General features: G+C 44.3%; 3 protein-coding genes across 4 annotated transcripts in view; 2 read left to right on the top strand and 1 right to left on the bottom strand.

Annotated features, from left to right (window-relative positions):
* The window catches only part of snw1 (SNW domain containing 1), a 14,857-nt gene extending 13,124 nt beyond the window's left edge, over positions 1-1,733 (top strand). Inside the window, exon 13 of the mRNA XM_071412647.1 lies at positions 799-1,733. Coding sequence (XP_071268748.1) covers positions 799-991 — 193 coding nt within the window. The 3' untranslated portion in view covers positions 992-1,733. The remainder of the gene's footprint in view (positions 1-798) is intronic.
* A 26,707-nt stretch (positions 1,734-28,440) lies between these two features.
* Positions 28,441-58,870, top strand: LOC139582551 (serine palmitoyltransferase 2-like). Of its 2 annotated transcripts, XM_071412645.1 has the most exons (12): positions 28,442-28,682; positions 35,110-35,304; positions 36,138-36,292; positions 36,887-37,035; positions 37,737-37,861; positions 40,237-40,330; positions 40,871-40,976; positions 42,663-42,882; positions 43,657-43,783; positions 52,048-52,183; positions 52,433-52,562; positions 55,600-58,870. In XM_071412645.1, exons 1-12 carry the CDS (start codon positions 28,524-28,526, stop codon positions 55,747-55,749), a joined length of 1,746 nt encoding a protein of 581 aa, XP_071268746.1. In that variant the 5' UTR covers positions 28,442-28,523; the 3' UTR covers positions 55,750-58,870. The 2 variants fall into 2 exon arrangements, with proteins under 2 accessions (XP_071268747.1, XP_071268746.1); XM_071412646.1 differs by lacking the exon at positions 35,110-35,304 and having other exon boundaries at positions 28,441-28,682.
* A 7,938-nt stretch (positions 58,871-66,808) lies between these two features.
* Positions 66,809-72,089, bottom strand: part of LOC139582550 (isthmin-2-like) — an 18,592-nt gene continuing 13,311 nt past the window's right edge. Inside the window, exon 5 of the mRNA XM_071412644.1 lies at positions 66,809-72,089. This exon is cut by the window's right edge and continues 538 nt beyond it. The gene's annotated coding sequence lies outside the window, so the exon portion shown is untranslated.

The following is a 72,089-nucleotide window of genomic DNA, read 5'->3' as shown; positions in this document are numbered from 1 at the left end:
AGTCTACTGTTTCCTCTCTGGGAGAGACGTATGGAGAGATACAGTCTACTGTTTCCTCTCTGGGAGAGACGTATGGAGAGATACAGTCTACTGTTTCCTCTCTGGGAGAGACATATGGAGAGACACACAGTCTACTGTTTCCTCTCTGGGAGAGACATATGGAGAGATACACAGTCTACTGTTTCCTCTCTGGGAGAGACGTATGGAGAGATACACAGTCTACTGTTTCCTCTCTGGGAGAGATACACAGTCTACTGTTTCCTCTCTGGGAGAGATACACAGTCTACTGTTTCCTCTCTGGGAGAGATACACAGTCCACTGCTGATAAATTAACACTGCCAGAAAGCTCCAGTCTGTAGGTACTATAGTGATATTTCACTAAGTGGAGTGTGCAGCTCTTACCAGGGGTCGACCGTATAGTGTGTATACCAGAGCATCTGCGGCATCCGTCTCCTGATGTCCACAACGTCTCCTCAGACCTTGAAAGTTAAATGGAAAATACTTCAAAGGATGAATTGTTTTATGCATTTATTTACTCAGCACTGCACTTCATATGGGTCATACCAAGTCTGTCCTCTGTACCTACCAGAATTCAACATCCAACCATGTTTGAAGAATGTTTTTGAGTGAACACTCTATTTCCAAATGATTTAACTTCCCTCACCTCTGTCCCCTCCCCTCTGTCCCCTCCCCTCTACACCCCAGGGTTGTAGGGAACTAAAGGAACTTAGAATCCTTCTCGACAGGTGCACATTTTTTGCCCAGCACTAATGCAACTGATTCCTCCTCCCCTTCCAGGTTTGTTCCGGACCGTGAGTTCTCTGGTACGGACCACGGTCCTCGTCGTGACGGCCCTGTCCAGTTTGAGGAGGATCCGTTCGGTCTGGACAAGTTTTTGGAGGAGGCGAAGCAACATGGCGGCTCCAAGAGACCCTCCACCAGTAGAGGCTCCAAGGACTACGACCACGACAAGAAACGCAGGAAGGAGTGAGAGGACGGAGCAAGAGACCCAGTCTGGTGGGATGGGAGGGTAGCGTTCAGTAGGCACAAAAATGGCTGCGAATGTTTTGAAACAAGTTTCCACCTGAGACGACAAGTCTGATAGTGGGGGATGGAAGGGTAGCGTTCATTTGGCACAATCTCCAAAAACATTTTGAAAAGTAGGAGTTGCCATTTTTTAGCGTGTTTTAGTTGATTTTTTTTTTTTTTTTTTTAACATAGTGTTCTGCTTTTGTGCCCACTGAATACGACCCAGGGTGTTTTGGAGGGGGAGGAATAGTTGGGTCAGGGCCTTGGCTGGGACAGTACAGATGTCCGTTTGTCTCGTCTGTTGTATGGCTGAAACCCCAAGGAACTAGCAGGGATTGTTCTTCACATCTATGTTGATGATTACCTGTTTTCTATTTTCTTTACACCATCCCTTAAACTTGATATGGAACAGAGTCTGGCCTGTAAAGTGTTTTAAAGTAAAGCCCCCTAGTTGTATTAAGCAATGTTATTATGACTTGTTTTGATAAATGATCTTTGATCTAGCAGCATTCCTGTGATTTGAGTTTGAATTCCGATCTTAAGTGATCTAGTCTATTGTATCTTGATAATAACTACACAAACTCTGTTACGGCTGGGATAGTGTAACCCTACTCTGTTACCACTAAATACACTTAAACTAGTGGATTGAACGTGTCTCGTATTTTTAGGTTTGTGCTAATAAACATAAAACCAGTGTGATTCTACAGTGATATCCAATTTTATTTGTCACATGCTTTGTAAACCACAGGTGTAGACTAACAGTGAAATGCTTACTTACAGACCCTTCTCAACAATGTAGAGAAAAATATATAAAGATTAATAACACAATGAATAAATACACAGTGTACCAGTACTGAGTCAATGTGCAGGGGTACGAGGTAATGGAGGTAGATGCCGTGCGTTGCAAAAGTATTCATCCCCCTTGTCGTTTTTCCTATTTTGTTGCATTACAACCTGTCATTTAAATGGATTTTTATTTGGATTTAATGTAATGGACATGCACAAAATAGTCCAAATTGGTGAAGTAAAATGAAAAAAATTACTTGTTTAAAAAATGGAGAAGTGGTGGGTGCATATGTATTCACAGCCTTCGTTATGAATCCCCTAAATAAGATCTGGTGCCTCCAATTACCTTCAGAAGTCACATAATTAGTTAGGTTGAACACACGTGGACTTTATTTAAGTGTCACATGATCTCAGTATACACCTGTTCTGAAAGGCCCCAGAGTCTACGGCACCATGAAGACAAAGGATCTCTCCAAACAGCTCAGGGACGGAGTTGTGAACTACATACAGTTGAATGGAGGGTAACACACAAAGTCTGGGACTTATTAGCAGTAGTGTAAAGTACTTACAGTTGAAGTCGGAAGTTTACATACACCTTAGCCAAATACATTTAAACTCTGTTTTTCACAATTCCTGACATTTAAACCTAGTAAAAATTCCTTGTCTTAGGTCAGTTATGATCATCACTTTGTTTTAAGAATGTGAAATGTCAGAATTATAGTGAGAATTATTTCAGCTTTTATTTCTTTCATCACATTCCAAGTGGGTCAGAAGTTTACATGCACTCAGTATTTGGTAGCATTGCCTTTAAATTGTTTAACTTGGGTCAAATGTTTTGGGTTGCCTTCCACAAGCTTCCCACAATAAGTTGGGTGCATTTTGTCCCGTTCCTCCTGACAGAGCTGGTGTAACTGAGTCAGGTTTGTAGGCCTCCTTGCTCGCACACTTTTTCAGTTCTGCCCACAAATGTTCTATAGGATTGAGGTCAGCACTTTGTGATGGCCATTCCAATACCTTGACTTTGTTGTCCTTAAGCAGTTTTTACCACAAGTTTGGAAGTATATTTGGTTCATTGTCCATTTGGAAGATCCATTTACGACCAAGCTTTAAGTTCCTGACTGATGTCTTGAGATGTTGCTTCAATATATGCACAATTTTCCTGCCTCATGATGCCATCCATTTTGTGAAGTGCACCAGTCCCTCCTGCAGGAAAGCACCCCCACAACATGATGCTGCCACCCCAGTGCTTCACGGTTGGGATGGTGTTCTTCAGCTTGCAAGCATCCCCCTTTTTCCTCCAAACATAACGATGGTCATTATGGCCAAACAGTTCTATTTTTGTTTCATCAGACCAGAGACATTTCTCCAAAAAGTACGATCTTTGTCCCCATGTGCAGTTGCAAACTGTAGTCTGGCTTTTTATGGTGGTTTTAGAGTAGTGGCTTCCTTGCTGAGCAGCCTTTCAGGTTATGAACATATAGGACTCGTTTTACTGTGGATATTGATACTTTTGTACCTGTTTCCTCCAGCATCTTCACAAGGTTCTTTGCTGTTGTTCTGGGATTGATTTGCGCTTTTCGCACCAAAGAACGTTCATTTCTAGGAGACAGAACGTGTCTCCTTCCTGAGCGGTATGATTGCTGCGTGGTCCCAGGATGATTATACTTGCGTACTGTTTGTACAGATGAACGTGGTACATTCAGGGGTTTGGAATGAACCAGACTTGTGGAGGGCTACAATTTTTTTTACTTAGGTCTTGGCTGATTTCTTTTGATTTTCCCATGATGTCAAGCAAAGAGGCACTGAGTTTGAAGGTAGACCTTGAAATACATCCACAGGTAGACCTCCAATTGACTCAAATGATGTAAATTAGCCTGTCATCATTTTCTGGAATTTTCCAAGCTGTTTAAAGGCACAGTCAACTTAGTGTATGTTAACTTCTGACCCACTGGAATTGTGAAACAGTGAGTTATAAGTGAAATAATCTGTCTGTAAACAATTTTTGTAAAAATTACTTGTGTCATGCACAAAGTAGATGTCCTAACCGACTTGCCAAAACTATAGTTTGTTAACAAGAAATTTGTGGAGTGGTTTTAAAAGTTTTAATGACTCCAACCTAAGTGTATGTAAACTTCTGACTTCAACAGTGTCAGGGTTGGGTTTAAAAAAATATCAGAAACTTTGAACATCCCATGGAGCACCATTAAATCATTAAATAGAAAGAACATGGGACCACAACAAACCTGCCAAGAGAGGGCTGCCCACCAAAACTCATGCAAGGAGGATATTAATCAGAGGCAACAAAGAGACCTAAGATAACCCTGAAGGAGCTGCAAAGCTCCACAGCAGAGATTGGGGTATCTGTCCATAGGACCTTTAAGCACTTCACAGAGCTGGGCTTTATAGAAGAGTGTCCAGAAAAAAGCTATTGTTTACAGAAAAAAATCTGCAAACACGTTTGGTGTTCACCAAAAGGCATGTGGGAGACTCCCCAAACATGGAAGAAGGTACTCTGGTCAGATGAGACTAAAACTGAGCTTTTTGGCCATCAAGGAAAACGCTATATCTGGTGCAAACCCAACACCTCTCATCACCCCGAGAACATCATCCCCACAGGGAAGCATGGTGGTGGCAGCATCATGCTGTGGGGATGTTTTTCATCAGCAGGGCCTGGGAAACTTGTAAGAATTGAAGGAATGATGGATGGCGCTAAATACAGGGAAATTCTTGAGGGAAACATGTTTCAGTCTTCCAGAGATTTGAGACTGGGACGGAGGTTCACCATCCAGCAGAACAATGACCCTAAGCATACTGCTAAAGCAAAACTCGAATGGTTTAAGGGGAAACATTTAAATGTCTTGGAATGGCCTAGTCAAAGCCCAGACCTCAATCCAATTGAGAATATGTAGTATGACTTAAAGATTGCTGTACACCAGCGGAACCCATCCATCTTGAAGGAGCTGGAGTAGTTTTGCCTTGAAGAATGGGCAAAAATCCTAGTGGCTAGATGTGCCAAGCTTATAGAGACACACCCCAAGAGACTTGCAGCTGTAATTGCTGCAAAAGGTGGCTCTACACAGTATTGACTTTGGGGGGTGAATAGTTATACATGCTCAAGTTTTCTGTTTTTTGTCTTATTTCTTGTTTGTTTCAAGGTAAAAAATGTTTTGCATCGTCAAAGTGGTAGACATGTTGTGTAAATCAAATGATACAATACCCCAAAAATACATTTTAATTCCAGGTTGTAAGGCAGCATTTTTCCTATTTTGTTAAGGGGGTGAATACTTTTGCAAGCCACTGTATGTACGTATAGGTAGGGGTAAAGTGACTAGGCTACAGTTCAAATAATAAACCTGCAGCAGTGAACGTGATGATTCAAAATAGTTTAGGGCTGACCCCAATTAGTTGATTGTTTGGGCGATAGGCTGTTGGTCGACCGAGATTTCTTTAGTTGAGCAGTAGCAAAAAAAATATGGTGTAAAAAACACCTGTCTGATTGGCTCCTGTCTGAGTGGACTGATCCGTTGTGGAGACCGTGGGGATGGCACAGTCCATCACTCTAAGACGTGCTACTGAAATTGTTTATGGTTCTATTACGTAGGAACAATGGTGCAACACTAATACAAATTATATTTTATAACATATATGCTTTCTCCCGCGTTGGATAGTGGTTGCTGTCCGCAGTTCTGAAACACATCAGTGCGCTGTTGAATTGTGGCTTTTCCTAGACCATGTTGCTATGTGCATAATAGCAAAGTTAACCAGCATATTGGTGTTGAGAACAATGCGGCGGAGGCAACAGCGGAGTTAGGAGACGAGGAAACAGTCGAAGAAAAGTGAGATCTATAATCAATAGCCTAACTGTTAAATGTGCCTGGCTTTATAAATCATCCATATATATCTACAGAAATAAGACATTATGCTTCTGTTGCCTGTTTGCGTGTAATTAAGGCTTTACACTCTCGATAGACCAGCCCTCTAGTATTATTTATCATTTAGTGTTTACACTGTAACACATTGTCAGAGAAATTATATTTATAATGACCCTTTTTCTTGATCATCTTATTATTATTGTTATCATCATTGTAATAATGTCTATCATTACCAGGCTTAGTATAGCAGTCTTGTATAACCAACATTGAGCTGTAGGCCTAAGAGTGCATCCTGTTTAGCCTTAATACCGTAACTTACATATATTTCAATATTTATTTAGGCTACTGTGTCAATAATTTATAGTTGTTGGTTGTAGGGCCATGTACCCCAAGACAGTTGTTACTTGTAGGGCCATGTACCCCAAGACAGTTGTTGGTTGTAGAGCGATGTACCCCAAGATAGTTGTTGGTTGTAGGGCCATGTACCCCAAGACAGTTGTTGGTTGTAGAGCGATGTACCCCAAGACAGTTGTTGTTTGTAGGGCCATGTACCCCAAGACAGTTGTTGTTTGTAGGACCATGTACCCCAAGACAGTTGTTGGTTGTAGAGCGATGTACCCCAAGATAGTTGTTGGTTGTAGGGCCATGTACCCCAAGACAGTTGTTGGTTGTAGAGCGATGTACCCCAAGACAGTTGTTGGTTGTAGGGCCATGTACCCCAAGACAGTTGTTGGTTGTAGGACCATGTACCCCAAGACAGTTGTTGGTTGTAGGGCCATGTACCCCAAGACAGTTGTTGTTTGTAGGACCATGTACCCCAAGACAGTTGTTGGTTGTAGGACCATGTACCCCAAGACAGTTGTTGGTTGTAGGGCCATGTACCCCAAGACAGTTGTTGTTTGTAGGGCCATGTACCTCAAGATAGTTGTTGGTTGTAAGAACATGTACCTCAAGACAGTTGTTGGTTGTAGGGCCGTGTACCCCAAGACAGTTGTTGGTTGTAAGGACATGTACCTCAAGACAGTTGTTGGTTGTAGGGCCGTGTACCCCAAGACAGTTGTTGGTTGTAAGGACATGTACCTCAAGACAGTTGTTGGTTGTAGGGCCGTGTACCCCAAGACAGTTGTTGGTTGTAGGGCCGTGTACCCCAAGACAGTTGTTGGTTGTAGGGCCGTGTACCCCAAGACAGTTGTTGGTTGTAAGGACATGTACCTCAAGACAGTTGTTGTTTGTAGGGCCGTGTACCCCAAGACAGTTGTTGGTTGTAAGGACATGTACCTCAAGACAGTTGTTGGTTGTAAGGACATGTACCTCAAGCTTTTGCAACATGTCTTTCTCATAACCTTGGTAGGCTTCACTTTTTGTTTTCTACCTGCAATGTCATTCTCTTAGGAACAAAACACACATAGTTCAACTACCATCACTTCAATCTGGCCCCTAGAGTTCCTACTCCGACAGAGAGAGAAACAAACACTTCAATCTGGCCCCTCAAGTTCCTACTCCGACAGAGAAACAAACGCTTCAATCTGGCCCCTCGAGTTCCTACTCCGACAGAGAAACAAACACTTAAATCTGGCCCCTCGAGTTCCTACTCCGACAGAGAGAGTAACAAACACTTCAATCTGGCCCCTCGAGTTCCTACTCCGACAGAGAGAGAAACAAACACTTCAATCTGGCCCCTAGAGTTCCTACTCCGACAGAGAAACAAACACTTCAATCTGGCCCCTCGAGTTCCTGCTCCGACAGAGAGAGAAACAAACACTTCAATCTGGTCCCTAGAGTTCCTACTCCGACAGAGCGAGAAACAAACACTTCAATCTGGCCCCTCGAGTTCCTGCTCCGACAGAGAAACAAACACTTCAATCTGGCCCCTAGAGTTCCTACTCCGACAGAGCGAGAAACAAACACTTCAATCTGGCCCCTAGAGTTCCTACTCCGACAGAGAGAGAAACAAACACTTCAATCTGGCCCCTAGAGTTCCTACTCCGACAGATTGAAACACCTGATAGAGGTAATAATGACCGGATGCCAGGTATACTAGCCTTGCCTCAGTGGTCGACTATTCTTTTCTGGAGTCACTTTATTATGGGCCCCATGCCGATTCTCTGATAGACAGTTTATACACTCCACTCCACACTGTGCCTCTTCAAGGCTTCACTGCCTATCTCTAGTCATAGCTGTTATGTTGCCATCAGAATTAATTTCCCTCCCACAGTGAGAGGTCAGGCTAAATGTGAAGCACATACACACACACTCCCTGTCAACCCATGAAGCCTTGCAAGCAAACGTGTTTGTGTGCATGCATATGTGTGTGTGTGTGTTAGCTTGTCCACGCAGCCCCTCGGGCACCGGAGAACAATAAAGCTTGACTCGCTCCATAGCAAAATGCTGTTTTATTTTGCATTGACCTTTATCATGTGGAGAGGAGTGAAGCCGGTGATTGTAATCCAATAGCATCTCAGCAGGAGATGCTTTTCAGACCCCGGTGGAGACTCGCTGTAATGGTGTCAGACGAGCAGTGCCGTGAGAGAATCAATCCACAGTATGACGAATCAATATCTGTTGTTACTGGTCTGATGCAAGGCTGCATCTTTTAGTCGTTCAGAGTGTTATCTCTGTAGTCTGTAGTCTAGTCTGTAGTGTGTAATCTGTAGTGTGTAGTATGTAGTGTGTAATCTATAGTGTGTAGTATGTAGTGTGTAATCTGTAGTGTGTAGTATGTATTGTGTCATCTGTAGTGTCTAGTGTGTAGTGTGTAATCTGTAGTTTCTAGTGTGTAGTCTGTAGTGTGTAATGTGTAGTGTGTAGTATGTAGTGTGTAATCTGTAGTGTCTAGTGTGTAATCTGTATTGTCTAGTCTGTAGTGTGTAATCTGTAGTGTGTAGTATGTAGTGTGTAATCTATAGTGTGTAGTATGTAGTGTGTAATCTGTAGTGTGTAGTATGTATTGTGTCATCTGTAGTGTCTAGTGTGTAGTGTGTAATCTGTAGTTTCTAGTGTGTAGTCTGTAGTGTGTAATGTGTAGTGTGTAGTATGTAGTGTGTAATCTGTAGTGTCTAGTGTGTAATCTGTATTGTCTAGTGTGTAGTATGTAGTGTGTAATCTGTAGTGTGTAGTGTGTAATCTGTAGTATGTAGTGTGTAATCTGTAGTGTGTAATGTGTAGTGTGTAATATGTAGTATGTAGTGTGTAATCTGTAGTGTCTAGTGTGTAGTATGCAGTGTGTAATCTGTAGTGTCTAGTATGTCGTGTGTAGTATGTATGTAGTGTGTAAACTGTAGTGTGTAATCTGTAGTATGTAGTGTGTAATCTGTAGTATGTAGTGTAATCTGTAGTGTGTAATCTGTAGTGTATTGTGTGTAGTATGTAGTGTGTAATCTGTAGTGTCTAGTATGTAGTCTGTAATCTGTAGTGTGTAGTGTGTAATCTGTAGTGTGTAATATATAGTACGTAGTGTGTAATCTGTAGTATGTAGTGTAATCTGTAGTGTGTAGTATGTAGTGTAATCTGTAGTGTGTAGTATGTAGTCTGTAATCTGTAGTGTGTAGTATGTAGTGTGTCATCTGTAGTGTGTAGTATGTAGTGTGTAATCTGTAGTGTCTAGCCTGTAGTGTGTAATCTGTAGTGTGTAGTCTGTAGTGTGTAGTGTCTAGTCTGTAGTATGTAGTCTGTAGTGTGTAATCTGTAGCATGTAGTCTATTGTGTAGCCTGTAGTTTGCAGTTTGCAGTGTGTAGTCTTTAGAGTGTGTAGTCTGCAGTGTGTGTAGTCTGCAGTGTGTAGTCTGTAGTGTGTTGTGTGTAATATTGCTGGTATGGTCTCTGTGTAGTCTGCAGTGTGTTGTGTGTAGTCTGTAGTTTGTTGTGTGTAATATTGCTGGTATGGTCTCTGTGTAGTCTGCAGTGTGTTGTGTGTAGTCTGTAGTGTGTTGTGTGTAATATTGCTGGTATGGTCTCTGTGTAGTCTGTAGTGTGTTGTGTGTAATATTGCTGGTATGGTCTCTGTGTAGTCTGTAGTGTGTTGTGTGTAATATTGCTGGTATGGTCTCTGTGTAGTCTGTAGTGTGTTGTGTGTAATATTGCTGGTATGGTCTCTGTGTAGTCTGTAGTGTGTTGTGTGTAATATTGCTGGTATGGTCTCTGTGTAGTCTGCAGTGTGGTGTGTGTAATATTGCTGGTATGGTCTCTGTGTAGTCTGTAGTGTGTTGTGTGTAATATTGCTGGTATGGTCTCTGTGTAGTCTGCAGTGTGTTGTGTGTAATATTGCTGGTATGGTCTCTGTGTAGTCTGTAGTGTGTTGTGTGTAATATTGCTGGTATGGTCTCTGTGTAGTCTGTAGTGTAATATTGCTGGTATGGTCTCTGTGTAGTCTGTAGTGTGTTGTGTGTAATATTGCTGGTATGGTCTCTGTGTAGTCTGTAGTGTGTTGTGTGTAATATTGCTGGTATGGTCTCTGTGTAGTCTGTAGTGTGTTGTGTGTAATATTGCTGGTATGGTCTCTGTGTAGTCTGTAGTGTAATATTGCTGGTATGGTCTCTGTGTAGTCTGTAGTGTAATATTGCTGGTATGGTCTCTGTGTAGTCTGTAGTGTAATATTGCTGGTATGGTCTCTGTGTAGTCTGTAGTGTAATATTGCTGGTATGGTCTCTGTGTAGTCTGTAGTGTAATATTGCTGGTATGGTCTCTGTGTAGTCTGTAGTGTAATATTGCTGGTATGGTCTCTGTGTAGTCTGTAGTGTAATATTGCTGGTATGGTCTCTGTGTAGTCTGCAGTGTAATATTGCTGGTATGGTCTCTGTGTAGTCTGCAGTGTAATATTGCTGGTATGGTCTCTGTGTAGTCTGCAGTGTAATATTGCTGGTATGGTCTCTGTGTAGTCTGCAGTGTAATATTGCTGGTATGGTCTCTGTGTAGTCTGTAGTGTAATATTGCTGGTATGGTCTCTGTGTAGTCTGTAGTGTAATATTGCTGGTATGGTCTCTGTGTAGTCTGTAGTGTAATATTGCTGGTATGGTCTCTGTGTAGTCTGTAGTGTAATATTGCTGGTATGGTCTCTGTGTAGTCTGTAGTAATATTGCTGGTATGGTCTCTGTGTAGTCTGTAGTGTAATATTGCTGGTATGGTCTCTGTGTAGTCTGTAGTGTAATATTGCTGGTATGGTCTCTGTGTAGTCTGTAGTGTAATATTGCTGGTATGGTCTCTGTGTAGTCTGTAGTGTAATATTGCTGGTATGGTCTCTGTGTAGTCTGTAGTGTAATATTGCTGGTATGGTCTCTGTGTAGTCTGTAGTGTAATATTGCTGGTATGGTCTCTGTGTAGTCTGTAGTGTAATATTGCTGGTATGGTCTCTGTGTAGTCTGTAGTGTAATATTGCTGGTATGGTCTCTGTGTAGTCTGTAGTGTAATATTGCTGGTATGGTCTCTGTGTAGTCTGTAGTGTAATATTGCTGGTATAGTCTCTGTGTAGTCTGTAGTGTAATATTGCTGGTATGGTCTCTGTGTAGTCTGTAGTGTGTTGTGTGTAATATTGCTGGTATGGTCTCTGTGTAGTCTGTAGTGTAATATTGCTGGTATGGTCTCTGTGTAGTCTGTAGTGTAATATTGCTGGTATGGTCTCTGTGTAGTCTGTAGTGTAATATTGCTGGTATGGTCTCTGTGTAGTCTGTAGTGTAATATTGCTGGTTGTTGTTTGAACTGATAGAACCAAGAGCTTTACTGACCAAGTACCTGACTTTCGGGGCGAGGGCCCAGAGTTTTTTTTTTTGTGGTCAGGCCATACGGTAGGGAAAGAATCCTGGCCCTAAGTAGACACATGTTTTTCAATTTGAGGAGCACCCCATTCTGTATGATGCTGTCGTCTACAAATTAAATTGAGCTTTCAGAAGCATAGCCCTACCACAGGAACCCTCAACGTATTCTTTCAGTTCTCAGTTGAGCTTTGACCATTATTGTTGAGACCGTGAGGTGTATTTAATTTTCTCAGACAGCTTGATAATGCCTCTTCACTAGTCTGTTGTTCGGGCTGTGAATGTGGAACAGTGGAAGATGAATGAGTTTCTTAAGAAAAGGAAATTGGTTCTTTGGCCAGCTTTTGTGTGGCTTTGAACACAAACAGCTAAACAGTATTGTGTCCTTCCATAATGGAATCTTCAGCGTTCAGACGGAACACGATTGATAGGTGTTTATCTCTGTTCCAGAATGGAACAACCCCCAGACAGAAACAATATTGCGTTTTACAGAAAAATCTATCTTTCACACTTTTCAATTCATGGGGCGGTTTTCTAGTTATTTGTTATCTATGTGTTTTTTGTGATATTTTCCTTCCCTGTCAGGAAAGACAAAGCAATGAGTCTCAATGATGAATGGGTGTGCTCTGTGCCCCTTTTTACCTGTTGAAAGTTCTGGACAAAGATCCCAGCAGACTGATGGCTTGTTGTTCCACTGCTTATAAGGTCGTGCTGAACTTATAAACCTCTGCACTCTTTCTTTTTATAGAACTGCCTACTCTTATGAGTCAGTCTGAGTATTTCATTCTGATGTGAGTGACGCAGGCAAATCCTGATTTAGGCATCCGTTCAAAATACCCTGTGAGAATCTCAATTGCATACTACTCGCGTCCGCTCTCCTTGCCTCCTTCTCAAACCCCAATGTATGATAAAGCCAGAGATTCCGTCCCCTCTGACCTTGTCCTCCAATGGGGTTTGAGAAGGAGGCAAGGAGAGAGGACGCGAGGAGTATGCAATTGAGATTCTCCCCATCATGCCAATCTAATATTCCTCACCCATTCACTATTCCATGTTACCTGGCTTGCATCGTTTCCTCATCACAACAGACTAGTGGAGTCTGGGGGTCTTAGCTTGACACTCATTTGGTAGTCATTCCAGACCAACATTCATATAGCTTGAGATTTGTCTATGGCCTGTGAGAATACTCATTGGATGACTGAGCAGTCAGTCAGTGGGTGTGTAGCAGAGGCTGAGTCTAGCCTCTGAATCCTGGAGAGCTGCAGACACACAGTAGTCTCCTCTCCTCAGCAGCGGCTCACTGTGTTTTCCCACTGAGGAAAAGCCTAATCATTATGCAAGACAAGTTTACTCATCACGCAAGTATGGTTCCCAAACCACGTCTGTTGCACTGAGGCTAGCCTCTGAATCCTGGAGAGCTGTTCTCCTGTTCTTTCCCTCTCCTCTCTCCTCAGCCGTGGCTCCCCTTCCCAAGTATGACAGAGAGCTCAGAGTATAATCCATTATAAGGTTTAGGTTTAGACAGGCGTAAAAACTCTCTAATGGTTGTGTCAGTCAGAGACCGGCCCCCGCCTAGCAGTCACACACACACACACACACACACACACACACACACACACACACACACACACACACACACACACACACACACACACACACACACACACACACACACACACACACACACACACACACACACACACACACACACACACACACACACACACACACACACACACACACACACACACACACACACACACACACACACACACACACACACACACACACACACACACACACACACACACACACACACACACACACACACACACACACACACACACACACACACACACACACACACACACACACACACACACACACACACACACACACACACACACACACACACACACACACACACACACACACACACACACACACACACACACACACACACACACACACACACACACACACACACACACACACACACACACACACACACACACACACACACACACACACACACACACACACACACACACACACACACACACACACACACACACACACACACACACACACACACACACACACACACACACACACACACACACACACACACACACACACACACACACACACACACACACACACACAGAGTTGCTGAGAGAGGCATGGCTTCCTGGAATTCAATGTTTAGCACACTGACAGCTGTGGAATGTGTTGTGCTGTGTGATTGAGTGACAGCTGGGACAAAGTCTTAATGTAATAAAAGACCAAGTGTCTTACTGTGGGGCCAAATGGCTCATAGCAGTTTCCTGCGGTTGTTGCTGTTCTTTTCTGATGGTGGCGATGTCTCGGGTTGATAATTTCTTCCATGTTTCACTCGCTGCTCTTTCTCCCCTTTGCTTTCCCTCCCTCTGTTTTCTTTCACTTTCTCTCTCTCACACACACATTCACACAGACAGGTCAATCATAATAGGTTATGACTCATCAGTGTCCTGTCTTCATTATACCACTTACCACGCACATATTGTGATGTCATATTGTGCTAGAGCTAAATAATAGGTATTTTCTGTCCAAGATCTGAGATTACTCTGGAATTTTTTATCTCAACCTTTTAAAACTATAACATTGAGATATTATGCATCTATCTCATTATTGGGAGCCACCTTGGCCGTCAGAGTGGTTGGTGTTACTTAGGATCAGGGGCGCAACCTTCACTGGGGACGGGGATGGGGGACGTGAAATTGCATTTTTGCCCATGAGGCAATGGTGTGCTTTAGGACCATGCGGACGCCTCCGAGCGGGTCGGGTAGGCTGTTTGGAATGTTTGATCCGACTGGATAAAATAAAAGTTATGTGTCCCCCCCACTTCTAAAATCAAATTTGCGCCCCTGTTTAGGATTATAAATAAACGGTAAACCTAGTCATTCATTACTAATCAGACTGTATTATAGATCTCAGTTCATCATTTTGTTAAGGACATGGCTTGGTCTGTAGTATGGCAAATGTTTAGTTTATTAATTTGACCATTTCAACAACAAAAAAACAAGCACACATAAAACTTGAAAAAGCCATACATGCACATGAATAAAATCATGGAGGATAACACACAATACAGTCTGGGACTTATTTCCATTGTTAAATCATGGAGGATAACACACAATACAGTCTGGGACTTATTTCCATTGTTAAATCATGGAGGATAACACACAATACAGTCTGGGACTTATTTCCATTGTTAAATCATGGAGGATAACACACAATACAGTCTGGGACTTATTTCCATTGTTAAATCATGGAGGATAACACACAATACAGTCTGGGACTTATTTCCATTGTTAAATCATGGAGGATAACACACAATACAGTCTGGGATTTATTTCCATTGTTAAATCATGGAGGATAACACACAATACAGTCTGGGATTTATTTCCATTGTTAAATCATGGAGGATAACACACAATACAGTCTGGGACTTATTTCCATTGTTAAATCATGGAGGATAACACACAATACAGTCTGGGATTTATTTCCATTGTTAAATCATGGAGGATAACACACAATACAGTCTGGGATTTATTTCCATTGTTAAATCATGGAGGATAACACACAATACAGTCTGGGATTTATTTCCATTGTTAAATCATGGAGGATAACACACAATACAGTCTGGGATTTATTTCCATTGTTAAATCATGGAGGATAACACACAATACAGTCTGGGATTTATTTCCATTGTTAAATCATGGAGGATAACACACAATACAGTCTGGGATTTATTTCCATTGTTAAATCATGGAGGGTAACACACAAAGTCTGGGACTTATTAGCAGTAGTGTAAAGTACTTACAGTTGAAGTCGGAAGTTTACATACACCTTAGCCAATTACATTTAAACTCAGTTTTTCACAATTCCTGACATGTAATCCTAGTAAAACTTCCCTGTCTTACGTCAGTTAGGATCACCACTTTATTTTAAGGATGTGAAATGTCAGAATAATAGTAAAGAGAATGATTTATTACAGCTTTTATTTCTTTCATAAAATTCCCAGTGGGTCAGAAGTTTACATACACTCAATTAGTATTTGCTAGCATTGCCTTTAAATTGTTTAACTTGGGAAATATGTTTCGGGTAGCCTTCCACAAGCTTCCCACAATAAATTGGGTGAATTTTGGCCCATTCCTTCTGACAGAGCTGGTGTATCCGAGTCAGGTTTGTAGGCCTCCTTGCTCGCACACGCTTTTTCAGTTCTGCTCACAAATGTTCTATAGGATGGAGGTCAGGGCTTTGTGATGGCCACTCCAATACCTTGACTTTGTTGTACTTAAGCCATTTTGCCACAACTTTGGAAGTATATTTGGGGTCATTGTCCAATTGGAAGACCCATTTGCGACCAAGTTTTAACTTCCTAACTGATGTCTTGAGATGTTGCTTCAATATATCCACATAATTTTCCTGCCTCGTGATGCCATATATTTTGTGAAGTGCACCAGTCCCTCCTGCAGCAAAGCACTCCCACAACATGATGCTGCCACCCGCGTACTTCACGGTTGGGATGGTGGTCTTCGGCTTGCAGGCCTCCCCTTTTTCCTCCAAACATAACGATGGTCATTATGGCCAAACAATTATATTTTTGTTTCATCAGACCAGAGGACATTTCTCCAAAAAGTACTATCTTTGTCCCCATGTGCAGTTGCAAACCATAGTCTGGCTTTTTTTATGGTGGTTTTGGAGCAGTGCTGAGCAGCCTTTCAGGTTATGTCGATATAGAACTTGTTTTACTGTGGATGTAGATACTTTTGTACCTGTTTCCTCCAGCATCTTCACAAGGTCCTTTGCTGTTGTTCTGGGATTGATTTGCACTTTTCTCACCAAAGTACGTTCATCTCTAGGAGACAGAACGCGTCTCCTTCCTGAGCGGTTTGACGGCTGTGTGGTCCCATGGTGTTTATACTTGCGTACTATTGTTTGTACAGATGAACGTGGTACCTTCAAGTGTTTGGAAATGGCTCCCAAGGATGAACCAGACTTGTGGAGGTCAATGTAGATCTTGTGGAGGTCAATTTTTTTCATGAGGTCTTGGCTGAGTAATTTAGATTTTCCCATGATGTCAAGCAAAGAGGCACTGAGTTTGAAGGTAGGCCTTGAAATACATCCACAGTTAGACCTCCAATTGACTCAAATTATGTCAAATAGCCTATCAGAAGCTTCTAAAGCCATGTCATAATTTTCTTGAATTTTCCAAGCTGTTTAAAGGCACAGTCAACTTAGTGTGTGTAAACTTCTGACCCACTGGAATTGTGATACAGTGAATTATAAGTGAAATAATGTGTCTGTAAACAATTGTTGGAAAAATTACTTGTGTGATGCACAAAGTAGATGTCCTAACCAACTTGCCAAAACTATAGTTTGTTAACAAGAAATTTGCGGAGTGGTTGAAAAACGAGTTTTAATGATTCCAACCTAAGTGTATGTAAACTTCTGACTTCAACTGTAAGTAAAAATATTTTTTTTTAAATATTACTTTTTGGGGGTATCTGTACTTTACTATCTATATTTTTGATAACTTTTACTTCACTACATTCCGAAAGAAAATATTGTAATTTTTACTCCATACATTTTCCCTGACAAACCAAAGTACTCATTACATTTTAAATGCTTAGCAGGACAGGACAATTGTGAAATTCACGCACTTATCAAAAGAACACGTGGTCATCCCTACTGCCTCTGGTCTGGCGGACTAAACACAAATACATATTTTGTGAATAATGTCTTTGTGCTCCCCTAACTATCGGTACATTTTAAAAACAAGAAAATGGTGCCGTCTGCTTTGCCTAAAATAAGGAATTTGAAATGATTTATACTTTTACTTTTGATAGTGAAGTATATTTTTAGCAATTCCATTTACTTTTGATACTTAACTATATTTAAAACCAAGTACTTTCAGACTTTTACTTAAATAGTATTTTACTGGCTGACTCACTTTTACTTGAGTAACTTTCTATTAAGGCATCTATACTTTTACTCAAGTATGACAATTGGGTACTTTTTCCACCACTGTGTGTGTTGTTTAAAAACACTGGTTCCCAACAGGCTGTCTGGGGTGTATAGGGAGAGATTGATGCCCCTGGATGATTTCATTAGATCACATCTACAGTAGGGAAACAACTACACAGGCTGTGAATACATCATCTGGAGAAGGGGAGGAAAGGGGACCCATCAATTGAATGTAACTCACAGGCAACACCATTCAATACATTTCCAATGATGTGTTTACCTGTCAGAGGAGACACACAATAATTCAGTAGTTGTTCCTATATGGGTATTTAATATGAGTTGATGCTTTTTCACGATTACAGACACATCTGTCCATGTCATATTGTGGAGATTGGTTTGCAGGGATTTAACTTTGCAGGAAATGATTGTGATGTACACTGAGTGGACAAAACATTAAGAACATGTGCTCTGAATTCAGACTGACCAGGTGAATTCAGGTGAAAGCTATGATCCCTTATTGATGTCACTTGTTAAATCCACTTCAATCAGTGTAGATGAAGGGGGGGAGACAGGTTAAAGAAGGCTTTTTAAGCCTTGAGGCAATTGAGACATGGCTTCTGTATGTGCCATTGAGGGTGAATGGGAAAGACATTTAAGTGCCTTAGAACGGGGTATGGTAGTAGGTGTCAGTCGCACCGGCTTAGAACGGGGTATGGTAGTAGGTGTCAGTCGCACCGGTTTGTGTCAAGAACTGTAACTGGGTATTTCACGCTCAAAAGTGTCCCGTGTGTATCGAGAATGGTCCCCCACCCAAAGGACATCCAGCCAACTTGACACATCCGTGGAAAGCATTGGAGTCAACATGGGCCAGCATCCCTGTGCAATGCTTTCCACACCTTGTAGAGTCGATGCCCCGATGAATTGAGGCTCTGTTCTGAGGGGGAAAAGGCGTGCCGGTGCAACTCAATATTAGGAAGGTGTTCTTACCTAAGTGGCTCGTCTGCAACAACATCATCTGTATCTACGCGTCTCTGTATTCCCTGGATAGAGATAACAGATACATGAAAGTGTTTTACCACAGGCAAAAATGCATCTATGCTGTTACAGTATTGGTTGTTTTGGCTGTGTCTGCAGCACACCCGATCACAAAAAACTCTTACAGCAAATGCATACCTCTGTGAAAAAAAGTAACAAGTAATTGAACGATATGTGTTGTGATTTCATGTCATTTCCCCCCCCCCCCCCCCAATAAATAATCTGCCCCTGAGAAGATAATATTGTTCAGAAACAAAATATCCATTCAATCAGATTTGATTCAATAACCAATCAGGTCAGGTCTAAATCTATTTGGTGAAACAACATTGTGACATACAGTGTGTCATCCATTAGATCCCTTGCCTTCTCCCACTTAACCCTGTCCTAGATCCTATTAAAGCTTTACAGTCTCATATCTGCTATTAAGAAAAGATCTCAGGCTGTTGCCCAAAATGGCACCCTATTCCCTTTATAGTGCACTCCTTTTTTTTAACAGGGCCAGCTCATAGGGCCCCTTGTCAAAAGTAGTACCATTTTGAGACGCCTACTATTCGTCTTAACGACCTCTATGCACGTTGGCAGAGCTAGTCGAGATAATTCATTGTAACACAGTGAAGGTATATAACCTTGAATAGGGTAAAAAGCATAAAAGTCTCCCGTTGAAAATCGATTGGACAGAGAATCAATTGGTTTGATTTTGTCAGGATATAAATATCTTGATCTCAGAGTTCACATCGAGTTAGGTTAGAACATTGCTGTTGTACATTTACATTTACATTTAAGTCATTTAGCAGACGCTCTTATCCAGAGCGACTTACAAATTGGTGCATTCACCTTATGATATCCAGTGGAACAACCACTTTACAATAGTGCATCTAACTCTTTTAAGGGGGGGGGGGGGGTTAGAAGGATTACTTTATCCTATCCTAGGTATTCCTTAAAGAGGTGGGGTTTCAGGTGTCTCCGGAAGGTGGTGATTGACTCCGCTGACCTGGCGTCGTGAGGGAGTTTGTTCCACCATTGGGGTGCCAGAGCATCGAACAGTTTTGACTGGGCTGAGCGGGAACTGTACTTCCTCAGAGGTAGGGAGGCGAGCAGGCCAGAGGTGGATGAACGCAGTGCCCTTGTTTGGGTGTAGGGCCTGATCAGAGCCTGAAGGTACGGAGGTGCCGTTCCCCTCACAGCTCCGTAGGCAAGCACCATGGTCTTGTAGCGGATGCGAGCTTCAACTGGAAGCCAGTGGAGAGAGCGGAGGAGCGGGGTGACGTGAGAGAACTTGGGAAAGTTGAACACCAGACGGGCTGCGGCGTTCTGGATGAGTTGTAGGGGTTTAATGGCACAGGCAGGGAGCCCAGCCAACAGCGAGTTGCAGTAATCCAGACGGGAGATGACAAGTGCCTGGATTAGGACCTGCGCCGCTTCCTGCGTGAGGCAGGGTCGTACTCTGCGAATGTTGTAGAGCATGAACCTACAGGAACGGGTCACCGCCTTGATGTTAGTTGAGAACGACAGGGTGTTGTCCAGGATCACGCCAAGGTTCTTAGCACTCTGGGAGGAGGACACAATGGAGTTGTCAACCGTGATGGCGAGATCATGGAACGGGCAGTCCTTCCCCGGGAGGAAGAGCAGCTCCGTCTTGCCGAGGTTCAGCTTGAGGTGGTGATCCGTCATCCACACTGATATGTCTGCCAGACATGCAGAGATGCGATTCACCACCTGGTTATCAGAGGGGGGAAAGGAGAAGATTAATTGTGTGTCGTCTGCATAGCAATGATAGGAGAGACCATGTGAGGATATGACAGAGCCAAGTGACTTGGTGTATAGCGAGAATAGGAGAGGGCCTAGAACAGAGCCCTGGGGGACACCAGTGGTGAGAGCACGTGGTGCGGAGACAGATTCTCGCCACGCCACCTGGTAGGAGCGACCTGTCAGGTAGGACGCAATCCAAGCGTGGGCCGCGCCGGAGATGCCCAGCTCGGAGAGGGTGGAGAGGAGGATCTGATGGTTCACAGTATCAAAGGCAGCCGATAGGTCTAGAAGGATGAGAGCAGAGGAGAGAGAGTTAGCTTTAGCAGTGCGGAGCGCCTCCGTGACACAGAGAAGAGCAGTCTCAGTTGAATGACTAGTCTTGAAACCTGACTGATTTGGATCAAGAAGGTCATTCTGAGAGAGATAGCAGGAGAGCTGGCCAAGGACGGCACGTTCAAGAGTTTTGGAGAGAAAAGAAAGAAGGGATACTGGTCTGTAGTTGTTGACATCGGAGGGATCGAGTGTAGGTTTTTTCAGAAGGGGTGCAACTCTCGCTCTCTTGAAGACGGAAGGGACGTAGCCAGCGGTCAAGGATGAGTTGATGAGCGAGGTGAGGTAAGGGAGAAGGTCTCCGGAAATGGTCTGGAGAAGAGAGGAGGGGATAGGGTCAAGCGGGCAGGTTGTTGGGCGGCCGGCCGTCACAAGACGCGAGATTTCATCTGGAGAGAGAGGGGAGAAAGAGGTCAAAGCACAGGGTAGGGCAGTGTGAGCAGAACCAGCGGTGTCGTTTGACTTAGCAAACGAGGATCGGATGTCGTCGACCTTCTTTTCAAAATGGTTGACGAAGTCATCAGCAGAGAGGGAGGAGGGGGGAGGAGGATTCAGGAGGGAGGAGAAGGTGGCAAAGAGCTTCCTAGGGTTAGAGGCAGATGCTTGGAATTTAGAGTGGTAGAAATTGGCTTTAGCAGCAGAGACAGAAGAGGAGAATGTAGAGAGGAGGGAGTGAAAGGATGCCAGGTCCGCAGGGAGGCGAGTTTTCCTCCATTTCCGCTCGGCTGCCCGGAGCCCTGTTCTGTGAGCTCGCAATGAGTCGTCGAGCCACGGAGCAGGAGGGGAGGACCGAGCCGGCCTGGAGGATAGGGGACATAGAGAGTCAAAGGATGCAGAAAGGGAGGAGAGGAGGGTTGAGGAGGCAGAATCAGGAGATAGGTTGGAGAAGGTTTGAGCAGAGGGAAGAGATGATAGGATGGAAGAGGAGAGAGTAGCGGGGGAGAGAGAGCGAAGGTTGGGACGGCGCGATACCATCCGAGTAGGGGCAGTGTGGGAAGTGTTGGATGAGAGCGAGAGGGAAAAGGATACAAGGTAGTGGTCGGAGACTTGGAGGGGAGTTGCAATGAGATTAGTGGAAGAACAGCATCTAGTAAAGATGAGGTCAAGCGTATTGCCTGCCTTGTGAGTAGGGGGGGAAGGTGAGAGGGTGAGGTCAAAAGAGGAGAGGAGTGGAAAGAAGGAGGCAGAGAGGAATGAGTCAAAGGTAGACGTGGGGAGGTTAAAGTCACCCAGAACTGTGAGAGGTGAGCCATCCTCAGGAAAGGAACTTATCAGGGCGTCAAGCTCATTGATGAACTCTCCAAGGGAACCTGGAGGGCGATAAATGAGGTATACTGTATAACCAACAGTGGTATTAAACCAAAGAGCTTAATATTTGGCAATATGATCCTTCTCCACTGTTTCTATGGTCCCACAGCGCCATCTAGGAGGGTGAGAGGAGTAGTGAAACACCTATACACAACCCTGTTCAATCAAACCCATATGTATTGATATTCTCCAAATCCAGTTACTAGTTCTATTGCTCCCACAGGTTAGTGTTGTGTTGGAGTGTTCTATTTAGCCTCTGGCAAACCTCATAGTCCACTTGAGAGAGTATCCTGTGCCAAGAAAGCAAGTGTGTGTTTATAACGTGTTAATAATACAGCAGGGTGAAGACGCATGTCGCTCTACACTGAGAATGCAAAACATTAGGAACACTTTCTCTTCCCATTGACATAGACTGACCAGGTGAAAGTTCTGATCCCTTATTGATGTCACCTGTTAAATCCGCTTCAATCAATGTAGATGAAGGGCAGGAGACAGCATAGCTGCGGGAAGTAGTTTGGGGGTTGGGTGGGCGGCGGTGCTGAAAAGTTATTTTTCCCACGCTACAGATGGCTATGTCGGCCCGCTAAAACAGGACTAGTAAAGGCCCAGTGCACTAGTTTTGTAGCAAAAAATATATAAAAAGAAAAAACTTTTGTTTGTTTCTTCAGATTTTTCAGGGGGTGCTGCAGCACCCTCAGAACCCCTACTTCCCTCGGCTATGGGAGGAAACAAGTTAAAGAAGGAGTTTTAAGCCTTGAGACAACTGATACATGGATTGTGTATATGTGCCATTCAATGGGTGAATGGGCTAGACAAAAGATTTAAGTGCCTTTGAACGGGGTATGGTAGTAGGTGCCAGGCGCACCGGTTTGAGTGTGTCAAGAACTGCAACGCTGCTGGGTTTTTCGCGCTCAACAGTTTCCCGTGTGTATCAAGAATGGTCCACCACCCAAAGGACATCCAGCCAACTTGACACAGGTGCCATACAGGTTGCAAAATAAATGGGAAGAGATTTTCGATGTACCGATTCAATGGCACATGGTTTATGAACTGGTACAAAAAACAACACTTGTTTCAAAACTTCAATTTAAATTATTATATAAAATTCTTGCCACCAACAGAATGCTATATATATATGGGGCATAACAATCTCAGCTCTGTAGATTTTGCTGCGAAGATACAGAATCAATAGATAATTTATTCTGGTATTTCCTCTATGTAGCTTGTTTCTGGTCACAGGTTCAGGAATGGTAAAAAAAAAAAATCACAACATGCACTTAAAATTAACCTTACAAATTAGCAGTGTTGAGTGATTTGGAAAGCCATAGTCAGTCAATAAATAATATAATAATACTCGTAGGAAAGATTTTCATCTTTAGCTCACAATCTGTGGATACTATACAATTAAAAAGGTTAAAAAATGATGTAAAACATCACAATTGAAAAATATATGGCACATGGAAACAAAATGAGGGTGGTCTATGGTGATTGGTGGGATTGGCTGAGGGTTGGGATAAAATAGCTTATGTTTGGTAATGTATTATTATGTGACTGCTTTATATAAAAGTACCATGTATGTAAAAATGTACGTATACGTAGCAGAAAAGCTGTTTAAAATCAAAAATATATAGTTGTCCTCTGAAGAGATGGATGTGTTAATAAAAAAAGACAAAATTATAAACTTGCTGTAACTGTGGGACACAGGGATGTTCTTATGGTGTTTGTTACTGTTCTGAAGAAAAGGGGGGTGGAACTCAATATTAGGAAGGTGTTCTTCATGTTTTGTACACAGTGTACAGTGAGGGAAAAAAGTATTTGATCCCCTGCTGATTTTGTACGTTTGCCCACTGACAAAGAAATTATCAGTCTATAATTTTAATGGTAGGTTTATTTGAACAGTGAGAGACAGAATAACAACAAAAATATCCAGAAAAATGCATGTCAAAAATGTTATAAATTGATTTGCATTTTAATGAGGGAAATAAGTATTTGACCCCTTCTCAATCAAAAAGATTTCTGGCTCCCAGGTGTCTTTCATACAGGTAACGAACGGAGATTAGGAGCACACTCTTAAAGGGAGTGCTCCTAATCTCAGTTTCTTACCTGTATAAAAGATACCTGTCCACAGAAGCAATCAATCAATCAGATTCCAAACTCTCCACCATGGCCAAGACCAAAGAGCTCTCCAAGGATGTCAGGGACAAGATTGTAGACCTACACAAGGCTGGAATGGGCTACAAGACCATCGCCAAGCAGCTTGGTGAGAAGGTGACAACAGTTTCTGTGATTATTCGCAAATGGAAGAAACACAAAAGACCTGTCAATCTCCCTCAGCCTGGGGCTCCATGCAAGATCTCACCTCGTGAAGTTGCAATGATCATGAGAACGGTGAGGAATCAGCCCAGAACTACACAGGAGGATCTTGTCAATGATCTCAAGGCAGCTGGGACCATAGTCATCAAGAAAACAATTGGTAACACACTATGCCGTGAAGGACTGAAATCCTGCAGCGCCCGCAAGGTCCCCCTGCTCAAGAAAGCACATATACATGCCCGTCTGAAGTTTGCCAATGAACATCTGAATGATTCAGAGGACAACTGGGTGAACGTGTTGTGGTCAGATGAGACCAAAATGGAGTTCTTTGGCATCAACCCAACTTGCCGTGTTTGGAGGAGGAGGAATGCTGCCTATGACCCCAAGAAACCATCCCCACCGTCAAACATGGAGGTGGAAACATTATGCTTTGGGAGTGTTTTTCTGCTAAAGGGACAGGACAACTTCACCGCATCAAAGGGACGATGGACGGGGCCATGTACCGTCAAATCTTGGGTGAAAACCTCCTTCCCTCAGCCAGGGTATTGAAAATGGGTCGTGGATGGGTATTCCAGCATGACAATGACCCAAAACACACGGCCAAGGCAACAAAGGAGAGGCTCAAGAAGAAGCACATTAAGGTCCTGGAGTGGCCTAGCCAGTATCCAGACCTTAATCCCATAGAAAATCTGTGGAGGGAGCTGAAGGTTCGAGTTGCCAAACGTCAGCCTCAAAACCTTAATGACTTGAAGAAGATCTGCAAAGAGGAGTGGGACAAAATCCCTCCTGAGATGTGTGCAAACCTGGTGGCCAACTACAAGAAACGTCTGACCTCTGTGATTGCCAACAAGGGTTTTGCCACCAAGTACTAAGTCATGTTTTGCAGAGGGGTCAAATACTTATTTCCCTCATTAAAATGCAAATCAATTCATAACATTTTTGACATGCGTTTTTCTGGATTTTTTTGTTGATATTCTGTCTCTCACTGTTCAAATAAACCTACCAATAAAATTATAGAATGATCATTTCTTTGTCAGTGGGCAAACGTACAAAATCAGCAGGGGATCAAATACTTTTTTCCCTCACTGTATATCTAAAGGCTGTTGAAGCATGCTGTCTACTGTTTGGAGTGGTTGGAGTCTATTTTGGGTATTGACAGTGGTGTGTGTCGGTGCATGTGTGAATGCGCGTGTGTGTACATGTGTAGTGTGCACGAACATGTTGACCAAACAGGAAGAGATGCGTTAACATGACCTGGAAGGCTTTTAAGAGCCAAATTATGCTTGATCTTAAAATGTGGCAGATCGGAGGCCCTATATGGATGGTGTGATGCAATTGCGAAGCCTCGGGAGGCTAGCAGAGGTCAAATTGAGCTCTGTACGGCTTCCAAACGCCTCTCAAAATTTGTAACAATGTAGATGGCTCCGTATACCTCCGCATTGACTTGATTGGTTGACAGGTAGGTAAGGGCGGGAGGTCCTGTATACACACAAACTCACTTTCTTGACAACTTTCTTCACAACAGCCAGTGGTGTATCGTACTTACAGTAAGTAAAAAATACTTTAAAGTACTACTTAAGTTGTTTTTGGGGGGTATTTGTGTAGCGGGTTTCTTATGTACCACAGGAGAACCAAGAAATGAAGAGCGACACCACGGCTGTCTTTTAGGCTTTTATGTTGATCTGCAATAGTATTGTGAAAAGACAGGACAGGAAAACATCAGTCTCCAATGCACCATGTGACAAGTTGTTCTTTCTCTCTCAGTGTTTTCTCGAACTCACACAATCACACTCATATATAAAGCCATAATGTATACTATAAAATAATAACCAGTCCTTAATACAAAGAATGTATAATATTAATTCTTAGACAATAGAACCATACCTGCAATAGTATTGTGAAAAGACAGTACAGGAACACATCAGTCTCCAATGCACCATCTGACAAGTTGTTCTACACAGGAGCATGAAGAAAGGTAAAACACATATCCTGTCTCACATCCCCAATACATTGCTAGGTGATTTCAGTTTTGACAGTACCAAAATAAAACAACTCATGTACAAAAATACTGCAACATAAACAAGTTACAACGTGAAATCGCCTCTATTCCATTCCGACCGCAGAGGACCAAACTACATCTCCCATAATGCAACGCCAGCAGTCGGCAGCTCAGCTAACCGTCTGCATCACAGAAAGGCACGCTAGCTAGCAACAGCAGCACCTTTAGCACTCTGTAAACTATATTAATAACAATACAACTCTGAAAGTTACATGTTTCAATAGCCTCACACTCCCTTATAACAATATCTACAGCATTGACCTTGGGATGTTTTAATTATTTCACGTTATGGACTTCTACAAAGGAGTAATCTGCAACACATACATTTCTGTCTCAGTGTTTTCTCGGACTGAGGAGAGCGGGAGCTACGGGGGTACCAGGGTGTTAGTAGGTGACACAAGCACCCGGATGAAATAAAATACATTTAATGAAACAAAACCCGAAGATGTTAACATCATTCAGCTACTGTAGCTCCCTACCTAACATCAACAGGCAGCACCAGTAGCGTAACAATTAAAAATAGACACCAAAAGTAAAGTTCCTGGCGATCATAGCGATCTGACTCCCCCCTTCTGTCTGAACTTGGAATATTCCTGTTCCCGGGCTTTGGCCACTGACCCTCAACCTGGTTGTTCTGTTCTGCGTTGTGTACTATTCTAATAATTTGAAGTTTGATGGAATAACCATTTTAACTCTACTACATTTGTACTTTACTATTTATATACATTTTTTACTTTTTATTTTACTTCACTACATTCCTAAAGAAAATAATGTACTTTTTATTCTATACATTTTCCCAGACACCCAAAAGTACTTGTTGCGTTTTGAATTGTTACAGGACAGGAAAAATTATAAATTTTCTATTAAGGTATCTTTATTTTTACTCAAGTATGACACCGCTGACAACAGCTCTGCACTGCTCGGGGGAAGTGAAAGAAGTATTAATGCCCTTTCTTCTGCAGAGGCCATATCACCATAAATGCTGCACGGCCAATGCAGATGTCAGATTGACCATGCAGCGCCTTTAACACTCTATTTAAAAAAAAATATATATATACACTTATTTTTGGGGGAAGGGGGGAGCTGCACTTGACCTCAGGATAACAAGGACTATTGTTTTATGTTCTCTCCATGGTATTGACTCCAAAGATCAGGAGTGTTATTTCCTTCTATTCCAGGAATGTTTTAGCTGGCAATTCCAAGCAAAGCACAGGCTATGACTACTGTGTTTGTTATCTTCCACTTCTTGTACTGGTAGGTACAAGAGGAAATAACTGGTGGATAAATCAAATAGCATTATGCGATAAGGTTACCTTTTATTATAAGGTTACCTATATTATGAAGTGTTTATGAATGACTATCACACAATTTTAAACAACAAATTATAGCTGTTTAAAAAGTATTTAAAGCTTTACCGAGCGGGATATTGTGTAGGTAAAGAAAGGCCCACTGAAAGAGGAGCAGATAAGGTTACTGTTTCAGGCCCCTGGCCAGTCATTGCGGCAGTATTTCACTATGTGGCAGTATGTTGCTGTGTTTGTGTTCAACAGTAGGCTATGACTAGGGTAAATCATCAAAAAAGGTACAGCCTTCATGTGCAATTGACTCTATGTCCCAAATGGCACCTATATAGTGACCTACTTTTCATCAGAGACCTTTGGGTCCTGGTCAAAAGTAGTGCCCTACATAGGGGATATGGTGTATTTGGGATACAAGATAATTGGTTTAGACTAGGTATCTTGTAGACTGAGTGTGTGAGGAAACATATTCTGTAACCTTGGAGGATTGTAAATCGATTAACTGTAAACATTTAAACAAGTTGTCATGAACGCTGGAGATAATGTGAATCATTCATTAAAACAGTCATACAAGCTGGAAATAATGTCATTCTATTCAGTTTCCCAAAAATACTACTTTCACAAACATCCTATTCAGGGACATCTGGCTCAGTGGGTGGGTGTAAGGAAAATCGTCTCCTTAGACTGTTTTCCTGTAGGCCATGGCACATGACCAAAGTCCTTTACACACAAGTGAAGTGATACTTCACTGGAAAAATCGTAAAACCATGCAAAAGGTTACTACAGGTTCTTTCGATGGTAATTTACATAGCTAATCCCGTATTTATTCAGTTTTACATGACGTCATAAACTCCTCATTGGTCGCTGAAAGTTAACAGGGGCGTGCATTTCCGGTAATCTCATATTGTGTATTTGCAGTTTCCCCAGTCATAGAGAGAGAAGAGAGGTCCCGGGCACGTAAATATACAAACCTGGATATTCAGGCGAATAAATGCCACCAAGTATGACCAAGAGCTCGGCGAATAAACTGACAAATGGAGATGTTTTCCACCGGACATCCAACGGTAAGACATCATCGAGAAGGAACGGTTTCGTGAAGAATCATTGCTTGTTCCAACAACCGCAACAGAAGAATCGGCGCCCGAGTGAGGTGAGGCCCACCCGTCAACACTACTGCTACTGCCGCTCGATGAGAATAGGGAATGACCATTAGAATATCCGGCAACAATATAGATTGAATAAACACAGCGCAATAAGATGTAGCTACTTATTCCAACTATTTTTATTTGTCGCTTTTTTAAACTAGTATTGAAGTTGAGTCATTGTAACAAGTTTGATAGGGTGGATGCTTTGTGATGAAATTATTAAGCCTCAGAATGTGTTGACTGAATTATAATAATTATTTATCGTGTCCGTTTTGTGAAAATGTGTCTTGCATCTCAACACAGCAAAGCATCACCACATAAGTACATACATTTTATATATATTGTAATGACCCGGAAACAACTACATCCGCAACACATGTGGTTACAGTTAACAGTTCGTATGGGGGAGGGAGTAGTTATTTATTCAATTGCCATATACTGGTGGGGATGAATGATTTCTGGGCTCGGGTGGTTTTGTAAAGATGGACTCTCTATCGGCGGGTTGATGGTAGCTGGTACTCCTGGTTGAGTGGGTGTGTCAGGTCGGTGGCAATTCTCGCTCCTGCCCTCACAACTCTCTCCGAGAACAGCGCTTCCATGTTCTTGAGTTTAACTCCACTGATTTTGCTTGACAGCGTTACTCTTTTGTGTAGTTGGTTTTTGTTTTAGATGGATAGCTGATTGTACCAGGCTTGGAAACAGAAAGTGAGAACACTGAACAATGTATGTTTAGAACATGGCTGATATTATTTTATTGACCGGGGATTGATTTAATCTCCTCATGAAATACAGTCGTTGTCCCTTTTTGTATATCTGTTGTGTGTTTGCAATCCGAGAGAGTTTCGAGTCGATTTTATAGTTCCAAGATATTTGTATTGCTCAATTGATTCTATTTGTTCTGAGTCAATGTGGATTGGCCTGGTGTCATCTTCTATGGTTCTGAAGTTTGTAATTTCCTTGTTTTATTTTTACATTAAGAATGAGTCTGTTTTCTTTGCACCATTCTGTGGAGTGTGTTATTTCTGTCCTGTGGTCATCCTGGACCCCTCGATTAGACTGAAGAATAGGCTATGGGTGTTGTTAGACAGCGTAATCATAGGCTGCTATGCTTTCATTGTGTAGGTTATTTAGTTTACTAACCAATTAACAATCAGCCACATGCTAGACTCATTTTCACCATTGTTTTCCCAAAACTCACGTTTAAACTAATCATTTACAACAAAGTCACTCTTATAAACTCCAAACTCCTATCCAGGTTTTAAATGATCAAATAAAATGTTATTGGTCACGTGCATGTGTTTAGCAGATGTTATTGCGGGTGTAGCGAAATGCTTGTGTTTCTAGCTCCGACAGTGCAGTAATATAGAATGAGTAAATTCTAACAATTGCACATATACTCAATACACACAAATCTAAGTAAAGGAATGATGAATTAAGAATATATAAATATATGGATGAGCAATGTCAGAGTGGCATAGCCTAAGATTCAGTAGAATAGAATACAGTATATACATATGAGATGAGTAATGTAAGATATGTGAACATTATTAAAGTGACTAGTGTTCAATTTATTAAAGTGGCCAGTGATTCCAAGTCTATGTATCTAGGAAGAACCCTCTAATGTGCTAGTGATGGCTATTTTACAGTCTGATGGCCTTGAGAGAGAAGCTGTTTTTCAGTCTCTCGGTCCCAGAATTGATGCACCTGTACTGACCTCGCCTTCTGGATGATAGCGGGGTGAACAGGCAGTGGCTCGGGTGGTTGTTGTCCTTGATGATCTTTTTGGCCTTCCTGTGACATCGGGTGCTGTAGGTGTCCTGGAGGGCAGGTAGTTTTCCCCCAGTGATGCATTGGGCAGACCGCACCACCCTCTGGAGAGCCCTGCGGTTGCGGGTGGTGCATTTGCCATACCAGGCGGTGATACAGCCCGACAGGATGCTCTCAATTGTGCGTCTAAGAGTTTGTGAGGGTCTTAGGTGACAAGCCACATTTTCTTCAGCCTCCTGAGGTTTGAGAGGCGTTTGTTGCGTCTTCTTCACCACACTGTCTGTGTGGGTGGACCATTTCAGTTTGTCAGTGATGTGTACACCAAGGAACTTGAAGCTTTCCACCTTCTCCACTGCGGTCCCTTCGATGTGGATAGGGGGGTGCTCCCTCTGCTGTTTCCTGAACTCCACGATCACGATCATCTCCTTTGTTTTGTTGACGTTGAGTGAGAGGTTGTTTTCCTGGCACCACACTCCCAGATCTCTCACCTCCTTGCTGTAGGCTGTCTTGTCATTGTTGGTGATCAAGCCTTTGTGGAACCCCAGTGTTGAGGATCAGAGGAGTGAAGTTGGAACATACATCTTGTGTCTGAGCCGTTGAATTGCGACTTCTCTTTGTCTCTGTACTGACATTTTGCCTGTTTGATTGCCTTGCGGAGGGAATAACTACACTGTTTGTATTCGGCCATATTCCCAGTCACCTTGCCATGGTTAAATGCGGTAGTTCGTGCTTTCAGTTTTGTGCGAATGCTGCCATCTATCCACGATTTCTGGTTAGGATAGGTTTTGATAGTCAGTGGGTACAACATCTCCTATACACTTCCTGATAAACTCAGTCACCGTATCAGTATATACGTCAATGTTATTCGCTGAAGCTACCCGGAACATATCCCAGTCCGCGTGATCAAACAATCTTGAAGCATGGATTCCGATTGGTCAGACCAGTGTTGAGTAGTTCTTAGCACGGGTACGTCCTGTTTGAGTTTCTGCCTATAGGAAGGGAAGAGCAAAATGGAGTCGTGGTCAGATTTGCCGAAAGGGGGGCGGGGGAGGGCCTTGTAAGCATCCCGGAAGTTGGAGTAGCAGTGGTCGAGTGTTTTAGCACTGCGAGTACTACAGTCTGTGTTAGAACTTCTGCAGCCTTTTTCTCAAATTTGCTTTTTTATAATCCTCAGCCACAATACATGCAGCCTCAGGATATATGGTTTCCAGTTTGCATAACATGACGATTAGATTTTTTAGGCTCCCCATTAGCCAAAGCAAATGGTGACAGCTAGTCTTACTGGAGTCCAACACCATAACCTAAAAGACTAAACATTTAAACACATGAACATGTAGTTTGCGTGGTGTAGAAGTTCTACTGACACTACCATGGAGAATACCAATCAGAATGGGGAGGCAGGGCAGTTGGTTGTGCAACGTAACTGCAGAGGAGTACTTTGTCTCCCAGGCAGCACACACATGACACAACACAAGCCTCCCCTGGGGATAATAACTGCTGGCTATAGGAAGTGGTCCCTGGGAGGGCTGAATGTCTCTGAGGACAGAAGGCGAGAGGATGAGGAAAATGGACACTGACAGCTAGGCGTTGATGTGTTGGGAGCTTGGGGCGGTTGGGCACACACTTGAGGCTACCGTGGAATTCTAAATTGAACCCTTTTTCCTATACCCCTCAGGCAATGTAGATATGAAAGGGTTGTATAGAAACCAAACAACATGGTAATAACGTGTACCTGGACTCCATCTAGTCCACTGATGTACAGAATGAATATGCTCTATACACTTGACCTATAGACTACCGTCTGATCTTAACAAGTGTCTTGGGGACAGGAATTCATGCTTCAGAAGCATTGGAATTTGGAGCATTTTGAATTCAAAGTAACTGACCGGTTGGCCCCTTTTACCAGGTTGTTGCTCTCAACCCGAATGTGATCTTTGTTGAGCTAGTGATGCAGATAATTCAACAGTACCCTTATCCTACCCACCCTTGGTTGATAATCCTGGTGTTGTATCACCGTCGAGAGTTTTAATAAAGATTAGGTTTAGGAGCGGCAAAAATTGAGAGCCTAGGCATTCACTTCGTTTGCATTGCCCTCTATAAGACCTCTTTATCCAGCTCATGTGACAGTGACACGTCCTGGATGTGTGGAACTCGTCTCTTTTCATGGAATACGAAACGCCCTATTAGATCCCTGTACTGTAGACTACTGTTCCTCACACGACAGTTGGTCTTCGGACGGTTGCTAATGCACAGCTATAAAATGTGTTCAGATATGATCTGTCTGGTTTTTACTAGTCTGTGGTAGTGGCTGGAGGGCCTAGGCCACTAACTGCTCTCTCTGAGCGGTATATTTGACTTTAAACATTTCTCTTTGTGTTTCAGTTAGCTTGAAGGTCTAGTTGTTAGCAGTCAGACCTGTATGTGGGTTAGTGGTGTAGTTTAGAGGGCTATTTCATCATGTCCGTTCCTTAGGGAGAATGACTCTGGGATCAGTTCTGAGTTGCATTGAGCACGTAGTCCACATGCGCGCACACACCATAAAGGTAGAGAGAGGCATGACTGGGTCACATGTGGTTGCTAAGCAGCCAGGGTTTAATGGGTGACCAGGCTGACTGACTTTAGGTCATTTGATTTGAGAGGTTTAGTTTTCAACACAATAAGCTACAGTTCAGCCTCAATGAAAAGCCTCTGGATAGCCCTCTATCCTCTGGATAGCCCTCTGGATAGCCCTCTGGATAGCCCTCTGGATAGCCCTCTATCCTCTGGATAGCCCTCTGGATAGCCCTCTATCCTCTGGATAGCCCTCTGGATAGCCCTCTGGATAGCCCTCTGGATAGCCCTCTATCCTCTGGATAGCCCTCTGGATAGCCCTCTATCCTCTGGATAGCCCTCTATCCTCTGGATAGCCCCTCTGGATAGCCCTCTGGATAGCCCTCTATCCTCTGGATAGCCCTCTATCCTCTGGATAGCCCTCTGGATAGCTCTCTATCCTCTGCATAGCCCTCTGGATAGCCCTCTGGGTCCAGGTGATCCGGTTTTGCAGGAGGGATCAAAAACACTCACTATTCAGGGGTCTGTTATTGTTTTTAACAAACAATCTTTATTCAAAGGATCTAAGCTGTAGGCATATATACATACAGTGGAAGTTTGAAGTTTACATACACTTAGGATGGAGTCATTTAAAATTCGTATTTGAACCACTCCACAAATTTCTTGTTAACAAACTATAGTTTTGGCAAGTCGGTTAGGACAAGTAATTTTTCCAACAATTGTTTACAGACATATTATTTCACTTAAGTCACTGTATCACATTTCCAGTGGATCAGAAGTTTTCATACACTAAGTTGACGGTGTACCTGTGGATGTATTTCATGGCCTACCTTCAAACTCCGTGCCTCTTTGCTTGACATCATGGGAAAATCAAAAGAAATCAGCCAAGACCTCAGAAAAAAATGGTAGATCTCTACAAGTCTGGTTCATCGTTGGGAGCAATTTCCAAACGCCTGAAGGTACCACGTTCATCTTTACAAGCAATAGTACGCAAGTATAAACACCATGGGACCAAGCAGCCGTCATACCGCTCAGGAAGGAGACGCGTTCTGTCTCCTAGAGATGAACGTACTTTGGTGTGAAAAGTGTAAATCAATCACAGAACAACAGCAAAGGACCTTGTGAAGATGCTGGAGGAAACAGGTACAAAAGTATCTTTATCCACAGTAAAACAAGTCGTATATGGGTCTTCCAATTGGACAATGACCCCAAATATACTTCCAAAGTTGTGGCAAAATGGCTTAAGGACAACAAAGTCAAGGTATTGGAGTGGCCATCACAAAGCCCTGACCTCAATCCTATAGAACATTTGTGAGCAGAACTGAAAAAGCCTGTGCAAGCAAGGAAGCCTACAAACCACAGTTACACCAGCTCTGTCAGGAGGAATGGGCCAAAATTCACCCAATTTATTGTGGGAAGCTTGTGGAAGGCTACCTGAAACGTTTGACCCAAGTTCAACAATTTAAAGGCAATGCTACCAAATAATAATTAAGTGTATGTAAACTTCTGACCCATTGGGAATGTGATGAAAGAAATAGAAGCTGAAATAAATAATTCGCTCTATTATTCTGGCATTTCACATTCTTAAAATAAAGTGGTGATCCTAACTGACCTAAAACAGATTTTTTACTAGGATTAAATTGAGTTTAAATGTATTTGTCTAAGGTGTATGTAAACTTCTGACTGTCACATATTCTGCATGTTTCTATAGAGCAAACAGATTAGGCCTGACTAAAAGTAAATCATGACCTGGTAAGGAGAGTCAGAGAGATACAGTATGTCTGCTGGGTTTAACACTTCTGCATCTGTGTTATATGTAGATTAGATTCACACTTCTGTGATCAATGGCTCAGTTTACTCACTCAAATGCCATTTGTTGATCTTTCCTCAACTTGGGTGTGTCCCATGGGACAGACTGCAATGGTGCAACCACCATTAGACTTTTCTGCAGACACCACAGGCTAATATTAGAACAGACTAGGCTACCCAATAAATGGTGGTTCCAATGCTACCTGTTTTGCATGACCAAAATTGCATGTAAAGATCGACACCGAATCCCTTCCAGTCAGCAACACAACCATCTTCTGTTTGTCTGTGTATTTTCTTCTTCTCCAGAACAACCATGTTGTTCGTAACGCCAGCCTGTACAACAAAGCGTTTGTGGAGCAGTTTGAGGAGACTCCTCTGCTTGTGGCTGTTCTCACCTACGTGGGCTACGGGATCCTCACCATCTTCGGGTACCTGCGGGACTTCCTCCGGCACTGGGGCATGGAGAAGTGCCATGTGGCCAGAGAGAGGGAAGAGCAGAAGGTAAGAGATGCAGATTAGTTTTTCCTTGGAGGCTATTCACTTTTTTTCTGTTTAGAAATGGATGCGTGTTCTCGCTGACAGATCTAGAATCGGATTACCCCGCCCCTGAATCGGATTACCCCGCCCCTGAATCGGATTACCCCGCCCCTGAATCGGATTACCCTGCCCCTGATTTTTTTTTTTTAACCATTAAGGGTTTGGAGAAATAGCTCACCCTGTGTCAGTGGTTACTGGTTAGGGGCAACTTCTGTCTACCTAGTCCTTCATTGCCATTCATTCATTGCTTTAAAACGGCCCTCTAAAACCCCTCTCTAAAACGGTTTGATGATGTAGGCTATTACAGTGCTCATATTTACTCTGGTGCTGTGTGAATAGGGTGTGAAATATGCCTGAACAATACAGATGTGTAACATGGGAAGGTGTGAAACTGATTTCTCCAGACACATTCCACTACAGCTTTAGCGTTTTCGAAACCTGTTTTTTTGTAAACCGCAATGCTCAGTGCAACCGTTATGCGTTATGCCAAACCAGTTGTCCTGAAGCTGTGAAAGAGACACACCTAGGCCTGTGAGGAATTTGCGTTGTCTATAAACACAGTCTTTCTGGCTAGTGCACATCAAATGCTTTAATATTGAACAGTTAGGTCAAACAATTTCTTTGAAAGCTTGGGAGAAAGACATACCTGTGTGTTCGCATAAATTCAGACCGTGTTATTGATTCCAACAATGACTGACAAGTCTCTCTGTGTCTCTCTCTCTCTCTCTCTCTGTGACTCTCTCTCTCTCTCTGTGTCTCTCGCTCTCTCTCTGTGTCGCTGTCTGTGTGTTTTCTAGGACTTTGTTCCACTGTACCAGGACTTTGAGAACTTCTACACCCGGAATCTATACATGCGTATCCGTGACAACTGGAACAGGCCGATCTGCAGTGTTCCAGGAGCCAAGATGGACCTGTTGGAGAGGGCCTCCAAAGACTACAACTGGACCTTCCAGTGAGTGGCCCATCCTAACCATAATAACTCTAACAGGGCTTGTGTACATGTGTAGCTACTAGACTATTGTATATGGTACTGTAGACTCTGGACCTACCCATGGACTATCATGGCTTTTACAGGGAGTAGATGGGTCTGTGTGAGAACGACCCATGTCATGGGTCTATCATGCCCCCTCTATCACCTACAGGTCATTGTCCTACTTACAATGATAAGAGAGGGAAGTCTATCTGGGGACGAACGTGATGTGTAGAAACCGACAGACAATATCTGTCACGTATCGTTGTGTGGTAAAACCTCATTCACTCTTTGCTAGGCAGGATATGCTGCTGTCACAACTGCATGTAAGTGTTAGGGAACCCGTCAAGAACAAGTTAAAAACAAAATCTGATATTATTGTCAACACGATAGCTACTCTTGCTGCTTGTCAAAACTCACAAGTACAGTATAAAAGAAACAGAAGCCTTCGTTTGGTGTGTTTAGCGTTATCAGCAGGTTTTAAAATACAGGACTTCACAGTGTAAGATCGGACCTCCTCCACCACAACTGTAGTTCTGTCTCGTCAGAGTTGCTATAAGTTGTCTTTCTACCCAGACACACAGGTAAGGTGGTGAAAGACGTGATCAACATGGGTTCCTATAACTACCTGGGCTTTGCTGAGAACACTGGGAGGTGTGCTGACGCTGCCACAGAGTCGACCCACCACTATGGCGTTGGAGTGGGTAGCACCCGCTATGAGATGGGTAAGACATGGTTATAATCACCTTCTTGTTGGGGACAAGGGTCGTTTTTGTTTTTAAACACTCATATCTGTGGACCGCAGGTAGAGCATGGCGCTTACAACGCCAGGATAGTGGGTTCGATTCCCGGTACTACCCGTACCAAAAATGTATGCACGCGTGACTGTTAAGTCGCTTGGATAAACGTATCTTCTAAATGGCATATGTTATTTAAAAGGAAGCGCTGATTCAAAACGTTGGTAAAATATCCACTGCAGACAACCTTCTGGGGACAAACTGGCTCACTCATTCTGTTGTTGGGCTTGGTTGTGCCGTCTACTTTGGTAGTTTGGCCATTTTTTAAAGGAAACAAAAGTCCTCTGTTGTCATGTACCCCACAATGACAGAGCACAGAATAGAAAGACATGTTGGACATTAACATTGTATCCTCCATGCGTTGTTTTTGTCAGGCCTTTGTTATGTGCAGGAAGCTGTTGTTCTGAGGTAGTGCGTCTTTGTGTTGTTGTATTGTAGTATGACCTGGACAGTTGTATTGAGTTAAAAATGGATAGTGATGTTGATTTAGAGCATCACTGTAACTGATATGGATACTAGTGAATGTTAGTACGTCTGTATTGATGTCGTGCACGCTTTATGGTGTCATGAACACTCGTTAAAGTAAGACATCATTTTTATTTACATGTTCCTGTTCCTGCTGTATCCAGGTAACCTGGATCTCCATGAGGAGTTGGAACAGCTGGTTGCTAGGTTCCTGGGGGTGGAGTCATCTATGGCGTTTGGGATGGGCTTTGCTACCAACTCCATGAACATTCCGGCTCTGGCTGGAAAGGTAGGGATAAAAATATATATTTCTCACATGCTTAAGTCATTTAGAATCCGCTCTCATCCACAGAGACTTTAGGCCTAAAGTCAGTGCATTTAACTAAGATATATAGGTAAGACAGTCGCATTTTGCATTACTGAAATTATTTTCATACTTCCTAATCAAACACAATAGTGTACATATTTCTGCGTGCAAAAATGAGCACGGGACCGGAGTGATTTTTTTTATTTATTGGGAAGGGACAGGAAAGTTCCGGGGTTATGAAACTGTTGTGTGATCAGGAAAGACTGGACAGGAATGGATTTGAGCTCCCATGTCAACCTGTAGTATGCACTATCCTCTGTAGTGGCTTGTGGTTGGAGGCCAGGCAGTTGCCATACTAAGCACTGATGCAGCCGGTCAAGACGCTCTCAGTGGTGCAGCTGTAGAACTTTGTGAGGATCTGAGGGCCCATGCTGAATCTTTTCAGCCTCATGAGGGGGAAAAAGCATTGTTTCCTCTTCATGACTGGGTTGCTGTGTGGGGACCATAATATGTCCTTATTGATGTGGACATTGAGGAACTTGAAGCTCTCGACCTGCTCCACTACAGCCTTTTTGATTTAAATGAGGGCGTGCTCGGCCCTCCTTTTCCTGTAGTCCACGATCAGCGAATTTGTATTACTGACGTTGAGGGAGAGGTTGTTGTCCTGGCACCACACTGCCAGGTCTCTGACTTCCCTATAGGCTGTCACATTGGCAATTGGTGATCAGGCCTACCACCGTCTTCTGCAAACTTAATGATGGTGTTGGGAGTCGTGCGCGGCCATGGGTGAACAGGGACTACAGACTAGGCACGCACCCCTAAGGGGCCCCGTGTTGAGGTTCCGCATGGCGGATGTTTTGTTGCCTACTCCACACTGCCCTTTCCCACCTGGACAAAAGGAACACCTAAGTGAGAATGCTGTTCATTGACTACAGCTCAGCGTTCAACACCATAGTGCCCTCAAAGCTCACCACTAAGTTAAGGACCCTGGGACTGAACACTTCCTTGTGCAACTGGATTCCCAACTTCCTGATCGGAAATATATATATTTATTGTCTGGATAGGCCACCACCTAGGGCCAGCCGATCAGGAAGTTGGGAATCCAGTTGCAGAAGGAAGTGTTCAGTCCCAGGGTCCTTAACTTAGTGGTGAGCTTTGAGGGCACTATGGTGTTGAACGCTGAGCTGTAGTCAATGAACAGCATTCTCACTTAGGTGTTCCTTTTGTCCAGGTGGGAAAGGGCAGTGTGGAGTTCAATAGAGATTGCATCATCTGTGGATTTGTTTGGGCGGTATGTGACTTGGAGTGGGTCCAGGGTTTCTGGGATGACGGTCCAGGGTTTCTGGGATGACGGTCCAGGGTTTCTGGGATGACGGTCCAGGGTTTCTGGGATGACGGTCCAGGGTTTCTGGGATGACGGTCCAGGGTTTCTGGGATGACGGTCCAGGGTTTCTGGGATGACGGTCCAGGGTTTCTGGTCCTGATCTTACTACATGTATTTTTCACTCATGAACATTCCTGCTCTTGCTGGCTGGGTAGGAATCTCACCCTCTCTCTCACCCTCTCTCACTCTCACCCTCTGTTCTCTCTCTCTCTTTCTTATCTCTTATCTCTCTTATCTCTCTTATCTCTCTCGCTGGGTAGGAATCTCACCCTCTGTCTCACCCTCTGTGTCTCACCCTCTGTTCTCTCTCTTTCTTATCTCTCTTATCTCGCTCTCTCTCTCACGTTCTGTAAGTCAATGAACTGAAGTAACCTCTCATTGATGTTAACCAGTTGAATGATAGGACAACATTTTGATTTCCACCTAAATAGACTTACCCAAACGTAATAATTTTCCATGAGATGGCCATGAACAATAACTGGTAATGTTGCATAGTTTTAGAAAGATCCCCTACTCTCTCTGACTCATATAACCCTTTACTTCTCCTCCTCTAAGTTATGTTTTGACAAAAAGTGAAGTAAAAGTCTCTGACTGGCAGGCGCGTGGTCGTCCTCGTGAAAGTAGTCAACACACTTCCTCTCGACAGACGTACACATTGAGGAGAGGCGAAGGACCATTCACACGTTCCTGACAGACTTCCTCCTCCTCTCTTCTTCTTGGAAATTACATCGTTGCTTAATGCACTAATTCTGCTCAATTGTTCAATCACTAGATGATGGAATTGTGTAACTTGTCTTGCGGTAACTATACAATGGCTGTGGGGTGTCGTGGTGTGATGTCTGAGGTGTCATTGACTGTGAGACTGCGTCTGTGACCCCCCCCCTTCAGGGAAACTGTCCTGTATACCGCTTTACTGTGTTAGGGTTTTTGTATTGCGATGTAAATAAATGATATTATTTTGCTGTAATTCCAGGGTTGTTTGATCCTGAGTGATGAGTTAAACCATGCCTCTCTGGTGCTGGGCGCTCGGCTGTCTGGATCCATCATCAGAGTCTTCAAGCACAACAGTGAGTCATTTAGTGTTGTCAAAGACGACCCTGTTTGATCACCGTCTATCTATTACCTCAGGCAGCTCTCTACAGTAAACTTACAGATCACAATGGGATGTAACCTGCTCCGTGCAATCAACACAACACTAAAGACCAACTGTCTCTCATTAGAAGCTCTAGTCTCTGTCTAGCTGTTTGTTTGTCTTTATATTAGTCTGAGCACATGTAAGCCACCGTCCATCCCCAGCCACCTCTACACCATCTACAGTTCCTCCCTATCCACTTAGACGTGACTCTGTAGTTAGGTGTCAGGTAATAATATGGATATTTTGTGCCAGTGTTTGTTTTGTTTTCTCTCATTGCTCCTCCTGGCATTCTATTTTAGACTGACAAGACAGGGGAGATGTGACGCATAAACACATTTCTTCACTCGAAGACTTGCTGCCTCTGTGTTAGCCGGCCATCTTGTTGTCTTGCTTGGGATACAATGTCTAAACATTCAGGTACTTCCGCTGCATTATTCAGACGCTTTTCTATGTTCTGTGTCTGTCTCTCTAGATATGGTGAGTCTAGAGAAGCTGTTGAGAGATGCCATAGTCCACGGCCAGCCCAGAACACGCAGGCCCTGGAAGAAGATCCTCATTCTGGTCGAAGGAATATACAGGTACTGTACCTTTTTTTTTAAGAGGTATCATATGTACAGCTATCATCTGCATTTCTATTCTGAGTTTTCTTATTAAACGTTCATTAATGAATTCCAATACATAATGGAAATAACCCCAGCTGAATCAGACGCTCACAATACATTTTAGAAAGTCTCCCTGCAGGCTCGGCCTAGTCTCCCTGCCGGCTCGGCACGGCCTAGTCTCCCTGCAGGCTCGGCACGGCCTAGTCTCCCTGCAGGCTCGGCACGGCCTAGTCTCCCTGCAGGCTCGGCACGGCCTAGTCTCCCTGCAGGCTCGGGCACGGCCTAGTCTCCCTGCAGGCTCGGGCACGGCCTAGTCTCCCTGCAGGCACGGCCTAGTCTCCCTGCAGGCTCGGCACGGCCTAGTCTCCCTGCAGGCTCGGCACGGCCTAGTCTCCCTGCAGGCTCGGCACGGCCTAGTCTCCCTGCAGGCTCGGCACGGCCTAGTCTCCCTGCAGGCTCGGCACGGCCTAGTCTCCCTGCAGGCTCGGCACGGCCTAGTCTCCCTGCAGGCTCGGCACGGCCTAGTCTCCCTGCAGGCACGGCACGGACTAGTCTCCCTGCAGGCTCGGCACGGACTAGTCTCCCTGCAGGCTCGGCACGGCCTAGTCTCCCTGCAGGCTCGGCACGGCCTAGTCTCCCTGCAGGCTCGGCACGGCCTAGTCTCCCTGCAGGCTCGGCACGGCCTAGTCTCCCTGCAGGCTCGGCACGGCCTAGTCTCGCTGCAGGCTCGGCACGGCCTAGTCTCCCTGCCGGCTCGGCACGGCCTAGTCTCCCTGCCGGCTCGGCACGGCCTAGTCTCCCTGCCGGCTCGGCACGGCCTAGTCTCCCTGCCGGCTCGTTACGGCCTAGTCTCCCTGCAGGCTCGGCACGGCCTAGTCTCCCTGCAGGCTCGGCACGGCCTAGTCTCCCTGCAGGCTCGGCACGGCCTAGTCTCCCTGCAGGCCCGGCACGGCCTAGTCTCCCTGCAGGCTCGGCACGGCCTAGTCTCCCTGCAGGCTCGGCACGGCCTAGTCTTCCTGCAGGCTCGGCACGGCCTAGTCGGCACGGCCTAGTCGTACAGTTAGGAAGTTTCTTTTAACTGGGTGTGGCAGGATGTTGACTGAATAATTTCCTAGTCTTTACATAGAAGTGGGCATAAATATAGTGCGACTTGAGTTGTTTGTCATGTACTTAGTGTAAAGGTCCACCAATCCGTTGTGATCAGTATGGATCTTGGTGAAGCTGCCTGTCCCTGATCAGTTCACTAAATGTGTCGTTAAAACGGTCTGACACACCCTGAGTGATCTAGAGAAACACACAGTCACTGACTTCTCACTGCAAATGAAGATCAAAAAGAAACATACACTGCTTACGTTGTTTTAGATTGCACATAGGGAGACGTTCACATGTCTTAGTACGGCGGTGTGGTCATTTTCCAGACACAACAGTTGATCCACAGAATATTTATAGTGTGTGTGCTGTGCGTACACGTTTGTGTGTGTGCTGTGCGTACACGTTTGTGTGTGTGCTGTGCGTACACGTTTGTGCTGTGCGTACACGTGTGTGTGCTGTGCGTACACGTTCATGTCGTGTGTGTGTGCTGTGCGTACACGTTCATGTCCATGTATGTGTGTGTCTGTCTCTCCTCCCTCCACATCTCACCATTCTCCTCTCCATCTTCAGTATGGAGGGATCCATCGTGCGTCTGCCTGAGGTGATAGCCCTGAAGAAGCGCTACAAGGCCTTTCTCTACCTGGACGAGGCCCACAGCATCGGGGCACTAGGACCTCGCGGTGGAGGGGTGGTCGAGTACTTTGGTCTGGACCCCAAAGATGTTGACATCATGATGGGAACGTTCACTAAGAGCTTTGGTGCTGCTGGAGGGTATATCGGAGGAAAAAGGGTGAGTTGGCTGTCTGACAGAGGTTAAAGTTCAGGGGAGGTCATTATGGGAGTATTTACCAAGAGCTTTAGTGCTGCTGGAGGATAGGTCGGAGGACTAGGCCGCTGCTGGAGGATAGATCGGAGGACTAGGCCGCTGCTGGAGGATAGATCGGAGGACTAGGCCGCTGCTGGAGGATAGATCGGAGGACTAGGCCGCTGCTGGAGGATAGATCGGAGGACTAGGCCGCTGCTGGAGGATAGCCAGCTCTCTCCGAAAGGCAGAAACTTGAGTGCCAGCTTTTTTCCTCGTGTTCCCGTTCCATTAAGTGAATGAATACTAGACTAGGAAGTATGGCTAAGCAACGCCAAAAGATCTGCGATCAGGAGAAATGTTCTTGGCGGGGTGCCAAGACTCTGAAGCAGCACTCAGTGCTGGAAACACCAAAACATTCAGTTACAACAGAGCTAGGTGCAGGGGTCCCTCCCTTCTAACACTGAAACTGCCTTGGGTGTTCATACACAGATAATCGCCACTGACATGAGTCATGACATGTCTACTATGAGTCGAAGCCTTTGTTTTCAGGGATGGTTACTTATACAGTTTACTGAAAAAGTTTCGGTGTGGTGGTTTCGTCATCATCAGGACAACCCGGTTTCATCATTGCCCAATGATATGAGACATTTCCCACAGTGAAACCAGATTTCCATGTCTCAGTTGGAGCACGTTTGATTTCTGAATAGATCCCATACTGTCTACATGAGAATGACAATGGTCTCTTCTCTTCCCCCATAGGAGTTGATAGACTACCTGCGGTCCCACTCCCACAGTGCTATCTACGCCACCTCCATGTCCCCTCCTGTGTCCCAACAGATCATCACTTCTATGAAGATTATCATGGGGGAGGACGGTACCACTCTGGGTGAGTTTACACAGCCAGCCTCCCTCAGCTGGGAGGAAACACACTGTGTAGCTGAAATAGAACTAGTTAATATCCCAAATCCTGCAATCAGTAACACTTTACCCCTGTTTTATATGTATACTGAACAAAAATATAAACGCAACATGTAAAGTGTTGGTCCCATGTTTCATGAGTTGAAATAAAAGATCCCAGAAATGTTCCATACGCACAAAAAGCTTATTTCGCTCAAATTTTGTGGACACATTTGTTTACATCCCTGTTAGTGAGCATTTCTCCTTTGCCAAGATAATCCATCCACCTGACAGGTGTGGCATATCAAGAAGCTGATTAAACAGCATGATCATTACACAGGTGCACCTTGTGCTGGGGACAATAAAAGGCCACTATAAAATGTGCTGTTTAGTCACACAACAACATGTCACAGATGTCTCATGTTTTGAGGGAGTTTGCAATTGTCATGCTGACTGCAGGAATGTCCACCAGAGCTGTTTCCAGATAATTTGATGTTCATTTCTCCACCATAAGCCTCCTCCAACTTCATTTTTGGAGAATCTGTCAGTACGTACAACCGACCTCACAGCCGCAGACCACGTGTAATCACGCCAGCCCAGGACCTCAACATCCGGCTTCTTCACCTGAGGCATCGTCAGGGAGGGGTGCTGAGGAGTATTTCTGTCTGAAATAAAACCCTTTTGTGGGGAAAAACTCATTCTGATTGGCTGGGCCTGGCTCCACAGTGGGTGGGCATGGCTCCCAAGTGGGTGGGCCTATGCCCTCCCAGGCTCACCCATGGCTGCGCCCCTGCCCAGTCATGTGAAATCCATAGATTAGGGCCAAATTAATGTATTTCAATTCACTGATTTCCTTAAATGATCTCTAAATCAGCAAAATATTTGAAAATGTTGCCTTTATATTTTGGTTCAGTATACTGTGCATTCGGAAAGTATTCAGACCGCTTGACTTTTTCCACATTTTGTTATGTTACAGCCTTATTCTAAAATGGAATTAAAAATAAATCCTCATCAATCAACACACAATCCCCCGAAATGACAAAGCGAAAACAGTTTATTAAAAATCAACAGAAATACCTTATTTACACAAGTATTCAGACCCTTTGCTATGAGACTCAATTGAGATCAGGTGAATCCTGTTTCCATTGATCATCCTTGAGACGTTTCTACAACTTGATTGGAGTCCAACTGTGGTAAGTTCAATTGATTGGCCATGATTTGAAAAGGCACACACCTGTCTATATACAGTGGGGAGAACAAGTATTTGATACACTGCCGATTTTGCAGGTTTTCCTACTTACAAAGCATGTAGAGGTCTGTCATTTTTATCATAGGTACACTTCAACTGTGAGAGACGGAATCTAAAACAAAAATCCAGAAAATAACATTGTATGATTTTTAAATAATTAATTTGCATTTTATTGCATGACATAAGTATTTGATCACCTACCAACCAGTAAGAATTCCGGCTCTCACAGACCTGTTAGTTTTTCTTTAAGAAGCCCTCCTGTTCTCCACTCATTACCTGTATTAACTGCACCTGTTTGAACTCGTTACCTGTATAAAAGACACCTGTCCACACACTCAATCAAACAGATTCCAACCTCTCCACAATGGCCAAGACCAGAGAGCTGTGTAAGGACATCAGGGATAAAATTGTAGACCTGTACAAGGCTGGGATGGGCTACAGGACAATAGCCAAGCAGCTTGGTGAGAAGGCAACAACTGTTGGCACAATTATTAGAAAATGGAAGAAGTTCAAGATGACGGTCAATCACCCTCGGTCTGGGGCTCCATGCAAGATCTCACCTCGTGGGGCATCAATGATCATGAGGAATGTGAGGGATCAGCCCAGAACTACACGGCAGGACCTGGTCAATGACCTGAAGAGAGCTGGGACCACAGTCTCAAAGAAAACCATTAGTAACACACTACGCCGTCATGGATTAAAATCCTGCAGCGCACGCAAGGTCCCCCTGCTTAAGCCAGTGCATGTCCAGGCCCGTCTGAAGTTTGCCAATGACCATCTGGATGATCCAGAGGAGGAATGGGAGAAGGTCATGTGGTCTGATGAGACAAAAATAGAGCTTTTTGGTCTAACTCCACTCGCCGTGTTTGGAGGAAGAAGAAGGATGAGTACAACCCCAAGAATACCATCCCAACCGTGAAGCATGGAGGTGGAAACATCATTCTTTGGGGATGCTTTTCTGCAAAGGGGACAGGACGACTGCATCGTATTGAGGGGAGGATGGATGGGGCCATGTATCGCGAGATCTTGGCCAACAACCTCCTTCCCTCAGTAAGAGCATTGAAGATGGGTCGTGGCTGGGTCTTCCAGCATGACAACGACACGAAGCACACAGCCATGGCAACTAAGGAGTGGCTCCGTAAGAAGCATCTCAAGGTCCTGGAGTGGCCTAGCCAGTCTCCAGACCTGAACCCAATAGAAAATCTTTGGAGGGAGCTGAAAGTCCGTATTGCCCAGCGACAGCCCCGAAACCTGAAGGATCTGGAGAAGATCTGTAGGGAGGAGTGGGCCAAAATCCCTGCTGCAGTGTGTGCAAACCTAGTCAAGAACTACAGGAAACGTATGATCTCTGTAATTGCAAACAAAGGTTTCTGTACCAAATATTAAGTTCTGCTTTTCTGATGTATCAAATACTTATGTCATGCAATAAAATGCAAATTAATTACTTAAAAATCATACAATGTGATTTTCTGGATTTTTGTTTTAGATTCCGTCTCTCATAGTTGAAGTGTACCTATGATAAAAATTACAGACCTCTACATGCTTTGTAAGTAGGAAAACCTGCAAAATCGGCAGTGTATCAAATACTTGTTCTCCCCACTGTAAGGTCCCACAGTTGACAGCGCATGTCAGAGTAAAAACCAAGCCATGATTGTGTTGAGGCACAGTTCTGCGGAAGGGTACCAAAAAATGTCTGCAGCATTGAAGGTCCCCAAGAACACAGTGGCCTCCATCATTCTTTAATGGAAGAAGTTTGGAACCACCAAGACTCTTCCTAGAGCTGGCTGCCCGGCCTAACTGAGCAATCGGGAGAAGGGCATTGGTCTGGGAGGTGACCAAGAACCCAGTGGTCACTCTAACAGAGCTCCAGAGTTCCTCTGTGGAGATGGGAGAACCTTCCAGAAGGACAACCATCTCTGCAGCACTGCACCAATCAGGCCTTTATGGTTGAATGGCCAGAGGGAAGCCACTCTTCACTAAAAGGCACATGACACCCCCTTGCTGTTTGCCAATTGTGATCTAAAGACTCTCAGACCATGAGAAACAAGATTCTCTGGTCTGATGAAACCAAGATTAAACTCTTTGGACTGAATGCCAAGCGTCACGTCTGGAGGAAACCTGGCACCATCCCTACGGTGAAGCATGGTGGTGGCAGCATCTTTCTGTGGGGATATTTTTCAGTGGCAGGGATTGGGAGACCAGTCAGGATCGAGGATCGAGGGAAAGATGAACAGAGAAAAGTACAGAGATCCTTGATGAAAACCTGCTCCAGAGTGCTCAGGACCTCAGACTGGGGTGAAGGTTCACCTTCCAACAGGACAACAACCCTAAGCACACAGCAAGGCAATGCAGGAGTGGCTTCGGGACAAGTCTCTGAATGTCCTTGAGTGGCCCAGCCAGATTCCAGACTTGAACCCGATCGAAGATCTCTGGATACCTGAAAATAGCTGTGCAGCGACGCTCCCCATCCAACCTGACAGAGCTTGAGAGGATCTACAGAGAAGAATGGGAGAAACTCCCCAAATACAGGTGTGCTCCGGAAGACTCGAGGCTGTAATCGCTGCCAATAGTGCTTCAACAAAGTACTGAGTAAATAGTCTGAATACCCTTGTAAATGTGATATATATATATATATATATATATTTTTTTAAATAATAAATTAGCGAAAATGTCAATCTGTTTTTGCTTTGTCATTATGGTGTATTGTGTGTAGATTGATGGGGGAGGGGGGCAATTTAATCAACAAGGCTGTAACATAACAAAATGTGGAAAAAGTCAAGGGGTCTGAATACTTTCCGAATGCACTGTATCAACCTCAACTACTCCCGAACATTAACTACGGTATTGGCACTGACCCTGTCAAACCTGAAAAACCTGATTCCATCATCAGTACTTAATCATCAGGAGTTGAATCTGGTCCAAAGGGTTGATGATGACGGCAAAACAAAAGGTTTTCACTTGCGTTAGGCGGTGCCTGGTACCGCACAGTGTCATTACCACCAGTAACCACAAGGTGGAAGTACAGACCTGGAAAGCATTACTGACTTCTGACTAAATTCATTGATTCTTGCTCACAGAAAAACTGAAGGAAAAACAGTTTACTTTGATTAAAAAATATGCACTTAAAATACAATTAGCTGTGTGTGGATTCTTCCAAACTAAAACTTAACACGAATATAAAATCCAATAGCTGTTGAGTCCTGGTTGAACTGTACTTAAAAACTAGTGAAAGTTGGGTCTCCTGTCTGGTCCATCTGTAGAACACAATCTCCTCTCTTCAACCTGAGTGCTGTCATCAGGTGCAGTGGAGTTGACGGTCACTCCTACACACACTGTACAGCAAACATCTGGAACCAGCTCAGCCCATCCAGAGTGTATCTATCCCCCTCTCGGGAGCACCAGGCTGGGTTAAAACCTCCAGTCGGTCCCCTGCTTCCCTCAGGGCTCTGAGTGATTTGAAGCCTGTGAACTGGTAGTATGGACTATCCCCACATGGCTTCATGGCTTTCAGATGTCTGTCTGTCTGAGCTCCAGTGTGTGTGTGTGTGTGTGTGTGGCTTCCAGCTGTGTACAAAGCGACGTGCCACTGTGGATTAGAGTTCTCTCAGGAGTTCACTATGCTCGACACACACACACACACACACACACACACACACACACACACACACACACAGCAAGGGTCCGGGTCACTCCAGCGTTATGTTATTCTGACAGGGAGGTTCCTCCTGTTCCTACCTAGATAGTTGCAAATAACCACAGATCTCGGATCAGATTACCCTATAGTCAACCTTAACAGTAACAACTGGAGGATGAAAACATATCTGATCCTGTATCAGTGGATAGGGACAAAGTACAGAACTGATGTCTCTGCACCACTATCTCAATGGTCCAGACCAGGCTCTGACTGACACAAAGACATGGAAATGGCTGATCCCACAGTGATAGTTTTCTCAGGAAGGAGGAACGTTGGCAGTTTTATGGTTCAAAGCCTCATATGTGTTTGAAATTCAAGCCTTTGAAGTTACTGCCATGGCTAGGTCGCTAGGAGGGGTAGTGAGGCTAGGTCGCTAGGAGGGGTAGTGAGGCTAGGTCGCTAGGAGGGGTAGTGAGGCTAGGTCGCTAGGAGGGGTAGTGAGGCTAGGTCGCTAGGAGGGGTAGTGAGGCTAGGTCGCTAGGAGGGGTAGTGAGGCTAGGTCGCTAGGAGGGGTAGTGAGGCTAGGTCGCTAGGAGGGGTAGTGAGGCTAGGTCGCTAGGAGGGGTAGTGAGGCTAGGTCGCTAGGAGGTGTAGTGAGGCTAGGTCGCTAGGAGGGGTAGTGAGGCTAGGTCGCTAGGAGGGGTAGTGAGGCTAGGTCGCTAGGAGGGGTAGTGAGGCTAGGTCGCTAGGTGGGGTAGTGAGGCTAGGTCGCTAGGAGGGGTAGTGAGGCTAGGAGGGGTAGTGAGGCTAGGAGGGGTAGTGAGGCTAGGAGGGGTAGTGAGGCTAGGAGGGGTAGTGAGGCTAGGAGGGGTAGTGAGGCTAGGAGGGGTAGTGAGGCTAGGAGGGGTAGTGAGGCTAGGAGGGGTAGTGAGGCTAGGAGGGGTAGTGAGGCTAGGAGGGGTAGTGAGGCTAGGAGGGGTAGTGAGGCTAGGAGGGGTAGTGAGGCTAGGAGGGGTAGTGAGGCTAGGAGGGGTAGTGAGGCTAGGAGGGGTAGTGAGGCTAGGAGGGGTAGTGAGGCTAGGAGGGGTAGTGAGGCTAGGAGGGGTAGTGAGGCTAGGAGGGGTAGTGAGGCTAGGTCGCTAGGAGGGGTAGTGAGGCTAGGTCGCTAGGAGGGGTAGTGAGGCTAGGTCGCTAGGAGGGGTAGTGAGGCTAGGTCGCTAGGAGGGGTAGTGAGGCTAGGTCGCTAGGAGGTGTAGTGAGGCTAGGTCGCTAGGAGGGGTAGTGAGGCTAGGTCGCTAGGAGGGGTAGTGAGGCTAGGTCGCTAGGAGGGGTAGTGAGGCTAGGTCGCTAGGTGGGGTAGTGAGGCTAGGTCGCTAGGAGGGGTAGTGAGGCTAGGAGGGGTAGTGAGGCTAGGAGGGGTAGTGAGGCTAGGAGGGGTAGTGAGGCTAGGAGGGGTAGTGAGGCTAGGAGGGGTAGTGAGGCTAGGAGGGGTAGTGAGGCTAGGAGGGGTAGTGAGGCTAGGAGGGGTAGTGAGGCTAGGAGGGGTAGTGAGGCTAGGTCGCTTGGAGGGGTAGTGAGGCTAGGTCGCTAGGAGGGGTAGTGAGGCTAGGTCGCTAGGAGGGGTAGTGAGGCTAGGTCGCTAGGAGGGGTAGTGAGGCTAGGTCGCTAGGAGGGGTAGTGAGGCTGAATGTTTTGGCCATAGTGTTGAGTGCCAGAATGACTGACTGGGTTTCACATCTCGGGGAACTAACACGAGTCTTCAGATCTCAGCCAAGGTTACCCATCATACTCTCCATTACATAACCAGAATGGCTTTCTCTGGTTTGTAGCTCAAATCAATTGTCTGCATAGGACAGACAACTAAAATGCATATTTCATATCTGGATGGGACGGGGAACAGTTAATTACATATTTCTTATCTGGATGGGACGGGGAACAGTCAGGACATCAATTTAAAAGGAATGTGAAACAAGTAGAAAGCAATCCCTCCTGAGAATATCCCCCCCCTTTTTTTTCAGCTTATATCACTCTTCAGTTCTCGCAGAATGGTTTTGAATTCCTGGGCTCAAGAAAATAATGTCTGTGTGAATTGAATATCAGACTTGCTGTGTCTTGGATATCTTTAAAGCTGTATGTTTCTGTCTCTCAAAATGAAATGTCAGATGCTGGTCTGGAGCTCTTTCTCATGTCGCTTAAGTCACAGCAACACCTGTACCCACGACCCAGGCCTAGTGAACAGGCAGGAACTAGGGTCTAAGCCTGTACCCACGACCCAGGCCTAGTGAACAGGCAGGAACTAGGGTCTGAGCCTGTACCCACGACCCAGGCCTAGTGAACAGGCAGGAACTAGGGTCTAAGCCTGTACCCAGGCCTAGTGAACAGGCAGGAACTAGGGTCTGAGCCTGTACCCAGGCCTAGTGAACAGGCAGGAACTAGGGTCTGAGCCTGTACCCAGGCCTAGTGAACAGGCAGGAACTAGGGTCTAAGCCTGTACCCAGGCCTAGTGAACAGGCAGGAACTAGGATCTGAGCCTGTACCCAGGCCTAGTGAACAGGCAGGAACTAGGGTCTGAGCCTGTACCCAGGCCTAGTGAACAGGCAGGAACTAGGGTCTAAGCCTGTACCCAGGCCTAGTGAACAGGCAGGAACTAGGGTCTAAGCCTGTACCCAGGCCTAGTGAACAGGCAGGAACTAGGGTCTGAGCCTGTACCCAGGCCTAGTGAACAGGCAGGAACTAGGGTCTGAGCCTGTACCCAGGCCTAGTGAACAGGCAGGAACTAGGGTCTGAGCCTGTACCCAGGCCTAGTGAACAGGCAGGAACTAGGGTCTGAGCCTGTACCCAGGCCTAGTGAACAGGCAGGAACTAGGGTCTGAGCCTGTACCCAGGCCTAGTGAACAGGCAGGAACTAGGGTCTGAGCCTGTACCCACGACCCAGGCCTAGTGAACAGGCAGGAACTAGGGTCTGAGCCTGTACCCAGGCCTAGTGAACAGGCAGGAACTAGGGTCTGAGCCTGTACCCAGGCCTAGTGAACAGGCAGGAACTAGGGTCTAAGCCTGTACCCAGGCCTAGTGAACAGGCAGGAACTAGGGTCTAAGGCTTAAGAGAGGTCGCGTGCCAGCCAGCCTGTTTCTGCTCTCTTGCCAGCTCCTCATGGGATTGACAATGGAGTAGGAGCAAACTAAAACCCATCAGGCGACAAGGGAGGGTCTGGAATAGAGGGTGTGAGCAACAGTCCTTTTTAAAGGGGTGTGGTTTACCTGTTTAATTGTATTACTGGTTAATGGTTGTAATTACTAATGGTTTAACAGGTTTACTAATGGGTTTACGGGATAATGGATTAAATAGAGAATGGTTTCATTGTGTTTCCAGGTGAGGTTCGTCTGAGGCAGCTGTCAGAGAACACTACGTACTTCAGGAGGAAACTCAGAGAGATGGGTTTCATCATCTATGGCAACGATGACTCTCCTGTCGTACCCATGATGCTCTACATGCCCGCCAAGATAGGGTAGGTCTGGTAACAGCTAGTTAGAGATGTTTACCAGAACACAAAACCTGGTGTTTTGTTTATCAGTCTGCCGTGTAACATCTTGGTCAATACAGTTTGAGTAAATAACCACGGTGAACATGATTGTTTCTGTTCACTTTTCTCTGACACGATCAACATGGCATTCCTCAGTCAGTCACAGAATTAGCAGATTGTTCACACATTGGTCACATGGTCTCTAACCCCGCTCTCTGATTGGTTTTCTCTCAGGGCGTTCGGTAGGGAGATGTTGAAGAGGAACATTGGGACGGTGGTGGTTGGCTTTCCGGCCACGCCCATCATCGAGTCCAGGGCCAGGTTCTGTGTGTCTGCTGCCCACACCAGAGAGATATTGGACACGGTGAGTCAACCAATCACGGACTAGAGTCAAAGGACTCCTCCCCCTCCCCATGGCGTCATCTTTATCTGCATCTTGCTGGTTCTTTTGTCTGTGTCTCACTCAATAGGTTATTTTGTCTGTCTGTCTCACTCAATAGGGTTTGTGTTCATCACTAGTTATATTCTATTCAACTCTCCGTGATGTTAGTATAGGATGGAAGGAGAAGAAACTGCATTTGAGTATTGAGATGCACCTCAAGTATCTGTGGTCCTAGAATTGGGTCCAGTTCAATTGATGGGAATGTTTATGGTTGGTAAGTTGTATATCAATGGTTAGAATGTATGGTGAAGACTATTTCTGCCTTCAGACAACAGCATCATCCTTTTAATAGCTGATAGAATCTTAGAACTCACACTTTCCCAGTAGTGAGTTAGTCAAGCCTGGCTTCTGACTTTCCTGGCTGATGTGCTGCAGGTGTGGAGGACAGGAAATATGTGATTTATTAGAGAGGGTGAAAGGGTTCAGAATATATGTTTCTTTCAAATACTTCAACGGGGCTCAGTAGAGCTTGCCTGGCGCAATGGAACCAACAATCGTCCCATAATTACCAACTCCACCCGTCTGGTACACCCAGGCAGGTTCAATCATATGTACCACATGTTTTGGGAGAACAGCTATTATTTGAACCCAGGTGTGGGTGGGAGTGACTTGGAAGGACGACAACACAGGCCATTACTATGGTGGAGCAGCGAGCTCAGACACTTCTCTTTAGGAGTGTTGTCTGTCCAAGAGCTCAGACACTTCTATTTAGGAGTGTTGTCTGTCCAAGAGCTCAGACACTTCTATTTAGGAGTGTTGTCTGTCCAAGAGCTCAGACACTTCTATTTAGGAGTGTTGTCTGTCCAAGAGCTCAGACACTTCTATTTAGGAGTGTTGTCTGTCCAAGAGCTCAGACACTTCTATTTAGGAGTGTTGTCTGTCCAAGAGCTCAGACACTTCTATTTAGGAGTGTTGTCTGTCCAAGAGCTCAGACACTTCTATTTAGGAGTGTTGTCTGTCCAAGAGCTCAGACACTTCTATTTAGGAGTGTTGTCTGTCCAAGAGCTCAGACACTTCTATTTAGGAGTGTTGTCTGTCCAAGAGCTCAGACACTTCTATTTAGGAGTGTTGTCTGTCCAAGAGCTCAGACACTTCTATTTAGGAGTGTTGTCTGTCCAAGAGCTCAGACACTTCTATTTAGGAATGTTGTCTGTCCAAGAGCTCAGACACTTCTATTTAGGAGTGTTGTCTGTCCAAGAGCTCAGACACTTCTATTTAGGAGTGTTGTCTGTCCAAGAGCTCAGACACTTCTATTTAGGAGTGTTGTCTGTCCAAGAGCTCAGACACTTCTATTTAGGAGTGTTGTCTGTCCAAGAGCTCAGACACTTCTATTTAGGAGTGTTGTCTGTCCAAGAGCTCAGACACTTCTATTTAGGAGTGTTGTCTGTCCAAGAGCTCAGACACTTCTATTTAGGAGTGTTGTCTGTCCAAGAGCTCAGACACTTCTATTTAGGAGTGTTGTCTGTCCAAGAGCTCAGACACTTCTATTTAGGAGTGTTGTCTGTCCAAGAGCTCAGACACTTCTATTTAGGAGTGTTGTCTGTCCAAGAGCTCAGACACTTCTATTTAGGAGTGTTGTCTGTCCAAGAGCTCAGACACTTCTATTTAGGAGTGTTGTCTGTCCAAGAGCTCAGACACTTCTATTTAGGAATGTTGTCTGTCCAAGAGCTCAGACACTTCTATTTAGGAATGTTGTCTGTCCAAGAGCTCAGACACTTCTATTTAGGAGTGTTGTCTGTCCAAGAGCTCAGACACTTCTATTTAGGAGTGTTGTCTGTCCAAGAGCTCAGACACTTCTATTTAGGAGTGTTGTCTGTCCAAGAGCTCAGACACTTCTATTTAGGAGTGTTGTCTGTCCAAGAGCTCAGACACTTCTATTTAGGAATGTTGTCTGTCCAAGAGCTCAGACACTTCTATTTAGGAGTGTTGTCTGTCCAAGAGCTCAGACACTTCTATTTAGGAGTGTTGTCTGTCCAAGAACTCAGACACTTCTATTTAGGAGTGTTGTCTGTCCAAGAGCTCAGGCACTTCTATTTAGGAGTGTTGTCTGTCCAAGAGCTCAGACACTTCTATTTAGGAGTGTTGTCTGTCCAAGAGCTCAGACACTTCTATTTAGGAGTGTTGTCTGTCCAAGAACAGTCCGTCTTTTTGATGAGTGGGTCAACATTGTTTTTAATAGTCCGCTTCACTTGTTGAAATGTATGAAGACACTTTTTCCTCTCGTTACTAAGTTCAGAGAAGGTATGAAAAAAGAAAGTAGAGAGAGATAGATTGTTTCCAGGTGGGTTGCGGACCGATGGTATTACAGGACAGATGAAGTGTCCTGAGGTAAGTGGTGTAGTTTTAGCTCGGGTTGTGTATTCTTTGTTCACCCTTATGCAAATGGCCCCCATTTCTCTTCACTAACAATTTAATCAGGTGAATTTCAGGGTTCAGCAACCCTCACCATGCTGTAAGAAACCCCCCCCCCCCCCCCATCTCAATCTCCTGGATCAGCAGGAAATACTCCTGGTTCTAATGCTCAACATGCTGCTGTTGATCTTGATGTTGTATAGCTTCTCATTTCTCCACAGTAGAGGATCCTGCTTCTGAGACCAAACAGAATCCATCCAACTCTCTCTCATACTGTTGTTGATGTTGAGTAGCTTCTCATTTCTCCACAGTAGAGGATCCTGCTTCTGAGACCAAATAGAATCCATCCAACTCTCTCTCATACTGTTGTTGATGTTGAGTAGCTTCTCATTTCTCCACAGTAGAGGATCCTGCTTCTGAGACCAAATAGAATCCATCCAGCTCTCTCTCATACTGTTGTTAATGTTGTATAGCTTCTCATTTCTCCACAGTAGAGGATCCTGCTTCTGAGACCAAATAGAATCCATCCAACTCTCTCTCATACTGTTGTTGATGTTGAGTAGCTTTTCATCATTCCACTTGTTGTTTCCTCTCCTGTCTTCCCCAGGCGTTGGAGGCCATCAGTGAGGTAGGAGATGTATTACAGCTGAAGTATTCTAGACACCAGAGACATCATCTCCCCTCCTCCCTGGGTTCACGGTCCTCTGAGGAGTGTCTGCTCCAGGAACCCAGCCACGTCAAGCCTTCTGTCATGTAACTAACTGAAACGCCTACACTGATGTAGGGTCAAGTTGCCTCTAGATGCTGATCTTGTGTCAGTTTAGTATTTTTCCACACTAATAGTTAATGTTAGGATTGGGGGATGGAAAGCTGATCCTAGATCTGTACCTAAGTGGAACTTCACCAGGTCTGAAAAGTCACCATGGTCTCATGTGTCCATAGGGTTTTCTTAATGCATCTTAACTTATTGTGACTTAATTTTTTTTGAGTTTGTACCTTAACGTTGAGTCTTAGATATGTCTGTGTGCATTATGGGGTCTTCCAATGCAATAATAACAAGATTACATTGAGTAATTTAGCAGATTCTCTTTTCCAGAGCCACTTACCAGAGCATCTTGCTCAACGGCACATTGACAGCTTTTTCACTGATTCGGCTCGGGGATTCGAACCTTTAGCTTACAGACCCAACACTTTAAAACACTAGGCTACCTGCTGCGGTTCCTAAAGGTATTTTCAGCTTTTAAGATAGGAGGGAGTAATCAAGGGGTCTGAAACCTGGAACGTTTTAATATTAAAATATACAGTACCACTTGTTTGGTTATACCAATGGTTGGTTACTGGCAGGAGTTATGTAACAGACAAAGTAAATGAATAATATCTATCATTCCTTACATTAGTAGAGCACTGTTGATATGGGTAAAATACCCCTCCCCACCTAAATATAGGCCTTCATATCACATGGGGTACATCAAGTGTCAACCTTATTTAATTTAACTTAAACCTTTCCACTTTAATCTGTGTTTTATACTTGAATATTGTCACTGGGTCCTTTCTCTAACCAAATCTATGTATTGTACATTATCTACTGTTTATACTGTAAATTAACATGTGAAATCTTCTTTGACTTAACGTCGTAGCTAGTCACCAATCACAGAGCTGCTTTCCATCAGTAGTCCTAGCTCTCTCTCTAATCTACCTATCACACCTGGCTCATGTTCATTAGGGCACATCTCAGCCAAAACAAGCAATTTGTTATTGGACAAGCCCTGGTAGTCCCTCCCAGTTTCAGTTAGTTTTGTTCCATTTTGTGCCTAATGAACACGACCTTGTTCCAAAAAGATCCGTTGAGATATTTAGAATAGTAGGGCTGACAGGGTGTGAATCATCTGTACTGGAATAACTTGAACTCGTATGTCTTAAACATTTTGAACAGCTCTAGAGTCTTTAACGGAGCCATAGCTGGAGATTTTCTAATACTGCTATAGGATGAATAAGAGCCAGGTCGTGTTGGGTGTTTCTTTAGGATCGGTTTCCTGGAATAAAAAAATATATATATATTTCAATGGAGATTCTTGCCTTCATCTGTGTCCGGGAAACTGACCGTTACTGAAGAGACATGTCATGTGAATATCTAACTGTATATCTGAACCGAAGTGCTTAGTTTGTTATTAAACAATCCAGCGCTGATGTCTTCTTCCTGAACAATGACACGCTGGGTGTAATGTAACCACACTGTCTATCTGTATGTATGACGATGCTGCATCCTAACCGTGCTTGTCTGATTTACAGATATGTCCTTATTCGGAAAACACTTCCTATGGATACCCTCTTTGTAAGCTATTATAAGTGCATCCATAATTCCTTATGTGCTATGTATAATGCATTATAATGCACAAAATAGGTTTAATACAGGAAGTGTTACCCCTTTGTTTATTTATTGCAAATTCCCTATAGTATTTCAATCTGCCTTGTTTTGGGGAAGATGTTTCTAATGTAGTATCTCTGTGGGTTGCAGCTCTAAGTTCTACAGCGGTTCTTCTAAACTCCATTTACAGTCAGCCATTTCAGGAAGTCAAATTTCATGGAATTTCAGTTTGGAAATTTTTATGGAAATTCAGAAAACGATTAGAATTTACCTACTGAATTGACTTGATTTGTAAAGGGATTGACTCCCAACCCTGTTCCAGAGGAACTATGTACGTGCGGTTTTAATAACCGACAACATGTCTTCAGTGCTAATACTACTGACGTGCATTATAAATACACAGGTGATGTAGCCTCACTGAAACGACAGGCGTTGCGGCTGGCTAACGACTGCTTGGTTTGAAGGAAGCGTATTTTTACCGCCGACTGTCCCTCACAATGATTCTTCTTATCTGATATGGCATTCCAGAATTAGCTGATTTTGTTTTGGCTGGCTTGTATATATTTTTTGATTTTAAGTTTCTTTTGTGTAAATTACATATTTGATTTTCCATGGGTCAACCTATGGGTCATTTCAAGTGTGTAATATTGTGATTAGTCAAATATCCGGTTTGTAGTTGAGGTGTGTGAGTGTAGAAATGTATTGAACAGAGCTGAGGCTGAGACTGTGATCATTCCACCACTACAAGCTCCTTTTAAACTATCTGTGACATTTTAAAGTGTCTAGAATTTGTTTAGCAGTAAAACTGAAACCTAGTTGATTCTGCATTGTATTTAGTTCAAGCTGGGTGGGCCCATGTAGTGTCTCTTGGTCCCGAATGGCACTCTTTTTCCTATAGTGTACTACTTTTAACCAGAGCCTTAGTCAAAAGTAGTGCACTATATAGGCAATGGGGCACAATTTGGGATGCCTGCTCCGTATCCTGTTCCCATCTCTATTGAGACAGGATGTGATTGCTCATATCCAGCAACATGATCTCAGGAAGGCTGTTTACATTTCTACAAAGCAAATAACATTTAGCCTCAGATTTAATTCATCACTGGCCCGTTTTTAAAGTAAATGTGTTTTTAAAATGAAAAGATTAAAAAGTTTTTTGATGTAAAATGACATTGTTTAACCAGCAATGGGAGAGATTTGTGAACTGCCTTATGGACTATGAATAAAACCTGTATGTTATCAGTAGGCTTTTACCCTTGGCAAGTTCAATGTTTGGAGATAGTTAGGGTTGAAAGAAACCATTTGAGGTTTTTGAACCAATGGTGTGTGTTAAACCGTGCTGTTGGAAACGGTGCTAAGATTAAATCTGTCTTTGTTTGTATCAAGCTCTTGGTTAGATTTGTCTTTTGGCAAAGGTCTATATACATACGCACGATGTGTAATGTAATCTATCGGAAAGTCTTTACAGAATGAATACCATTAAATGACTTACAACCTGTTTGTATCTTGAAGAAGACATTTCTGATTTATTCCGTTTATTTGTTACACACACTGACCTATAGAGAAATGTATCTATCGCTGTGACTAACACCAACATCTGTATCTCTAATGAAAACGATAGAACAAATGATTCTGTGTGTGTATCCTTCTCATTGTTGAGCAAATATATGCATTTCTCATTGGAAAAACACCTATTGCCTATATGATTCAACATTTCCGATTTTTAAAATGTTTAGTCTGTCCCAAAAATGTCTCCTGTCCTTTTTATGTATTTTCCTTGAGCTGTTTATTTTTAATTTATTTTTTCCTCCTTCTCTGTTCTGTCTTAACATCTGTGGATATTTATCTATTATTCTGAGAACAAATGTGGTCACGATCTGTCTAGATGCATTCTACACAGAACTAATTTGTAGTCAATTTAGAACTGTAGAACTCACTGTAGATGCGCCCGCTGCAATGGGGCCAGAAGCCATGCTTTGTTACGATTCTGAATGGCAACAATGCAAGAAGCTGTCATGTGGGGAATTGTAGGTGGCTCTTTTCAGCTAGTTTTATCTTGTTCAACAACTCAGACATGCGTCGCATGTGGCAAGGACTATAGACTATCACACACACAAAATGCAAATTCAGCTGTGTGGTGCCTACTGAAGCCTCCCTCCCAGACACGCTCAACACATTCTATGCTCGCTTCGAAGCAGACAATACTGAGCCATTCAGGAAGACTCCCGCTGTTCTTGACGTCTAGGTGCTTTTGCTCTCCGAGGCTTACGTGAGGAAAAACGCTCAAAAGAGTGAATACTCACAAAGCCGCCGGCACAGATGGCACCCAGAGTGTGTGCTGACCAGCTTGCAGACTTATTCTCCGCTATCTTCTCAGACCCAATCTAATTAGCCTACCGCTCCAACAGATTCATGGAAGATGCCATTTCCATCACTAATCATACGGTCGTAACACATCTAGTCAAGAGGAACACCTATGTGAGAGTTCTGTTCATTGACTACAGTTCAGCATTCACCACTATTATTCCCTCCAAGCACAACACCAAGCACAGAGCCCTGGCTCTGAACACCACCCTCTGCAACTGGACTTCCTGAAGGGCCGACCACACGCTGAGAGGATTGGCAACAACACCTCCACGTGGACTCTTAATACAGGGTTGGTGACGACATCACAGTTGTAGGCCTGATAACCAACAATGATGAGTCAGCCTATAGGGAGGAGGTAAGTGAACTGTCATAGTGGTGTCATGACAACAACCTCTCCCTCAATGCCTGCAAAACAAAGGAAGCAGAGGGGGGGGGGGGCATGCGCCGATCCACATCAATAGAGTCACAAGTTTTAAGTTCTGACCCTTGTTGTGCACCGACAACATCACCACTCTTGTCGAGAGAGTACAACAGCATCTCTACTTCCTAAGGCGGCTGAAGAAATTCGGCATTCGGCATGCCACCCCGGGGCCTCTCCAAATACTACCGCTGCACCATCCCATCCAGGACATCACTGGAATCGTCCCCCCACATCCAGGACACCACTGGAACCGTGTTCCCACCCATCCAGGACATCTACTTGAAACGGCATCATCAAGGATCCCACACGCCCCAGCCTCTAGCTGTTCTCTAACTTAACCGTCGGGCAGACGGAGTCGGAGCATGAGGTCTGATACCCACAGGCTCAGAGACAGTTTCTATCTACAAGCCATCAAACTACTGAACACTTGAACTGGACTGACGACCTGGTCTGATTCTCCACACCTTAGCAAACATGCACTCACTCATATGCGCACACACACACACATGTAACGGATGTGAAATGGCTAGCTAGTTAGCGGGTACGCGCTAATAGCGTTTCAATCGGTTACGTCACTTGCTCTGAGACTTGAAGTAGGGTTTCCCCTTGCTCTGCAAGGACCGCGGCTTTTGTGGAGCGATGGGTAACGACGCTTCGTGGGCGACTGTTGTTGATGTGTGCAGAGGGTCCCTGGTTCGCGCCCGGGTCGGGGTGAGGGGACGGTCTAAAGTTATACTGTTACACACACACTCATGACACACACACACATCACAACTGCTGCTACCAGACTCTTATTATACTGCTCAGTTTATACACTAGCCCCCATCTCCCCTTCATGTAAATACACGTGTAAATATTGGACTTTATATGGTCCTTTCCTGTATTATACTGATGCTAAAATGTTTTCTATTCTACTGAGCCATTTACTTTATGTTCATATTCTTATCTTTTATTGTGTCTTATTGTTGTTGCATTGTAGAGAAGGAACCTACAAGTAAGCATGTCGTTGGCTGATGTATATCCCATGCGTATCCCGTACATACAACTTGATGTCTTCTTTTGAGCTGTTTTGACTGATTTCATGTCAATGCCAAAATGGCTCATATTCGCTACCTAGCTCCACAAACATTTGTAGACTATACCTGGTCTGTTTTGTTGCTAAACAACCAACCCGTCTAAAGAACTGTAGAAGACCGACATCATAAAGGCTTTATGGAAAGGGGGATACCTAGTCAGTTGTACAACTGAATGTGTTCAACTGAAATGTGTCTTCCGCATTTAACCCAACCTCTCTGAATCAGAGAGGTGCGGAGGGCTGACTTAATTGACATCCACATCTTCGGCGCCCGGGGACCAGTGGGCTAACTGCCTTTAGCGTTTGGCAGAACGACAGATTTCTACCTTGTCGGTTACTGGCCCAACGCCCCCTCCCGCCAGGCTACCTGCTACCCTTTTATTTACCAGTCGTGTGTGTGTGTGCATGGGTACACAGCACTGATGTTTCTTTGAAGTTTTCTTGCTATTTTAATTCTACATGAATCATATTTATAGACCCTGACCCACGACTGACCTCATGTGTTCCGTTGCAGAAGTATAAGTCCTCTGTGAACTGTAAGAAGAGAGAACAGAGTCAAAGAGAGAAAGGTCATGCGTGATGGTGACTCTAAAGACATTTTAGAGTATTTAAAACCAGTATTTGGATTACCTTAGCCTGTGGATCTCCATTGACCTCTGACCTCTTAATCCCCGTTATTTAGCCCCCTGTAAGAGAATATAGAGAGACATTATTATGTACTGTAGCTAAACTCACATTAAAGACTAAAGCAACCCTGTGAGCAGTGCTGGTACCCAATTGTCATACTTGAGTAAAATTATAGATGCCTTTTTAATAGAAAGTTACTCGAGGAAAAGCTGAAGTCATCCAGTAATATACTACTTGAGTCAAAGTATTTGGTTATAAAGTAAATGTATTTGCTAAATATACTTAAGTATCAAAAGTGAGATTCCTTTTTATATTAAGGAAAGCATATGGCATCATTTCTTGTTTTTTAAATTTAAGGATAGCCAGGGCCACACTCCAACAGTCAGATATTATTTATAAAAATGTATGTGTGTTTAGTGAGTCTGCCAGATCAGAGGCAGTAGGGTTGACCACGTGTTCTCTTGATAAATGCGTGAATTGGACCAATTTCCTGTCCTGCTAATCATTCAAAATGTAACGAGTACTTTTGGTTGTCAGGTAAAATGTATGGAGTAAAAAGTACAATGTTTCCTTCAGGAATGTAGTGAAATAGAAGTTATAAATAGTAAAAAATATAAATAGTAAAATAAAGTACAGATACCCCCAAAACCTACTAAGTAGTACTTTAAAGTATTTTGGCTTAAGTACTTTACACCACTGCCTGTGAGAGTATATGGACAGACATGATTATGCAGTAGAACAACCCTGAAAACAGATTGATGGCCTTGATGTTGTCTGTGAACCTTAGAATCATGAATCAATGGAGATGTGATGTTTACTTCCCAACCTATAGCAAGAGAAACCAACTTTCTTCCACAACACTGTCGTGTTTATAGGTTCGCTGTGTGCATCCCTGCCAGTTGCCTGACTCTCTGAGGTCGTTAAAGATCCCATGGCGCTTATCGTAAGTGTAGGGGTGTTGACCCCGGTGTCCTGGCTAAATTCCCAAGCCGTCCCTCATACTATCAGTCACCTAATCACCCCCAGCTTACAATTGGCTCTTTCATCCCCCTCCTCTCCCCTGTAACTATTCCCCAGGTCGTTGCTGTAAATGAAAACGTGTTCTCAGTCAACTTACCTGGTAAAATAAAAAAGTTGATAATGCCCTGAATTAAGACCGAGAGCTGAGTCCCTGTGATTTCTATAGTAACTAATAGGTAAGAATGTATCAGTCTAAGAAGTGTTAGTTCCGCCGGGTTCTCCAAATCTGTGTTGAACTGTAAAAACAAATTGATGTCATCTGTAGAACACCGTTGATGAAGAAAATTGAGTCCACATCCGATCCTGTTGATCCGTGGTGTTTAAGCTAATCTAATAATGTAAGCCGTTTGAACACACACTTTATCCATGTGTGATTTGAATCAGAGTGCAAAGTTAAATCCTGCTTCCTATTAATCCACATAGTGATGCAGTCACAAATCACCACCACCTTTTGATACACGTCCCAGTGATTCTATACTTGAGAAACACACTGTCAAATTGAACCTCTCAATGACGTTCATAAGCTTGACTAATACACGTCTGAAGCTTCTAATGTGTCCCAGAATGAACTTTTATTTTCAAAGAAACCGTGTCTCCAGTGTAGATCTTATCTGAATGTTCTACTCCATAATTTTCCAATCCCCCCTCTTCCTAACAAAATCAACATCGACAGACAACTTCCTCTTTGATCCAATCCCTTTGTTTGCATCCAACACTGGAGATAGAGGAGCTCGCTCCGGGAAATAAACACGTCAAATAAAACATTCTGCCTGTTCTAATGTGGAGGAAGTTTCAGTCTGTTTTGTCTCCAATTGAAAGCAGATTGCTGCTCTACACGTGCTAAGGCTGGGGATCATTCAATCTCTATGGGTTCAGCATCATCGCTATGGGTTCAGCATCATCGCTATGGGTTCAGCTTCATCTCTATGGGTTCAGCATCATCTCTATGGGTTCAGCATCATCTCTATGGGTTCAGCATCATCTCTATGGGTTCAGCAGCATCTCTATGGGTTCAGCAGCATCTCTATGGGTTCAGCAGCATCTCTATGGGTTCAGCAGCATCTCTATGGGTTCAGCAGCATCTCTATGGATTCAGCAGCATCTCTATGGATTCAGCAGCATCTCTATGGGTTCAGCAGCATCTCTATGGGGTCAGCAGCATCTCTATGGGTTCAGCAGCATCGCTATGGGTTCAGCAGCATCGCTATGGGTTCAGCAGCATCGCTATGGGTTCAGCAGCATCAGCATCTTTATGGGTTCAGCAGCATCAGCATCTCTATGGGTTCAGCAGCATCTCTATGGGTTCAGCAGCATCTCTATGAGTTCAGCAGCATCTCTATGGGTTCAGCATCATCTCTATGGGTTCAGCGTCATCTCTATGGGTTCAGCAGCATCTCTATGGGTTCAGCAGCATCTCTATGGGTTCAGCAGCATCTCTATGGGTTCAGCAGCATCTCTATGGATTCAGCAGCATCTCTATGGGTTCAGCAGCATCTATGGGGTCAGCAGCATCTCTATGGGTTCAGCAGCATCGTTATGGGTTCAGCAGCATCGCTATGGGTTCAGCAGCATCAGCATCTTTATGGGTTCAGCAGCATCAGCATCTCTATGGGTTCAGCAGCATCAGCATCTCTATGGGTTCAGCAGCATCTCTATGGGTTCAGCAGCATCTCTATGGGTTCAGCAGCATCTCTATGGGTTCAGCAGCATCTCTATGGGGTCAGCAGCATCTCTATGGGTTCAGCATCATCTCTATGGGTTCAGCAGCATCAGCATCTCTATGGGTTCAGCATCATCGCTATGGGTTCAGCATCATCTCTATGGGTTCAGCATCTCTATGGGTTCAGCATCTCTATGGGTTCAGCATCATCGTTATGGGTTCAGCAGCATCTCTATGGGTTCAGCAGCATCTCTATGGGTTCAGCAGCATCGCTATGGGTTCAGCAGCATCGCTATGGGCTCAGAAGCATCGCTATGGGTTCAGCATCATCTCTATGGGTTCAGCAGCATCTCTATGGGTTCAGCAGCATCTCTATGGGTTCAGCAGCATCTCTATGGGTTCAGCAGCATCTCTATGGGTTCAGCATCATCTCTATGGGTTCAGCATCATCGCTATGGGTTCAGCAGCATCAGCATCTCTATGGGTTCAGCAGCATCGCTATGGGTTCAGCAGCATCGCTATGGGTTCAGCAGCATCGCTATGGGTTCAGCATCTCTATGGGTTCAGCAGCATCGCTATGGGTTCAGCAGCATCTCTATGGGTTCAGCAGCATCATCATCTCTATGGGTTCAGCAGCATCTCTATGGGTTCAGCATCATCTCTATGGGTTCAGCATCATCGCTATGGGCTCAGCAGCATCGCTATGGGTTCAGCAGCATCGCTATGGGTTCAGCATCATCTCTATGGGTTCAGCAGCATCTCTATGGGTTCAGCAGCATCTCTATGGGTTCAGCAGCATCTCTATGGGTTCAGCAGCATCTCTATGGGTTCAGCAGCATCTCTATGGGTTCAGCAGCATCTCTATGGGTTCAGCATCATCGCTATGGGTTCAGCAGCATCAGCATCTCTATGGGTTCAGCAGCATCGCTATGGGTTCAGCAGCATCGCTATGGGTTCAGCATCTCTATGGGTTCAGCAGCATCGCTATGGGTTCAGCAGCATCTCTATGGGTTCAGCAGCATCTCTATGGGTTCAGCAGCATCATCATCTCTATGGGTTCAGCAGCATCTCTATGGGTTCAGCATCATCGCTATGGGCTCAGCAGCATCGCTATGGGTTCAGCAGCATCGCTATGGGTTCAGCAGCATCGCTATGGGTTCAGCATCATCTCTATGGGTTCAGCAGCATCTCTATGGGTTCAGCAGCATCTCTATGGGTTCAGCAGCATCTCTATGGGTTCAGCAGCATCTCTATGGGTTCAGCATCATCGCTATGGGTTCAGCAGCATCAGCATCTCTATGGGTTCAGCAGCATCGCTATGGGTTCAGCATCTCTATGGGTTCAGAGCATCATCGCTATGGGTTCAGCAGCATCAGCATCTCTATGGGTTCAGCAGCATCGCTATGGGTTCAGCATCATCGCTATGGGTTCAGCAGCATCTCTATGGGTTCAGCATCATCGCTATGGGTTCAACAGCATCTCTATGGGTTCAGCATCATCTCTGTGGGTTCAGCATCATCTCTGTGGTTTCAGCAGCATCTCTATGGGTTCAGCATCATCTCTATGGGTTCAGCATCTCTATGGGTTCAGCATCATCTCTATGGGTTCAGCTTTGTAAGATTAGTCAGCGGGCCTGCATGGTCCTGGTTAAGGCACATCAAATGGAAAAACAAAGTCGGCTTCTCTCCCTGGCTGTCTAGCTGGAACCCTGAGAGAGATACCGAGGGCATCCTTCACTGATCAGGTTCTTGTGAAAACATTACATTTGGTAAAAACACAGGCCTGTCAAAGTTCGCTAATGTGTTCCCTGTTGTGTTTTTGAAATGTAGTGGATGAGTAGAGGCCTAGTGGGAGTTGTGGGAAGTCAACCACACAGAGAAACAGAACATTGTACATTAATCGTTTTGCTACTTTACATTTTGTTCTGAACTGTTGAGAAGAGCTACAAGTCAGAATTTCACAGTACCTTTACACCCGCTGTATTCTGTTCATGTGACATACACTTTGATTTGACATCTGAATGTGTGTAAACTGGACTGAATAAGGACACCTTCAAACGAGCCAGACAATCAATGCAATTGTCTTTATATTCCTCGTTGTATTTGTCACGACATATTTCCACTGCAATACAATAAAAATATCAAAGGATATACAGACACTTAATATAGTCAATGTTGGAGTGGTCCTGTCATGTGACGTCACCGTGGCACCAGTTTCTCCATCCGTAGTAGAGTTGCAACATTCCTGAAACTTAACCAACATGTCTTTTTTTCAGGAATCGGTTGAAGAATTCCGGTCGGATGATTCCTTTCGCAGCATATTCCCTGCTGATTCCAGAAATTCACAGGATTTCAGAGAAACCTGGGAAAGTTGTCAGATTTTTTTTTGCAACCCTAGACCGTAATAGTGCACCATGTAGGTTTTAGAAGAGTCAAAGTTGGAGCAGACTTTTAAAAAACGGACAATAAATACTGTACAATGCGGTAGTAACACTAGTTTAGGAAATCACAAAAGATCAACCATGCTTTTAAAACAGAAACTCACATGATAATACACTTTACAAATGAACAATGCAGCATTTCTGCCAAGTCATCCCTTCACAATTATAACATATAAACAAACGGCGACATGGGTAAATATGCTGACGCACCATCGTTTGTGGTTTTTATACATTAAATAAAATGCCTTCCTTAAACGTGTCATTTCAAAACTAGATTTCCTGATAGAGGTTTGGAGCGTAAACATTTAGACTAAGAGTCCCCTCTATAATGAAGCCTTTGCCAATACAACACAGCAACGCAAACAGCTATTTAAATGTAATTACATTAATTGAAAGAATACATTTCTTGCCAAATAACACACAAAGAGGATAATTTCATAATTTTAAGTGTATTAATCCACTATCCATTTTCCTCTGCAGTTTACATTTCCCTAACAGGTACCATTATGTGAATGAGCATTCTGAACCACTGGATCCCGATACTTCTCCACTGTTGAGGTACATGTAAAAATGTACTATATTCTCTAACAACTTGAGTTCCCCTGAGAACTGTAGAAACATCCATGATTGAAGGTTATCAAGCTGTCATTGTTGAGACTCTGGACCATAAGCTCAGTCCAGACCAGATCACTCCACCTTGTAGGTTCTAAGAACATCTGTTTTGCATGTTATCATGAATTACCATGAATTACCATGAATTGCTGGAGGTTGTTGTTCTTGTTTGTCAAGATCTTTAGACCCAATTCTCTCCTCAGCCATAAATATATATTTTAAAGAAGAATGGCTCAAATTCATGCACGTTAGTGCAACCACATGTAGATTCCTCGCCAGTCCCTATCACATCTGAAGTATCTTCTCTTAGCAGCATCGTTAAGACTTTTCAATTGGCCAAGACATGTTCCGTCTCACCATTCCCTTCTTCAAAATAAGACTTACCACAGTATCAAACATCTCACATAGCAAAATCATATAAGGAAGTACGTTATTGCTTAGTTATGTTGCTCTGTTCAGCTGTGTTGGGATTTGTTACTCGAAAAAGTTACTAGTTAACAAAATTAACACGTTCTGTTACAATATTACTTTGTGTTGAAAGTAACGCGTTATATTAGTAGTTATATTACTTTGCTTTACCTTCATTAAAAAAATCTCAATCTCACAATTTTTTTGACTTTCGGAGGGAGAAAGGCGAGCCGCTCACGCTCTACCCAAAGATAGGCTACTTACTAACTCAGGTTGGAGCTGCTTTCTGAGCTAGTCTAAAGGTGCTGTGTTATCATATGGGCTACTTAATTAGCCATGTAGACTGTCAGCCAAACATCTCTACAGAGGTCCTATCTTTTCATTGAACATCTTTCTCTCGAGCCACCAGTTATGGTTATAGAGCGCGAGTAGGCTACACGGACCCATAACTAAGTATAGAGGACACATCTGCCAGTAGATGGGAAAAAAGCCACTCTAAGGGCGTTTCTATGGACAGCAGCTGTCATGACATTTCTACAAACAGGCTTTCTCCGCTGCTCGACAACTAAATGAGGAAACAAGTGGAGATCGGATCATGGAAACACGCGGCCGGTAGAGATATGATTCTGAAAGTAACACACGCGTTGTTTGACAAAGTAAATGTAATAATACACTATATATATATACAACAGTATGTGGACACCCCTTCAAATGAGTGGATTTGGTTATTGCAGCACCACCCGTTACTGACAGGTGTATAAAATCTCCATAGACAAATATTGGCAGTAGAATGGCGTTACTGAAGAGCTCAGTGACTTTCAACGTGGGACCATCAAAGGATGCCATCTTTCCAACAAGTCAGTTCATCAAATTTCGTCCCTGCTAGAGCTGCCCCGGTGTCCTGCTAGAGCTGCCCCGGTGTCCTGCTAGAGCTGCCCCGGTCAACTGTAAGTGCTGTTATTGTGAAGTGGAAACGTCTAGGAGCAACAACGGCTCAGCCGCAAAGTGAAAGCTCGCAGACGGGACCACCAAGTGCTGAAGCGCACAGCACGTATAAATTGTCTGTCCTCGGTTGCAACATTCACTACCGAGTTCCAAACTGCCTCTGGAAGCAACGTCAGCACAATAACTGTTTGTCGGGAGCTACATTAAATGCGTTTCCATGGCCGAACAACCGCACACAAGCCTAAAATCACCATGCACAAGGCCAAGCGTGGGCTGGAGTGGTGTAAAGCTCGCTGCCATTGATCTCTGGAGCATTGGAAACACATTCTCTGGAGTATTGAATCACGGTTCACCATCTGGCAGTCTGACAGACTGCCCCAATGCATAGTGCCAACTGTAAAGTTTGGTGGAGGAGGAATAATGGTCTGTGGCTGTTTTTCATGGTTCAGGCTAGGCCCCTTAGTTCCAGTGAAGGGACCTCGGTGTTACTCTGGACCCTGATCTCTCTTTTGATGAACATATCAAGACTGTTTCAAGGACAGCTTTTTTCCATCTACGTAACATTGCAAAAATCAGAAACTTTCTGTCCAAAAATGATGCAGAAAAATTAATCCATTCTTTTGTCACTTCTAGGTTAGACTACTACAATGCTCTACTTTCCGGCTACCCGGATAAAGCACTAAATAAACTTCAGTTAGTGCTAAACACAGCTGCTAGAATCTTGACTAGAACCAAAACATTTGATCATATTACTCCAGTGCTAGCCTCTCTACTCTGTTAAGGCAAGGGCTGATTTCAATGTTTTGCTGCTAACCTGCAAAGCATTACATGGGCTTGCTCCTACCTATCTTTCCGATTTGGTCCTGCCGTACATATCTACACGTACGCTACGGTCACAAGACGCAGGCCTCCTAACTGTCCCTAGAATTTCTAAGCAAACAGCTGGAGGCAGGGCTTTCTCCTATAGAGCTCCATTTTTATGGAATGGTCTGCCTATCCATGTGAGAGACGCAGACTCGGTCTCAACCTTTAAGTCTTTATTGACGACTCATCTCTTCAGTAGGTCCTATGATTGAGTGTAGTCTGGCCCAGGAGTGTGAAGGTGAATGGAAAGGCACTGGAGCAACGAACCGCCCTTGCTGTCTCTGCCTGGCCGGTTCCCCTCTCTCCACTGGGATTCTCTGCCTCTAACGCTATTACAGGGACTGAGTCACTGGCTTACTGGTGCTCTTCCATGCTGTTCCTAGAAGGGGTGCGTCACTTGAGTGGGTTGAGTCACTGATGTGATCTTCCTGTCTGGGTTGGCGCCCCCCCTTGGGTTGTGCCGTGGGGGAGATCTTGGTGGGCTATACTCGGCCTTGTCTCAGGATGGTAAGTTGGTGGTTGAAGATATCCCTCTAGTGGTGTGGGGGCTGTGCTTTGGCAAAGTGGGTGGGGTTATATCCTTACTGTTTGGCCCTGTCCAGGGGTATCGTCGGACGTGGCCACATTGTCTCCCGACCCCTCCTGTCTCAGCCTCCAGTATTTATGCTACAGTAGTTATGTGTCGGGGGGCTGGGGTCAGTCTGTTATATCTGGAGTATTTCTCCTGTCTTATCCGGTGTCCTGTGTGAAATTTAAGTATGCTTTCTCTAATTCTTTCTTTCTCTCTCTCAGAGGACCTGAGCCCTAGGACCATGCCTCAGGACTACCTGGCCTGATGACTCCTTGCTGTCCCCAGTCCACCTGGCCGTGCTGCTGCTCCAGTTTCAACAGTTCTGCCTGCGGCTATGGAACCCTGACCTGTTCACCGAACGTGCTACCTGTCCCAGACCTGCTGTTTTCAACTCTCTAGAGACAGCAGGAGCGGTAGAGATACTCTGAATGATCGGCTATGAAAAGCTAACTGACATTTACTCCTGAGGTGCTGACCTGTTGCACCCTCTACAACCACTGTGATTATTATTATTTGACCCTGCTGGTCATCTATGAACATTTGAACATCTTGGCCATGTTCTGTTATAATCTCCACCCGGCACAGCCAGAAGAGGACTGGCCACCCCTCATAGCCTGTTTCGTCTCTAGGTTTCTTCCTAGGTTCTGGCCTTTCTAGGGAGTTTTTCCTAGCCACCGTGCTTCTAAATCAAATCAAATGTATTTATATAGCCCTTCTTACATCAGCTGATATATCAAAAGTGCTGTAAAGAAACCCAGCCTAAAACCCCAAACAGCAAGCAATGCAGGTGTAGAAGCACGGTGGCTAGGAAAAACTCCCTAGAGAGGCCAAAACCTAGGAAGAAACCTAGAGACGAACCAGGATATGAGGGGTGGCCAGTCCTCTTGTTCTACACCTGCATTGCTTGCTGTTTGGGGTTTTAGGCTGGTTTCTGTACAGCACTTTGAGATATCAGCTAATGTAAGAAGGGCTTTATAAATAAATTTGATTTGATTTGAAATCTTAACGCTACAGCATACAATGACATTCTAGACGATTCTGTCTAAGGCCCAATTCTGGGGAAGGCCCTTTCCTGTTTCAGCATTACAATGCCCCCATGCACAAAACGAGGTTCATACAGAAATGGTTTGTTGAGATAGGTTTGGAAGAACTTGACTGGCCTGCACAGAGCCCTGACGTTAACCCCATTGAACACCTTTGGGATGAATTGGAACGCCAACTGCGAGCCAGGCCTAATCGCCCAACATCACACATACTTTTGGTCATGTCATGTATTACCCAATTTGAAAAAAGTACCGTGTTACTTTACTCCATTACTCATAAAAGTAATCTGATTATATAACATGTTACTTTTGTAATGCGTTACCCCCAACACTGATGGTCAGTCACACAGACAGAGCTCCTACAACACCAACAGGCTAGATGACAACGTTATGCTTACATGCACACAGGAGTGTAGACAGACACCGAGACACAGAGAGAGCTGGGAATCATGCTTGATGCGAAACACATCGGCAGGACTGCATCTCTTTTTTTTGTTCAGTTCAATGAAGTTCAATTCTGTTCTGTTGGGCCTGGTCGCATGATGTTTAATGTGCAAAATCCTAACTTGAGATTAACTTGCACCTTAAACTTCACAATCCCCAAACTCCCTATGGACTTTAATGCAAAACTTTCTTTTCTCAAGTCAGGATTGTACCCCACTGTTCTGGCACATTCTGGGTA

Source organism: Salvelinus alpinus, chromosome 8 (genome assembly GCF_045679555.1).
Source record: "Salvelinus alpinus chromosome 8, SLU_Salpinus.1, whole genome shotgun sequence".
Taxonomy (NCBI): domain Eukaryota; kingdom Metazoa; phylum Chordata; class Actinopteri; order Salmoniformes; family Salmonidae; genus Salvelinus; species Salvelinus alpinus.
The sequence above is the reverse complement of the archived record's forward strand: the minus strand, read 5'-3'. Positions and strand labels throughout refer to the sequence as shown.

Excerpts from the sequence above, each read along its gene's own strand:
- LOC139582551 (XM_071412645.1), top strand. The coding sequence starts at position 28,524 with ATGCCACCAAGTATGACCAAGAGCTCGGCGAATAAACTGACAAATGGA. Across the intron at positions 37,036-37,736 it reads TAGCACCCGCTATGAGATGG|GTAACCTGGATCTCCATGAG; the intron begins GTAAGACATGGT and ends TGCTGTATCCAG. Across the intron at positions 40,331-40,870 it reads CAGAGTCTTCAAGCACAACA|ATATGGTGAGTCTAGAGAAG; the intron begins GTGAGTCATTTA and ends CTGTCTCTCTAG.